Source organism: Terrapene carolina, unplaced genomic scaffold (genome assembly GCF_002925995.2).
Source record: "Terrapene carolina triunguis isolate 2854851 unplaced genomic scaffold, T_m_triunguis-2.0 Scaffold33891, whole genome shotgun sequence".
NCBI classification, from domain to species: Eukaryota; Metazoa; Chordata; order Testudines; family Emydidae; genus Terrapene; species Terrapene triunguis.
Window position 1 is genome coordinate 11385109 of NW_020698242.1, and position 72089 is coordinate 11457197.

Here is a 72089-nt window from a genome sequence, read left to right on the forward strand (position 1 = left end):
TGCTGCAAAAATTGGATTGCAAATACTAGAGAAACATTATTTCTAATAATAATGGAGTGTTCTGAACAATTGAGTGAAGATATTCATACTAATGTTGTTTGTAAAAATATTTGTTTTTAACAAAACCTGAATTGACCTGCACGCCTTTAAATGAAATATAGCTCTGTCTAGTGCAGGGGCAGGCAAACTTTTGGCTCCGAGGGCCACATCTGGGTATAGAAATTGTATGGCGGGCCATGAATGCTCACAAAATTGGGGGTTGGTGTGTGGGAGGGTGGGAGGGCTCTGACTGGGGATGCGGGCTTTGGGGTGGGGGCAGAAATGAGGAGTTCAGAGTGCTGGAGGGGGCTCCGGCCTGGGGCAGGGGTGCGGGTGGGAGGGCTCCGGCGGGGGTGTGGGGTCTGGGGCGCAGGAGGGTGGGACTGAGGGGTTCAGAGGGTGAGAGGGGGATCAGGGCTGGGGCAGGGGTTTGGGGCCCTGGAGGGGGTCAAGGATGCAGGTTCTGGGTGGTGCTTACCTCAAGCAGCTCCCGGAAGCAGCGGCATGTCCCCCCTCCGGTGCCTATGCAGCGACGTGGCCAGGCAGCTCTGCACACTGCCCCGTCCACAGACGCCACCCCTGCAGCTCCCATTGGCTGCAGTTGCCGGCCAATGGGAGCTATGTGGGCGGCACTTGCGGCGGAGGCAGGGTGCGGAGCCCCCTAGCTCCCCCTATGCATAGAAGCCGGAGCGGGGACAGGATGCTGCTTCCGGGAGCCGCACAGAGCCACAGTACACATGGAGCAGGGCAAACTGCAGACCCCACTTCCCAGCAGGAGCTTGAGGGCTGGATTAAAATGTCTGAAGGGCCAGATGCAGCCCCCGGGCCGTAGTTTGCCCACCCCGATCTAGTGCATTTAAAATTAGCCAGCTTGTGTAGGCATTGGGAAAAATAGAGCAGTTTCTTTACTGAACACTAGGTTTTGAATGCAAAGTATTTCTTGTGTAAGTTTAGACAGGCTGTGTGACCCTGGGACCCGCCAACTGGCACCACCCTGTGGATAGAGTTGTACAGAGATCGTGTGGGCCAGATACATGCATAATAGTTCACCAGTGGGTGGCATGTGAGGTCTCTAGCAAGAGACAGTGGCTAGCCCACTCGTCGTCATAATTATTGTGAAATGTATGTACGGATGAGATTTAAGAATTATGTAGCAATGCTGAAGAGGTTCCTTTTGGGCAAGTGAAACAGACGTTTATCTTCCTTTTTGATCATACCTGTATTGTCCACCTCACAACGCTTGTCTATTTGCATACTGAGCCTGATGCTCATCAAATGATTAGGAATCAACAAGATAAAAGCCACAATAAGAAACAATCAGCAGGGCAGTGTCCTGTTTATGAATTAGGACTATGGGTTGTTAAATCATATCTAGGGGTATCGAGAGATACCGTGGATCCTTCACTGAGGAGACAAGCTAATAGTGTGGTTGTCTTATGAAAAGAGCATCACACCCAGCATGGCACTAACATGGTGAAAGGACTTTGGGTGAGCAAGTTAGGAGAGTATCTTGTTAATTAAGACTAAGCTTTATAATGTTATTTTATATGTAACCATTTGTTTCCAACACTTCCACTGGCTATTGCTTTGAACCTCTGTTTTGTTAAATAAACCAGTTCTTGATTTCACTGTAAACATATCTAAGTGCTGTGTATTAAGCAGAGCGGTGAGCTGAGGTGGAACCGGTAAGCTGGGGGGTACCGTTTCTTTGGAAGCAACAGATCCTGAGAGTGGCCAGTGGAATGGGGGCTGGAACACTCCAGGCAGATGCTTGCAGGGCTCAAGGGTGGGGGTGTGCCAATCGCTAACCTGCAGAGTGACAGAGAGGCCTGCGAGGCCTAGAGGAGATTGCTTGTGTTGTCCGTGGCCAGTGGATTTGGGGAGGTGACCCCCGGAACGCACAGCTGGGACTTCTTCATGCTAAGGGTGGGTGGTAGCAAGGTGCCTCCCAACCCTGGGTATCCCCAGGAAGCATCAGAGATGGAATGGGTTTATTTTGAACACCCACCATTAGCTGGATGTGGCATTTTCTATTAACCCCATCATCAGTGTAAGTGGTGGTTTGCAAATCCAAGTTTAAAATTAAAACACGAAACACTTTCACATCAAGATCTTGTGTGCCAGTGTAGCAGGGTGGACACCTGCTCTGGCCTGGAAGGGCCTGAGATAGCCCAGGGAGTAGGCAGTGTGAAGGCTGAGCTGATTGGGGGAAGTGGCTGCAGCTGGGGCCACGCCCCAAACAGCCTCAGCAGGCCTATATAAGAGGCTAGGAGCCAGAAGCCGCTCTCTGCCTTCAGAGAGAGAAGGGCCTGGCTACAGGGAGCTAGACAGGGTACCTGTAGTGGAGCAGGGCTGGGGAAAGGCTGAGGAGCTGGGGAGCTCCAGCCTGGATAGCCCCAGGCTGCAGCCTGGTAATAGGCCAAGGGGTACTGGGGGTTGCAGAGGGCAGCCCAGGGCTAGGCGGAGGCAGCCGGTCCAAACCCAACCTTGCCAGTGATGAGTGGCCTATACTGCAGTCTGCCCCAGAGAGTGGAGGCTAGTTGGTGACTGGCAGTGGCCTTATCCTGAGGCGAGGTGGGTTTAGTGGGTGGGGGTTCCCCTGGGAGGGGAGACCTAGTGTGCAGGTATTGCCAGGGGGCAGCACCCAGAGCAAGGGGCACCAGGGTCCTAGGAGGGACATGGGGGCCAGTGCAGAGGACAAGGCGGATCACTGGTGTGCAGAGGGTGCTCCAGAGGCTGGTGAGCTAATTCCCTGGACCACCAGCAGGAGGCGCTGCAGGGGTGAGTCCGCTCCTCTTACAGCCAGCTTCTTGCTCCGAGCACAATATTTACAGAACTGCAAATGTAGGAGTTTGTGTATGAACTGAACTGCTGTAATAGATACAGCTAGACATAACACACTTCACCAGAAACTAGCTGAGAGGATCCAGAATAACTGTTTAAATAGGTCAGATGGCACATCATGTTTTGTAGGGATGTACACATTTAGTTACACAGCTACATAAACAGGACCACTTGTCATTGGATTTATATTACCATTGGTTTAGACTGTAAATTCTTACCTTGTGGAGTTAATCCACTTACATTAAGGAGTGGAACTTTTCCCAAAATTTCATGTCCAGTTCACTTGCATCAGTAACAATATTTGTCCTTTACCTCATTGCCCAAAGTTTTCTTGTGCTTTCAGAGTGTGTCCCGAGAGCTCCTCCTTCATCCAAAATTTGCTCTATTTATTCCGTTTCTATACAATCCTGGTCCTCTTTGGTGCACAGGGGACCTTGTTAACAGCAGTATAAGTACCACAGCATTTCTCCACCCTGTCAGCTAGGCATACTTATCTCTTCATCAGACCCCGGTGGAATGCTGTAGAGTGACGCTAAAGACCAGTTTAAAGAGCTTAAAAATTTTATTAAAGTTAATGTTTAAAATTAAATATACACAAGTTAAGAGGGAAGGTACTGTACATCTGGGGTCAGGCTTGAGTTATGAGGGATTACAGGTATCGGTTACAAGGATCACGAGATACATACGTATCACATAACCAGCATAGACCCAGATTGGGGTGCAGGAGTTTTTAAAGCATCAGTGGATGAGTGGGCTTGGGTATGCCACCCATGGAATGTATTAGAGTCCAAGTCAGTATTGGTGTAGAGAATAAATACATAGGTGGGGTGCGTCCCTCGGTTCGTCAGGGGAGGAACTACATTACACAAAGAATTTAATCTAATTACAAAAACTGAACTTTGATTGATACTTAATTGGGACACTTAAATTAAGTTTGCTACAGGTAAAGTAGAAAAAACATTTGCTTAATTAAAACGCATTGGCAAACTTATGCTTCATCATCGTGTCCTACATTGATACTTGCCTGTTGTGTAATCAGACTGCTTTAAAAACACTGCAAAACTGGAAATATAAAAGTATATACTCTGTTCTTCCTCTTGAAATAAATAGGGGGGGGGTCTGCCCTCATACCAGTATTTAAGTATCCCTTGTTTGGATTTTAGGGTTAATTTTGCCACTGCAAGTGCAGGTTGCCAGCTCCCCTCTCTTTAGATTAGGGGTCACATGAGACAAACTAGACTTGTTCAACTATCACTGTGGCTCACTTTAAGATAGTACCTTTTGCCTCATGGATTCAGAATGACCATCAGCGTCTCTCCAGGGAAAGGTCTAGTGGGAGAACCAGGATCTCCCAAATCTGACATCAATTCCTTCTACAAGGCCCCAGTTCAGCAGGCACGTCAAACTTTAAGCATACAAGTAATTTCACTGATTGCAATGCTTGAATACCTTGCTGGATTACAGCCTTAATTCTCCATAGCTCAGTTTCTTCTCCTTTATAATGGAGAGAATACCTACTGCACAGGCGTGGTGTTGGAATTAGTTCATACAATGCTTTGAAGATATAAACCAATATGTAAGGGCTAAGTATTTGTATTACTTCTGACAGCTTATTAGCTCTATTCAGGTCTCCAAGTTATTTTGCAGAATCTTTGATGATGATTTGATTATCCAATCAATCCTCCATATGCTAATACTCAGACAGGGTGAGTTTGTCACATCAAAAAGGACCTCCATAAGAAAGGCAAATAATGACCTGTATCACAGGTAAATTGGCCTTTTGGTTATGAACACACAGGTTACTTCTATCAGGAAAAGTGCCTTGATCATAATCTGCCTGTAATCAAATAAGCAGATTCTCCAGAAAACATCTTGGATATACAAGTCTATTGTGTCTAATCAATTTCAGGTGGGAACATTTAACCAGTATCTTAAATTTCCTGCTTTCACATCAACAGATGTATGTTTAATAAAATTAATTAAAATGGGAATCCACAATATCCATATGACATCTGAATCTTAAAGGTGCTATGGTATGGCAGGGTAGGACTGAAATTTGTTACATTTATCCTATTGATAAAATTGGCTATTCAAATTAAACAATCAGTTCTTCAGTCCAACTAATAGGTTAAAGTTTAATTTGATATCATCTTTATACCTACCTTATGAAAGTGATGTAAGAACTGCATCTGGACAAACGCACCACAAAATCAATGATATACCGGAGATGTATCGATGATATTGTCATCCTCTGGACAGACGACCGAAACTTCCTCCTAGATTTCCTTCACAACTTCAACTACCAGCACCCATCTACTAAACTCTCTCTAGAACACTCCCACACCAGCATCTGTGTCCCATACCATGATCAGCTTCAACAATGGAACCCTACAGATAATGATATATAAGAAACCGCATATCACCACACCTACCTTCACCGATCCAGTAACCACCACAAACACACTAAGAAATCAGTTATCTACAGTCAGGCACTCAGATACCACAGAATATGCTCCGAGGAGGAAGTCCAGGATATACACCTTAACACAGTTAAAACCACCTTCACCAAACAAGGACACTCCACCAGAGAAGTAGATCCCATCATGGAACGGGACACCCAAATATCCTGAGAGAACTTGCTTCAGTACAGAAATAAAATCCCCTCTGATTGCACAGCCCTAGTTGTCACCTACCACCCCACACTGGAGCTCATACAGGCTGTGTCAAACAATTACAACCCATACTTGATGGGGATCCCAACCAGAAAAATCTTCCTGAACCGCCTCTTCTGGACTTTACACAATCCCCCAACCTCGCCACGCTCATCATCAAAAGCAAGCTCCCCCACCACCTCAAAGCACCACCAGACCCTGCCAGAACAACAGATGCGAAACCTTAGAACGTATCTCCGCTGCTACAGTGATCAACACTCCATAGTACACACTTTTCAAGATCCATGGTTCCTACACATGCCAATCACAATATGTGGGGAATCTCATCCAATAGCCTCTATGTGGGTGAAACCAGACAAGCACTATGCTCTCGAATGAACTCACACAGGAAAGTGATCAAAGACAAGAATATTGTCACCTGTGGGTGAACACTTTTCCTAAAGCAAACACTCTATACCTGACCTCTCCATCCTCATCATCAAAGGAAACCTGCACAACACCTTCAAAAGGATGAGCCTGGGGGTTTAAATTCATAACTCTACTAAACACTAAAAATCATGGACTGAAGAGAGACATTGGATTTATGGTGTATAACAAACTACCCTCCCTCACCCCCCGCGCGATTTTTTTCTCTTTTCTGGCTGGAGAGGTGTTAATAGGGCACTTCACCTTCAATGGTCCTTTGAAATATGAAATACTAAACAACCTGTTCCACCTTGTATTTAGCTGTAATACTGTGAGTACATTTGTCAGACCTGAAGAAGAGCTCTGTGTCAGCTCGAAAGCTTGGGTCTCTCACCAACAGAAGTTGTTCCAATAAAAAGATATCACCTCACCCTCACCTCTCTAATATCTTGGGACTGACATGTCTACAACACCGCTGCATATAAAGAACTGCAAAACACAAAATGTGAAGGTCAGGAAATTATGAGCTATAGCAATAATACTTAAGTATGTTCAGTGTTAAATATGCAATATTAAAAAGGGAACTTAGCTGACAGTTTCTTTAGGTCATGTCTAATGCTAAGTGTTGAATGAAATAGTAGAGTAAATGGATATTCAAAATGTACAGTCCTAGTTTCACACAGCTCAAGAGGACAATGAACCATTAGATATTCTTCCGTCAGTACTGCTTCTACACAGCCGGGTTCATTGTTTCATAATTCCAATTATAATACAGTTCAGTAGAGTCTTTCACAGCTTCACAGATCACAAAATGTTTGACATCTGCTTACGCTCTACACTTGATGAACCAGTTCACTGTTAGGGAGCAATTACATTATTTTCTTGAAAGAAGTTTTGCAGAACTGAAAAAAAACCTTAGTTACACAAATACACATGCAGATTCTCTTGTATTATTTTATTGTGTATATATGTACTAGCTGAATATTTTCTAAAAATACAGCAGCTAAGAACTTCTTTATATCAGGTAACTAAGAATAAATGCATTTATCCCAGGAGAATAAAACAAACAAAATATTCCATGTTACCAGATGATTCTATAAGTAAATAATAATTATGAGCATAGGATATATTCATACATATGTTAAAAATACACAGTGCAATAACTGCCAAGGAAATAAGTACAGATAATGAGGAACATAAGGTTAAAAATGGAGGCTTTCAAGCTTGACAGCAAATAAGATTAAATAAGGAAAACCACTACAATGTTAGGTACATTATCAACACCTAAGATTACCAGGAACAAAAGGTCCCTTAACATGAATAATTAACTCCCAGTACTCTGGTAGCAAGCAGACTTTTGAGAGATCAAGATAATCTCCCATATAGTTATGCATTTCAAGGCAAGAAGGATTCTCTTTGCTTGAGGTAAAAAAACAATGCAGCTCAAGTATAATATAAGTCAATCACACGTTGAATAGTGGCCTGAGAATTCTGGAATGTAGTCAATATTTTGTTGCAAATACATTCTAACATTATGAAGCCACCAGACAGCTAGGTTTTTATCAGAGTGATACTTAACTCACAATAGGAATCCCTGTGCTGAGTTTGCCCTCTTACTGCGCAAAAGTGTGACAGTAAGACTGGACAGGTACTGCCCTGCAGTTATGATCTTCATTTCAACCTTCCCTATCTCAGTACCACCAATTCCAAGGTCATCTTTACCCTGCGGTAAATTAGTGCCGTAGAAGTCCCCTCGTCCACCAGTTCCTAGGAGTATAAGCTGCACATTTCCCAAAAATGTGGAAACTTTTAATTACAGCCGTATTAAATAATTAAAACGGTCATCATACAAGTCAGAACAGAATTATATATTCACACCTCTTTATACTGTGCCACCTAAAGTAAGTTAAGCCTTAAGATAACTATGTGGACATCTGTCAGACTTAACGCAAGCTTGCAAAGTCATCGTGAAATGTAATTACTCACTATTAGCTAACACATCAAATCATTTGCTTTTTACCATGATGATGGAGAAATGAGGGGAAAGGCTGATGTCCCACTTGCTACTCCTAAAAGAACAACTCTTCCTGGGTGAATACAATTTTGCAAGGCTGATATGATCACCATATATGTACAAAATAAAAGTCAAGCTTCTGCTAATTGCATGAACAGGTGACAATTTACCCTGTAATTTAAATAATATTCTTTCCTTGCCACAGACACACAAAACCATATGAACATGTAAACACAGATGCAGACACAAGTTGTAGTGAAACTAACAGAAAAATCCCTGTAAAAAAAACTTGTTTATTGAGCTAAGAAAATGTAACAAGAGTCTTTAATACTGAAATCTGTTTCCAGATATTTTACCCTCATCAGAGCATAGAATATCTAACTGAAATGTACCTCCTGACTGCAGCTTATTATCTGTATAACTGGTATGTGTGCACATGTTTACGATAGCCCCCAAAGAACAAAACGTATTTTGCATCTATGTGTATCATGAAAGCTGTATGAACTAGTGAAATAATCTTTGCAAATCAAAAGAGAACAAGAACTTGCTGATAACTCATCAAGGAAACTAAAATGCTTAAGTCCTGGGTATGAAATTATCTAAAACCTGCAAAATCCATTCTACTGTCAGTGACTTAAAAAAAAAAAGAATTTAAATCAGTAACTAGTCAGAAAAGTAACTTACAGAGGTGATTGTGGGGTTCCTACTTATTTCAAAGTAACACTCACTCCATTTTTCTACCAGAAAGAACCATTTTACAATCACTTCTCCCCACTATACCCATATGAATATTTCAGATACATTTAAGATACATTCAAAAAAGAACTAGATAAATTCATGGAGGATAGGTTCATCAATGGCTATTAGCCAGGATGGGCAGGGATGGCGTCCCTAGCCTCTGTTTGCCAGAAGCTGGGAATGGGCGACAGGGAATGGATCACCTGATTATTACCTGTTCTGTTCATTCCCTCTGGGGCACCTGGCATTGGCCACTGTCAGAAGACAGGATACTGGGCTAGATGGACCTTTGGTCTGACCCAGTATGGCTGGTCTTATGTTCTTAATATTTATTTACTTATAGAATCCTAGTCATCGCTAGCCTTTAAATGTAAAAGCAGCATTATTAAGATTACAGAATACCATAGTTAGCAATTTTTAACAGTTTAAATATCACTCCCTTACTGGGAGAGTGGCCGTGGTCTGGGAAGGTATAAAAGATACCTTTCAATGACTGATTCAAAGTTACTGCCATCTTCAAGTGTGGTTCCACTCTGAAAAGTAGTTGTAGGAATGGCATTGCTGAGCTTCATGTTCACTTTCAATGAATCCAGGTCAAGTATGCTCAGTTTAAAGAGCAAAATGATGCTTTTCCTAGCTTGTTTGCACTGTTGTTGTAGCAGTGTTGGTCCTAGGACACGAGAGAGACAAGGTGGGTGAGGGAATATCTTTTATTGGACCAACGTCTGTTAGAGAAAGAGACAAGCTTTCAAGCTACACTCTGAGTACCTTTCCCAGACCTGACGAGCAGTTCTTGTAGCTTGAAAGCGTGTTTCTCTCACCAACAGAAGTTGGTCCAATAAAAGATATTACCTCATCCACCTTGTCTCACTTTTCCTAGCTTTGAGTCCAGCAACTTCACCTTATCTCCAAGAGTCACACTGGGATCTTTCATTCTCATGCATAATCATGCATATAAGTGGTTCTACAGACCAAATTATGGCATCAGTTACTCCTTTCAGCCCCATGGTATTTAGATGATGCCCTCAGTGACATCTGTGCCAGCCACTGTTTTCAGTTACAAGTGACTGAAAGTTAATAAAGCGTTCTGTTGATGATGCAAAAGAAGGAATGGAATCCAGTTCAATCCCACCTAGCTGTGGGGGCTTTGAAGGGCTAACAGATGTGAAAACCTATCTGTAGCGCTTCAGTGCGCAGATCTGATCTGACTACACACAGGAGAGCAGATCTAGGGAACGAGAAGAGCCATTTACACACAGTTGCATTTTAGAATAGAACCACACTTTCAGGCAGATGGGGGAAATTTCATTCTCAAGGCAAAAAGGCAATCAGCTAGAGGCAGGGTTAATGAAGGAAGCATGGACAACAATAAGGCACTCAAATGAGCTAGGCAAAAGCCCACACTCGAAATAAACAGAGCCTCCCACCCCTCCCCCCCAAAGTGTTTTCCAACCAAATGTGCAAACTTGTCATAAGGCTCAAAATCTAGCATTGAAGGGCTAATGTACTGATCTCACTCACACTTGAGTGACCTCAGTTATTGGAGTCTTTCCCATTTACTAGCTAAGGTCAAGATTTCTCATTTGTTCTCCAAAATGACTTAAACAAATCTACTCCATATCACTTCTATGGTCTAAAGACAGACTTCGTTTCCATCAGAAAAGAAGAGTTACTTAGCCATTTGTACACAAATTTCACCCACATGATGGACATTAAACAAAGTAAAACATACAAAGTAAGTGAAACATGATGAATATAGAGAAAACTATGGCTAGCAGAGGTAGATAAAAAAAGGCCATCTGGACCATTTTTTAGGATAAGTGTCACATTCCTCAAGAAACTGTTTTCAATCTTTACAAAGCATATCCATTTTCTTTTTGCCTATAGAAAGCTGTTTTCCCCTCCTCCCCCAAAGTAATCCTACAGTGGACATGATCTGTTATCTATGAGAGACTTCTTTTTGTGCCCCCAATCTGCTACTGTTGTTCTGTTGGGGTTATTAGTTTGAAAAGAAGTTTTTAAGCAAAAGCGTTTCATGAGATACAAACTATGACATGGGATAGGGCGGTGAAACCTCACTCCCTTATTTTGCTTTAAATTCTTAAAATAACCCCTGATACATGTTATGAGTTATTGCTACTTGCTTTAAAAGTTTGGTAAAAAATAAGTATGTACTTCTACAGAAAAGCTGACCCACTGAAGGTAAAATGCCAAGCAGTAAACCCCAAATCCCTTTAAACGACTGACCATGAAATTCTATAGTGTACACACACACTACATACAGAATTTTAAAAAATAAAGTGTCTGTTAGTAACTTTTAGATATTGTAACATGTACGGTCTCTTTTTAGGCTATCCTATGGGCTATGTTGGTGGGCAAGTTCGCTGGGTCTTGTTTCAATGTTCAGTAGGTGGTGGTTTCGGAAGGATGAACGGACGGTCCGATTCATTAGTGGCTGAAGCGGGCGAAAGTTGTCTACCATCCTCTTTTCTTCCTCCCCAGCTGAGGTAAAGAGCAGCATCCGAAACTCCTCAAGCTGGGAATGGCAAATGGTGAATATGAGTGACTTAGCAGTCAGAAGAACAACCGGAGTAAAAGGAATACAGTTTCCAAACCTGAGTGATCCTATCAGAGCTCACACTAAACTCAAGTACTGAGAGGTTTTGGCATTAACTTGCAGCATCTCTTTACCAACTGCTGGTAAAGATCATGTTCTCAACTATATCAATACAAGATATGAACTGCCAATCATCTGTCATCTTCAGGTGAACTACGTCTTTATTCACTTTTAACTTCTTGCCAATCCCGAGACAGTGAGGAGTCCTGAGTATTCATGGGTTGCATATGCACCACCTTTATATAAATCTTTCTGTACTTCAGCCTTCTTAGATTACATCCTGCCTGCAAGGTCTGTTCTCCTAATTCAGACAAACACATGTTGATGCATGGGAAACAGTAAGTTTCAGCAACAGTCACATGTGTTGCTGCTAGCTCTCAAAACCCAGGCATCCAGCAGATGAGGTTTTTAGCATAGTTTCTTTAAAGCCCACAAGGGAACTGCAGTGACCTATTCTCTATCAGAAGGGAGGGGATTTTTAGGGAGAGAAAGGGAAGAGACCATACAGAAGAGTCTGAATTGAAAAAGAGAACACACTATACCTCAAATTAAAGTTTTCTTCTTTGCTCTGTTAAACCTTTCTCTTCCTTTCAAGCCACTCTAACTCTTGCATTCCCCCTGGTGTAAAATAAAGCCATATGCCCATCTATACCCCTATTCTTGACAATTTGGAATTTCTGAATGTATTGTTGGACATTAATGTTCCACGGAGTTTTTACTGGGAATTGACAATCTTGCCATGTGTCATTGTAAAACCCTCAATAACTTGGTGAAAATGAATGAATTTGCCTTCGGTGCCTCCTAAACTAGGAGGAATTGTCAGATCAGATCATGTGTCATTCAAATGGCACATTTTCCCTAGATCTGAAACAATCACTTTAATGTCACAATAATTTGGCCATTCTTGATGCGTTTCCTTGGATGGCTGGAGAATACTGAAGAGTGCCAGCGAAAACTGTAATTTTAGCCTCTTGCTGCTCCTAATCTCTGTGCCTCTTCTGTCAGTTTGGAACTTCTCCAACCTCTATTTCATGCCAAAGAGCAGTATTAAACTGGCAACACGGGGCACCAGAATTAAGAGCAGCGGGGAATACACAGTGACAAGAACTGGATGAATGTTAGAGCACGAAGTATAAATAACAACCTAAAACTGCTAAGTTCCTATTTGAGGTGGCCTCTAAATAGTCCACTTGTGGGAACCCTTCCTTCCCTTTTTTTTAAAGAAAAGCTGACTGCCACTCTCACCAACTATAAACAAATCTGTCCCCCAAAAGGGCATTAAAAAAAGCTGATCAGCTTTGAGCTCGCTGCACCTTCAGCAGTCAGAACGAACCAAAAAGCATTAGGGACTCTCCCCTTTTTTTTTAATATATCCTTGGAACCTTGCACAAGGGGAAGGGAAATGAGGGGATGTGTCCCCAGCGCTCTGTAGAAGATTCTGGAAGTTTATAATACAAGTGCCTGGATTCCACAAGCATGAACATGTATAGACAACACTCACTGCCACAGGAAGACACTGAGGCCAAGAATTTAGCAAGACTCCAAAAAGGATTAGACATTTATCTGGATAGCTAATGCTATCAAAATATTTTTGAAGAGCTATTAAACGTCATGCTTAAGCCAATCTCTTAGATCAGGATGAAACCTATTTGGGGGGCAGATTATCCCACATCTGCTACTGTGAGGTTCTTACACCTTACTCTGAAGCATCTGATGCTGGTTCTGTCAGACACAGGTTACTAGACTAGACAGACCTTGGGCCAGGTGGCAATCTCTATGTCCTCCGCCTTACTGGTAAGTAACTTCTCCTTCTGTGGAGCGTTTATTTCCTCCTCTATCCCAGAAGGAATAAACCATCTTTATTAAAAAGCAAACTATTAGCATGATAAATACCTGATTTTGATCAACTTCTATTGGTGTCTTCTTAATAATCCAGGTGACAGATTCAGTAAGTGGTGGAGTGGTCAAAGATCCGTCATAGGTCCAATAATCCGGGCATGATGGCATCAAACAGGAGGGGTCAAAGACATCAAACTCAACAATTGCGTCCTAGAATCCAAGAAAATTAATGTATTAAATATTTTAACCTCTAAAAGAAAACCTAGAGGATATATTTGAAAAATCTAAACAGTGATAAGATTAGGAACAATACAATTGTTATTATCGATTAAATACTGTCAATATTATTATTGAGCAACCATAAAAAAAAGCACTTAAGTCCACTTTCAGAAGTCCTGAGTGTGCTTTGATTTCAATCAAAGGTGCAGAATGCTCAGCCTTTTGGAAATCAGGCCTCTTACTTGGGTACCTAAAAATAAATGCCTATTTTTTTAAAATGTTGGCCCAAGATTATTTCAGTTTTATATGCTGAATGTGTTTACACTCAGAGTTGAGTATTCTGTAGAACAGGGATTGGCAACCTTTGGCATGCGGCTCGCCAGGGTAAGCACCCTGGCAGGCCAGGCTGGTTTGTTTACCTGCCGCGTACGCAGGTTCGGCCTATTGCGGTTCCCACTGGTCGCGGTTCGCCGCTCCAGGCCAATGGGGGTTGCGGGAAGCAGTGCGGGCCGAGGAATGTGCTGGCCGCTGCTGTAGAATGTTCTTTTCGATGCACTGGAAGTTCTCTCTGAGCAGGCTTGGTCAACATTTATTTAGAGGGGCTTTCATGGCATATATATAAAAATTAGAGGGTCTATTACAGGAAGAGATGAGGAGAGATTAATAAGACTGACTTTTCATCTTGGAAAAGAGATGCCTCAGTGGGGATATGATGGAGGTCCATAAAATCAAGACTGGTGTGGAGAAAGTAAATAAGGAAAGGTTATTTACTCCTTCTCATAACACAAGAACTGGGGGTCACCAAATGAAATTAATAGGCCGTAGGTTTAAAACAAACAAAAGGAAGTATTTCTTCCCACAACGCACAGTCAACCTGTGGAACTCCTTGCCAGAGGATGTTGTGAAAGCCAAGACTATAAGAGGGTTAAAAAAAGAACTAGATAAGTTCATGGAGGATAGGTCCATCAATGGCTATTGGCCCGGACGGGCAGGGATGGTGTTCCTAGCCTCTGTTTGCCAGAAGATGGGAGTGGGCAACAGGGGGTGGATCACTTGATGACTACTTGTTCTGTTCATTCCCTCTGGGGCACCTGGCATTGGCCACTGTCAGAAGACAGGATACTGGGCTAGATGACCTTTGGTCTGACCCAGTATAGACGTTCTTATGTTCTAAGAGTGACCAAGTCACTAGGTTGATAGCTTTTCAGTACTCTCAGAGGCAGGTCAGGCATGGGTCAATGTAGGCTCAGGTTCAAGGACATTTGCAAGAGGGACTGGAAAACTTTCAATGCTGACACTGCGAGCTGGAAAGGCACAGCTAGCAACATGCTACACTGGATCACGGCACTCTATCAGGGAATCAAAGAGGTCACTGATAAAAGGCGTAAACAGCAAAGAGCCAAGAACCAATCCCTGCAGGACCCCACTGGAAACACACCTGCTTAATAAAATCACCCTTACTATCAGCTTGCTGACTGTGCAAGTAGGAGCTGCAGAGACTTCAAAGTTATGCTCATATAAGAAATCCTGACTGTAGGCTTTGATTAACAAATGTACACAGTAGAAAAATAACGGATACCAGAAAATCTAATATCACAGACAGTAACCACTGACTGTCTCTCTTTACAGCACTGAGTGATTCTCTGAAAAAATTGGCTTTTAGTTACTATGTGAAAATTTTTTAGTAGTTTGGCTTTGTATAAGAGGTCCTCAGCCTGCAGGTAAGGAAAATACTAAGCATGTGTCATGCCCCTCTGGAGTGATACAGTCTACATGCTTTTCTTGACTCAAGCAGATTGGAAAGTGATCACATGAAGTACATCTGAAAGATTAGTGATTTTCTCTACTTGAATCCAACAACTTTCCCTATCGTTTCAAAATGCCCTAACCTCAGTCCAGTTCCCAACCCACACACATCAATGACAGTAATAAAGAGTTTATTAGTGCCTTGATACTATCAAAATATTCTGTATGTTGATAAACTCACTAACAATAAGGATAGAGACATGCATTGGAATATTTAAACATTCCATTTAAAAATATGTATTACCTTGTGTCTAACTGCTGGTAACGCATCTACTAACTTCTGTAGTCCTGCGTGATGAGCTCCCAGCTGCATTACACAGATATAAATGTGTAAGTCATCAAGGACACATTACAGAAATACCCACCACAAGAAGTTTAATAAAAAAGTCTATATATTTTATCTGTTTTAATTTTAAAAATTTATATATAAAATGCATCACTACAGATGCAGTAACCATTTACCTTCAAAAATACTCCTATGACAACCAAACCATTATTCTCCATGACAGCGTCTTCAAAGCTAGTGGACGTGACAGGATTCCAGTGTACTAAATGCAGCTGAAATACAAGTGAATGACAATTTCACACACATACACAAGACAGACAAATAGAATCAAAACAAATGCAGTTCCTCCTGGTCTTTGTCCTACATTTGGCCTTTGACAATTTGAGATGTACAGCAGCTACCTTAAAAATCAAAAGCCACAAAATGGGAAACAAAAAAAAAATATACTTGAAACTAGTATTTGTTTCTTTAGTTGCTTTTTTTTAAACAAAAGAACGTCAGCCCCATACTTTGCATTTCACAGAAGACTGATTTTGTTTGTGGGTGACAGATTACAAGAGTGTTATTCAAAGGTGCAGAAGGAAGTTAGCTGCATTAGGCACCCAGCTCCCCTTTGTGCCTTTAAAAATCAAATGGAAGATTTCCCTCATTATAAGAAAGAGATGAGAGATATAGAACAGACAGCTCTCCTAGGATTAAATCCACCCCAACCGAAGAGCCAGCCCAGCACAAGACCTATCTGCACAACTGTAAAGTGCCACGTAAGCCTTCTCAATAAGGAACGTAAGTAGTGATATCCCTTGTGCTAGCTCTCTACATGGAGGTTAATTTGACATCTTATTCATAGACTGGTTTTTAATAAATCTCACATTACCAAACAAATAAGCAAACGCCACTATGGCATCATCAACGGGGGGGGGGGGGCGAAGAAAGGGAGGACAGAACCATTTTCAAGTCCCTCTCCATTTTCGTTGAATAAAAATAAAATTCTTTTCACATCTGTCACACTTTCCTCTCTGAGCTTAATGGGTATTTTCTCCCCTAGTCCCACCTCCTTTATTCACTGTTCTCTTATCTTAAGACTTGTCTACACTAGAAAGTAGTACTGCTTGAACTATGCTGGTATAGTTAAAGCAGCCAAACCCTGCCTCGCCCCGCCGTGGTGGATCCAGTTATACTAGTATAAAAGTATTTACACCAGTTTGTCGGCTGCTGGCCTGTCCACTCAGCACAGGAATGACTGACACCATGCCCAGAGTCTGGTTCAGGCCCTTCCGAATAAGAACATTCAATACAATTATCCCTTCTCCACTAACCCATGATCTCCTGAAAGATCCTTACTACTCCCTCCTGTCCTATACACCAACTGAGCCACTTGCTGCCTTTTATTGATCTCTACCTGATCAGTCTCAGGTGGCAGGTAGCTGATCCATCACAGGTGAGGCTGGTTCAGGGTTGATAAAAATTGATGACAAAAATCTGATTTTTTTTTATTTAAATAAAACATTTTTATTTAAATTAAACTCAGGTTTATGTTTTCAAATTAAAATTAAATTTCAAATTAAATTTGAAAATGACAACCAATATTAAGGCCTAAATGTACAAGTTTCAAATAATCTAAATTAAATAAAAATAATAATATTAAGCAGTACATGTCTGCTGCCAACTTTTAAAGAAAGTCAAACCACTGAACTGGAGGAAGTCACTGGCTACCCACCTGTAATCAGAGTTTGCTGAAGTGCTAAACCAGCTTTTGACAGCAGTAGCCTCTTCTGCAGGTGCAGAGAGGATGTTTTTAGATTTTTACATTTCAGTTTGTTCATCTAGTTCAGTTCAATGACTATCTCATACAAAGTTAAGAAGCCAATTGGGAGTTGTAAAAGCAGAAAAGCTTGTTTTCCTCTTCCAATCTATAAACAAAAACTAGGTGAGAGAGGATGAGGTCTAGCAGTTCTAAAATCTTGAAGGACATGCCGACCAAAAACAATCAGTTTAATTCATTAAGTATAGATAATACAGCCTTTTTAAATGCAAAGCATGTTTTGATAAACTTTTTTCTTATGTATCCAGCACTTTTATTTAATAAAAGATTAAAATGCTCTTTTTGTGCATTTTTAATTGAATTTCCATCCAAATGGAGTTTGACACAAATCACAAGTAAAAAATTGATCATTTAGTAAATAAAAAATGCACCCCATACATTTTCTAACATAACAAAACATAAAAATTAAGAGTCTGAATAAATGTAAGTTAAGCTATATAACTACTCAAATAAATGGGTATAGGTACACTGTATCCTCCTGGTTAGCAAAAAACAGCACCAAATTCAGTGTAAAGGTTGTATTTAATTGCAAACAACATATTAATGTTCACTAACTAATGAGACTCAACCTTTATTTATTTCTAGCGTAGACCAGGTCTTAGTCTCATCCCCTCTGTTTTCTCTTCTACTCTTTTCCCTAAAAGAGAGTAACACGATTTGGGCAGAGACCCAGTCCTGCCATCCCAAGCAGCATGGACAGTAACAGCAGTGACATTTTGCTGCATGCCAAGGACTCATTCTGTGGATTTCATTGTCTGCGTTCGAAGAGTGCCATATACCAGAAAAAAAGTGTTACTGGAATTTTCATTCAAGCAGCCAACAACCAATTTTAGGACCATGTGCTTTTCTGGAATGTATGGCAGGTCTTGGCTTATTAACAGGACAATGGCTGAACTTTGCTGTTAACTAGGACTGACCATTACTGGTAAGCAGCAGTTCTGTACATCAACCACAGCTCCGTATTAGTTTTCTAGCCAGGATTAGGGCTGGAATCACTGAGTTCTAGCCTCCTGTTTGTGCAAATATCAGCTAGGAGTACTGTTCAGCATTCCTCCCCATACCTCTGCTGGGTAGACTTTGCTGTCAACCATGTGCTCTGAACCCCATTCATTTATGGCTCCCCAGTGGAAGTGGAACTGCTTTAGCCTGTAATGGTTTTCCAAGGGACCTCCCATAATTACTGGAAAAAAAAGAGAAAAAAGAAAAACAGTTACATATAGCTGATAACTGATTTAGAATTGCCTCAGTGATGTGAAAATAATACAGCTTTCTTCTCTCCTCGCATTGTATTTACCCAGGAAAGCTCAGATGCAGTAACTGCTTTACAGTAATGTTTTCCCCTTAGCTAATTTTACAGCTCAATTTACTAAAGCATCTAAACAAAACTGCTTGGGGCAAGTGTGTGACTTTAATTAGCCTACAGATGAACTCAAGCGAAAGTTAATGTATGACCTCCCATTTTATACAGTAAACAAAGCTTCCTCACCCAACTCCCTGCAAGGGAAAGAATCTTTACAAGTTCAACCAGGATTTGTCTGGCAGAGTCATGGCTATACGTAACACCTTCTCTGAGCAGGTGCCTCAGAAGCGGTTCAGTGGGTTGTCATTGAATATTTACATCATCCGGATTCAAAGACAAAAATAGTCTCTCCATCTATGACATGATCAATGAAACCTGGAATTGTAGGAGATACTGGACTTTCTCAGGTGACAATACAAACCATCAATATCCTCCAAATTCTTATTCTAATTGTACGAATACAATTAGTACATTTTGGCAAACATACAATTTTAAATCTTTTTTAAATGTTACAGAAGTTTAGAAAATGTGACTCTGGAAGAACTGTGACTGACACACAAGTTTTAGAGCATCAGTCCAATATTAAACTATTTCCAAAATGCCTATAAATATGCTGATATTTTGTATGTTGAAAACTATTTGGATGCTAATCAGGAAGTGTCTAAACACTGTCTGCATATGTGCAAAAATCCAAAGCTTGTAGAAGTTAAACTGTATTATTTACAAGTGATATTTTGAATTGGCCTAGGTCACAACAGAATGTAATTCTTCCTAGCCGCATATTTATTAAATTATTAAAATAGCAACTCATAATTTAGTTTAAGTAGGCGTTAGACTTTTTGTAATTGGTCTACTCACCAAAACTCAAATTATGTATCTGGTTTTGAATGAACTCCTGATGTTTACCCTTTTTCCTCGTGGGAATGATCCACTGGGTCACTCCAGATTAAAACACAGGATCCTCCTGGTTCTAAATCCCTTTTCGCTAGTCACTAGATCATAGCACCTTCTAAACTACTGGTACCAATTACATCTAAAGGACTATTAACTAACATTATTATGTGCTTTACAAACTGATTTACTGATGTTAAATATATAGTACATAATTACTATTTTATATCAAACCATTGTATAGAGTAATTAATTCTAACCTCACTCTTGGAAAGAGGGGAATTAATTCTTTCCAGAGGAGGAGAAAACTAAGGTAGAGGGATTAAGGCCCAAATTTTCAGAAGTGACCAATGATTTTGGCTGCCCAATTTGTAACACCTTGGGCCTGCTTTTCGCGAGCACCACAACCCCACATCATCCACTGACCTCAGTTGGAGTCATGAAAGTTCATCATTTTTGAGAACTTTAGGCAAGTCGCTAAAGACAGAGCAGCTGAGAGTCAGAGCTTGGATTAGAACTCAGCTATTCTTGGCTTTTAGTTCCATGTTCAGTCCACTAGACAATGTTGCTTTTCCCGCCGTAGTTAAACCAGCCTAACATCTTGGCCTTGGCCTTCCAAAGTAGGTGTACTCACTTATCAGAGTAAAATCTTTCCTATGCAAGACTCCCCCAGGAATTTTTCTATGTGCAGGGGGAAGCAACTCTAGAGATCAGAGTACAGAGCAGGAGTCACATGGCTCATTTGTGCCAAAGACTGGCTATATGACCACTGGCAAGTCACTTGTCCTCCCTGCTCCTCAGTTTCTTCATGTGCATAATAGGGATGCTCACGCTTGCTCACCTCTGTACACTACTGGGATCGGGGTAAAGGGGGAGGGGGGATAAAAGGACTATGGTCTTGATCCTCCAGCATGGAAGTCAATGGGAATTTTGTCACTGACTTCAATGGTAGCAGGATCAGACCCTATATAATACAAGGGTGTTATTACTAACAGAGATAGTGATTTGTTCACCTCCTGGCTAAAGGAAAGATACTTGAAAACAGCTGATGGAGCCATGTCTATTTTAGAAAAATTTCATGCATTTGCCTCAAACTTCCACTCACACTGTAAAATTCCAATTATTTGTTAAAGGAGCAGTATACCACCAAGATGTACAACTTGACATCTAACACCCCATGGCCAGGGCCGGCTCTGGCTTTTTTGCCCCAAGCAAAACAAAAAACAAAAAAAAACCTGCGGCGCGGCCGGAGCGCAGGTGCAGGGGGACCGGCTAGCAGGGGGGGAGGGGTAGGGAGGGGGCCGGAGAGAGAGAGAAAGGGGGCGGCCAGGGCTACAGCGGGGCGCTGCCACGCGGCCCCTCCCGCCGCACCGCGCCGCCTGCCGGGAGGTCTCCGCTCCAGTCGGCGGGGACGGAAGGACGCGGGCTGCCCTGCCGGGCTTGCTGCAGGGTGCTCCCGTCCTCCGCGCCGTCGCCCCCTACAGGGTGGCCGGAGCGGAACAAACAAACAAAAAAAAAGCGTCCGTGCCATCCTAGGATTGGGCGGAATGCCGCCTCGTTCAATCTGCCGCCCCAAGCACCAGCTTGATCGGCTGGTGCTTGGAGCCGGCCCTGCCCATGGCTAGTTATCTCAGCTATTTCGTTGCATCAGTGAAAAACTGAACATTAGTTTTAAAATACATTAAAGCTTTGTTTCTTCCTTCATTTTTTTAAAGAGGTTCAAAGGAGACAGTAAAGCAAAGTAAGTATAATGAGAGAGCACTGAGGGAGGAGGGAATTAAGACCCCACTCCTATAATGACCTCCACACCTGATCCTATTTGTACATATGCATTCATGAGTATTCAGACTCATGTGAACAGCCCCACTCACCTACACAGGTTTACTCACATAAATAAAGTTACTCACAAGCATGTCTATTTGCAAAATCAGACCCTTATGATACATGATAGACAAAGACAATAAACAGGGTTTACAATCCCTTTCCAGTCACTGACACTTTTTGGTTTTTCATGGCCTAGAGCAGGGGTCGGTAACGTTCGGCACGCGGCTCGCCAGGGTAAGCACCCTAGCGGGCCGGGCCAGTTTATTTACCTGCTGACGCGGCAGGTTCGGCCGATCGCGGCCCCCACTCGCCGCGGTTCGCCATCCCGGGCCAATGGGGGCGGCGGGAAGCTGCGGCCAGCACATCCCTCGGCCCACGCCGCTTCCCGCCGCCGCCATTGGCCTGGGACAGCGAACCGCGGCGAGTGGGGGCCGCGATCGGCCGAACCTGCCGCGTCAGCAGGTAAATAAACTGGCCCGGCCCGCTAGGGTGCTTACCCTGGCGAGCCACGTGCCAAACATTGCCGACCCCTGGCCTAGAGCAATGCTGATTGGTTTCACAACACCACACTTTAAAGGGACTCCCTTTTTTTTTTTTTTTTTTAAAAGCAGCAGCAGCTTGTCTGAAACTTTTTTTTAAAACCTAAAAAGACAAGGTGGATGAGATAATCTTCTACTAGATCAACTTCTGTTGGTGAGAGAGACAAGCTTTCAAACTTACACAGAGCTGTTCTTTAAACCTAGTAATGTTACAAGTCCATTTCCATCCAATAGATGGCAGTGGTGCATATAAATAACCAGTACATTACATACCTTTCTTTCCCACACCCTTTTTTCCCTTGTTCTCTTCATTCTCTTGTTCTGCTTGTCTATAGCACCCAATGGCAGGGCTAGTCTCCTCTTTTGCAAGAGTCATGTTTTTGTCTCAGTTCAGGAGTTCAGCATTTCTGTTTACCTTGAATATTCCCTTCTCTTTTCATCATTTTGTACTTTTCTTCAACATTTTTAATTTTATTTTTCAACTCCATTGCATTTTTATCCATGTTGCTTTCACCTCTCTCTCTCTATTGCAGTTGAATGATAGAAGCTGGGAGGAAGACAAAGCAGAAAGAGAAACCAAAGATAGAGGAGGAATAAGAGAGTGAAAAGCAGACTGTGGGGGGAGAGGGGGAGAAGTTTAGAAAGTTGAAAGGTATATAAAAGAAAATCTCTGTCAAAGTAAAAGCAGAACAGGCTTAAAGTTTTCATGCACTAAGTATAGTACAATAGGATAGCTAATGAACTTGTGCTGCTTCTAAATAGTGCAATTATCCTAGACTGCTCCACTGTAACTAGCACACTAATACAATTACACCACACTGTAAAAACATGAACGTGCTACTGTGTGATTTCCTTGTTCTATATAGACCTGGATGATGGATTAATATACAACAATATTAAATTAGTGAAATAGTCAGTGACATGGGTTGTTATAACTTCAAAGAGGAACCTGGAAAGACACAGGGGTTTCAGAAATGGTGTACAGAAGCTGTAGCAAATGAGGTCTACACACAAAGTAGTTACATAACAGGCATAGCAATTTGGCTAGTAGATGTTTTAGTACGCACAACCAGTTTGGGAGTGACTTTAGGATCTTCTGTTCCCAAAGACAGAAAAAAGGGAGCGATTATCATCAAATGACATGAGGTGTTAACACTTGCAAATCTCTACTAATAGCAACAGAAGTGCAATGCACAAATGTTTATGACAATAAGGAGGGGCAGACAGGTCCTTGACGCTAAATTTCCAGGGGAAATGATGGCTCAGAATGACTGGATAAATAGAATTCCCACACTTCCCTCCATCAGGAGATCTGTTTCTGTGCTTGTAATAAGTGAGAACAGGGACAGTCTCCACTCCAACATCTGAATCCCAACACCGCAAAAAAGTTTTCCATAATGCTATTATTTGCGCAAATGTTACTTGCTTATGAGCAACTCCAGGACTTGTTAATCTTCCTTTTCTTGTTAACCTGGGGAACCCAGCGTTCTATGAAGAAGCCACAATAATGGATCTCTTTTGTAAGATTGTTTTCTCAATCCCGCTCCAAACATCAGCCAAAAAAAGTGTTGGTATCATAGAAATAAGATGTTTACGAATATAGCACTGGGACACCTTCCCCAGAGTTTTTCTGATAGAAGTATTAAAACTGTGAACCTCCTAAGCTAGAGATGTTCACAAGCATTTTCCTCCTGCCCCACAATAGAGTCAAGCCTTTCCTGCACTGGATAAATACTCATCCCAGACCACCTGTGATTCTAATTGGTAAGGTCTGAACTCATCCAACTCTAAATATTATCTTTCCACACTGACAGTTTGGATAACTAGAGTGAATCAAATGCTATCCAATATCTGTGACCAACTGCTACTACTTAATAGATGTTATTAAATATTCTATTCATACCTAATCGTAATAGAAAACTGCACCAATATGCTTTTGTCAAATAGATTTTAAGAGGATCAAGGATGAAAAACCTTGAGTTTAGCAGGAATATCTTGAATTTAAACTCACTTGAATTTGCAGTCCAAATTTAAAAATGTATCTGGCAGAGATAAAGCAGTTAGCTGCTATCTATTGGTAGAGCTTGGAGATTTTTTTAAAGCAACCTGATCACATGTATTTGCTTACCACATTATCAAATCAGCATTATTTATTTTCCTCAAGAGTTTACTCAGATTAAATAGTTCTAACAGAACAATGTACTCTTCAAAAAGGAACTGCACCTTGCTGGTTGATTATTTCAAATGCATTACTTTTATGTTAACACAAACAGATAAACAGCCGATTATTTCATTAATGTTTAATTCCAGAATTACAATTTTAAATCAAGTACATGCATGCAAGCACTACCTAAAAAAGACAATGAGGTAAAATCAAAAGGAAGGACGTAAAGGCTTGTGCAACAAGCGTAGAAGGTTTGCACAATACATAACTTAAACCCTTAATACAGGGCTTTAGTGGAGTTTGTGTAGAACCAATGCACTGCGATACTGATTACAGTGAATCCTTGCTTAGAGAGAAGCTATTCTGAAAAAGGGGGAGAAAAGGCACCTTCTTTAGAAGAGGATTATACTCTAAGTTGGTTTTCAGCCTTTGTTTTCTGATTCTTACTGAGAGAGAGAGACATCTTACAGTATAGCATGGACAGGATTTTTCAGCTGCAGACAAATAACACATCAACCTGATCTTGTTGCACTCCTTACCTGATTTGTCTGCAGAATCGTCAAATTCAACCTGGAACGAGTACCCATTGTTCCAGATATAGAGACATGTGGTTGGGTCATAGTGGATTTTCAGGGGCTTCAGGTGAGGGTCGTAAACACTGTCTCTCCATTGGATGTTGATTGGAGACTGCCGAGTGCCCCCAGAAACGGAAAGCTCGCTCTGCCAAAGCGGATGCACTAGAAGCAGAACCCAGAATCAGTCTCTAATGTGTTGTAAAGAATTTATGACAGAATACGTTAGATCTTTTTGGCGACAGAAAGTGCCTCAGAATATGACTTTCAAAGGCTAGATTCACATCAGCTGGTCTACAAGAAAATAAAAGAAACAGTACATTCCACTTGTATGACTCAGATTTACCCAGGGAAGTGTAGTAACTTGCTTTATAGCTGTGTCTGTCACAATAATAAACCTATTCAAAGCAATTTTGTTTTCTCTCATTTGTCAGGGATAGATTTTTCCTCAATTGTCAATAGATGTACATAGGTCTTCTGTTTCGCTACTTAACTTATATAGAGCTGTGTCATGCCACTTAATTTTTGCTTATGTATAGGCATGGCAGGATTCAATTTTAATTTATAACTATCAATAAAATGTGGATTTCAGCTGACACACTGAAATCGACAAAAAAAAAAAAAAAAAAATGTCAGTCAGTAACAATCAGCATATCTGCAGGGATCAGGTATCATCGTGTGCAGGGAGCCCTCTGTAGCCCTGCTGTTACGGGAGTGAGTGAGCAGGTCCATGAAAGCAGAACTACAGAGCTATGCTTCCTCAGGGCTGGTAACACTCGTTCCTTGCAGGATCAAGGTGTGGGGGGAGGCTGTGTTTGGCCTGGCCCAGTGGAGCAGAGACCCCTGGTGAGGACTGCACGGAGGATGAGCCCCCAGCTGAGGGAGAGGCCATCCTGCTGCTGAACAGTTCCTGCCAGAGGCTGGCTCCCACACTCCCGGCTGGTGGTTGAGCGAGTGAGTGGGGCCGGTGACACCCTATCCCTGCAGGCACAAGGTGAGGGGAAGGCTGTGGTCCTGGCCTGGTGGAGCATTGATTCCCCCAAGCCAGAACTGCACGGAGCCATCGTCGTCGTCATTGTCCCCAGGAGTGGGGAAGGCCACCCTGCTGCTGAATGCCTCAGTCCCCAGGCAGGAACCATTGAACAAAGGGGTGGCCCCATGGCCAGCAAATCATCCTCCTCCTTGCGGTCCTGGCCAGAGGTCTCTGCTATGCCCCACACCATGTGCCTGTATGGATCTTGTGCCACCAGGCCCGTGGCCATGCAGGGAGCCCTCAGCAGGTCTGCAATCACCATCCACGAGTGTGGAGCCAATTCTGGGCAGGAACTCTTCAGCAGCAGGTTGACCTCCCTCGCAGTCATGGATTGTCATCTTCCTTACCGTCCAGGGTCTCTGCTCTGCCAAGCCAGGACTCCTGCAGCCTCCCCCACACCTTGTGCCTCAGTGTTTTGGGCCCCCCGCTGCACAGGGAGCCCCCTGCAGCCCCACGGTCAGCAGTGCCCTACCCCCATCTCCCACAACTGTCAAAATAAAGTTAAAAATTGAAAAAAATAATTAAAAATTGAAAAAAATCCTCACAATTAGAAAAAAAATTCAATTCTGCCAAGCGTACTTACGTACCAGTATGACCAACTGACATCAGCGCAGCTCCAGAGGCAGCAGGTTAACTGCCAATTCAGAATAAGAATATTTTTTGGAAGGCTCCGTAAAAATTGAGTCTTTTCCCATCACCCTTCTCTGTTTATGTGGCACATGGCTGGTAATGGATCCCTATTAAGCACTTCTAAAGCACTTATTACAGTATCATCATTGATCTCGCAAGGTGGAATAAAAAGGCAGATCTTTGTGCCTGCAAGGAGCCCCACTAACTGCCTAGGCAGATCAACTTGCAGGATGGGGACCTATGCACGTACCCAATTTCCAGATAATCATATTCAACTCCCGTAAGGAAATGAGAATTAGCAGGCTGACAAAACCTGCCTGGATCTGGGAAGTGGGGGGGGGTGCTAACTGACTAATGGGCAGTGGTTTTCATAGTCGATGGACTATTGAAGGTCCACTGACAAATTTCTGGTAATCTACCAATTGGTCTGAAAATTAACCATAAAAATGTTGGAAGTGAGATGGGCTCAGCTACGTTATTAAAAGAATTTGTACAAATTTACCAGCCTCATTTTCTTTTATGTGAAAGGAAAGGTTAAATATTGTAACAGACCATTCACGTGACAGGTGACTAAACCATTTTCCCTCCAGCCCCTCAACAAGAACCTGGGCTTGCTGAAGGTCACTGCTTCTTGCTTGCAGCACTGCAGCTCACTTATATGTCAACCGGTGCCCAATCAGGACCTCACCTCTAGAGGAAATGCACACATTTGTCTCCTATTACTGTTAACACTGTTTCTGGACACTGTAATCAGGAAAGTGTAATTAACAAGCTGCTCTAAATCTCAGCCACTTTTCTGTAACTTTGGAAGAACAGGCCGTCTATCCAAAAAAGTGGAACTGCAAACGTAAATTTAAAATTAAACAGAGACAGAAAAAGTGGTGATGTTAAAGAAGATCTTTTGCATTGGTTTGGGATAGCAAGAAAGGATGTGACAGTCAGTACTCACCAGCTGGAAGGACTCAAACTATGACAGATTATGACTTCTGCTATCAATTACCTCTTGTGCCAAACTGATCACAATGCATCTAGATTAACACTTAAGATGCAACTGTTCATAGAATTGTGATGAACTGGTGGCACACGCATTAAAACTGCATATTAATACATGGTTGATGGTCTGGCAATTTTTCCCCCTCAAAAATGGCCTCTTGCAATAAGTTGGAGAACCAATCTTGGGGAAAGAGAGGAAGCCAAAATAATTAAAAGTTGGAGGATTTCTTTTTTTAAAACGACTCGCCTGATAGAGGAATGGACAATAGCACGTATGCAGAAAACCAGGTGCTTTTAGGAATGAAACCAGACCAGTTGTGAACTAGGAGAAGAAGGTTGTTTACAAGGGACTGAGCCTGCCGCTGCATCAGCCCAGGATCTGAGGGGGGGAGTGAGAGACAGGGCCGGCTTTAGGAAGTGCGGGGCCCGATTCAAACAGTTTCGACGGGGCCCCGGCAGGGATGACTAAAAAAAAAAAACCACATAAAAAAACACGTGGGGCTTGTACTCACCGGGCCGCACTCCTAGTCTTTGGCGGTGGGTCCTTCACTCGCTCCGGGTCTTCGGCGGCACTGAAGGACCCGCCGCCAAAGTGCCGCCAAAGACCCGGAGCGAGTGAAGGACCCGCCGCCAAAGACCTGGAGCGCCGCCGGGTGAGTAAAAATTAAAAAGGTGCCTCTAGCCAGGGAAGGGATTCTCTGGCATTTGCCCCCCACTCTGGGCGTCCCTGCCACTGGGCGCGGGGCCCTCTTAGGCGCGGGGCCCGATTCGGGGGAATTGGTGGAATTGGCCTAAAGCCGGCCCTGGTGAGAGACCTCCAGGAGGGAGGCTGAATGCATCCCCCCTGGGTGTAGGGCAGTGCCTAGTGGGCAGGGTGCCCGGGAGGCCCCAAAGGAGGGGACGGGGTGCAGGGGCTGCCCTGGGGCAGAGCGGTTCAGGGGGGCTGGAGGTTTCCGGGGGATAAGAAGAGCTGGGTGCCCAAGTAAGGAGAGGCTGCCGGGGGTTACCGGGGAGCGGGTGTAGGGTTCCGGGGGGACTATCCCGAGGAGGGACTATCCCGGGCCGAGAGGGGGCATGAGGGCTCTGGGGCGGATGGCCCGGGGGAGCCGCCGCCGGGACCGGGGGTCGGACTCACGGGCGTCGCGGAGGCGGTAGGAGGAGCAGGCGGCCAGGCTGCAGGGTCTCGCCCCCCGCGGCTCGGTGCAGGGGGCGGCGGGCGGGCGGAGGCGCTGGGCCGAGGCCGCCAGGGCCCTTCGCAGCAGCTGCAGCGGCATCTCCGCGGGGCCCACAGCGCCGCGTCCGCCCTGCGCCAATCCCGGACCAGCCACCCGCTCCTCGGGGCCTGGCCCTGCCTTCGCCTCAGCCGGCCCCGCCCTCCCCGGGCCCGCCCGCCCGCCCGCCCGGCTGCCAGAGCCGAGGGCGCGGAGAGGAGCTGGCAGCCTCGGGGCCCTGGGTGGGAGCTCGCGCCCGGCTGCCCCTCCGAGTCTGACTGTCTGGGCCTAGCCTTAGGCTGCCCGTAGCCCTCTCTGCCTCCCCGCCTTGTCTGGGCCTGCCGGTAGAGTGTCCATCTCCATCTGTCTGTCCTGCTCCGGCCTGGCCCTGGCCCTTACACTCTCATTGTCTGTGCCCAGTCTACATGGCCCCTCCGTCTGTCTGTCCCCCATCTGTCTGTCTCTGTCCCCCAGCCTTGTCTGGGCCTGCCGGTAGAGTGTCCATCTCCATCTGTCTGTCCTGCCCTGGCCTTTACATCTCATTGTCTGTGCCCAGTGTATCTGGCCCTGCCCTTAGATCCTCTGTCAGTATGTCTTCTGGTCTGTCTGTCTCTGTCCCCCGTCTGTCTGGCCCTACCAGTAGACAACCAATAGGGCCAGTCCTGGGCACCCTTGTCTGTCTGTCTCTGGCCTCCTCGGTCTGTCTGTCTGTCACTGACCCTTAGACTCTCATTGCATGTACCCCCATCTGTATTTGCCTTTGATTCTCGCCTTACCTACACCTGTCCTGTTGTCCCTTTGACTTTCCCTCTGGCTGTCATACAGTCTGACTCTGAAATATAAGTTTTGCACATTGCTGCCTCGTCCCCCAGAATGATAGTGTTGTGGCAGGTCGCATCCCACCGCAGCGCAGTCATTTTTCAACAGTTGAGATGCTGCCGTGCATGTTGCAAGATGAGAAAGTCTGGACAGTCCTAGGTAGTTCTTCCATCAACCTAGCTACTACCTTTCGGGGAGGTGGATTACCTAGGCCGATGGAGAACCCCTCCCCTCAGCATAAGTAGTGTCTGCACTGAAGCAGTGTAGCTGTACCGCAATAGTGTTTTAAGTGTAGACAAGACCTCAGAGAGGCCACAAAGGGGACAGAGGAGCAGCCAGACCTGTAACGATGATAGTGTCATTTAGCGCTGCTTAGAGCAGATCTACATGAAATGGTTTAAAATGTCGGCAGTTGCTGCTGCCTGATCTATACTTGAGCAACCTCCCGTGGAAAGCACCAGGGCAGGAGCAAAAGTGGGAGGTTTTAAGAAAAATATGAAGTGTAGCTGAAGCCAGATTTTCCTAAATTCGTACAGTGAGTCAAACTGAATTAGAACCCACGTCTCCTGACTGCCAGTCCTCTACTCTTACATCTTGTGTTTAAATCATGTTTTCTGAAAACTTTGCTTCAAAATCCTTCTTTTGGAAATCTTTGTTTATCTCCATGAGATCATCAGTAAAGTTATTGTTAAATCGCTGCTTTTTAATTTCCATGAAAAAATCTGGCAATGCCCTGAAAACATACTGCTGAAATGTAGAATTGTTAAATTACCCTGTGTAAATTAACAAACTGGACACCCAGCTCCAGTCAACCAAAAAGTTATTTTTAAATTGTTTATTCTAGCTGAAAGGGATTTGGTTAAAAAGGCTCCAATTTATTCACAGTAGAATATTTATAAAGTCAGTCGAATTGGGTAACAGGAGGAATCTGGCTAATGATTTGCCTTGAGTGGCTACATTATGGGAAAACAGATGATGGGGAAATAGGCAAAAATAAAGAGGTAGCCCAGCTCTTGATCCTATGCCAGTAATAGGATTTATTAAACATGCCTTAAGCCTAGTTTACTTTGTTCTTAAAGATATGGCTTCTTACTTGTTAAATTTAGTTTATTTTTTTAAATAAAAACGTTGATCATTAAAATATTGAGTTCTGGTTATGAATATGATAAGTATATTTTTGGTGTAGAGGAAACTTTACCTCTCGTGTGACTGCCACCTTTGTAATGCATTCTGTCTCCTAAAATATAAAGCTTCCTTACCCTCTGCTTTAGAGACTGACAACCAATCGCCTCCCACATTAGTACTGTAACATATCTATTCATATTGTGGAATACAATACTTGCTGCTGTAGAACATAAAATATCTTTATATATGGCATCGTTTGCTATGTATTTCAGCCATCTAAAAATACACCTTAAAGCGTGGCTAAACAGACATGCCTTTCACTGTGTCCTGAAAACTACCAAACCCTGGGAAACTGTCAGAAGAAGCAAGTGTGATCCTGTAAGGGGCTTGATCCTGCAAAGTGCGGAGGACTCTGGTCCTGATGCAGCAACGCACATGGTTAACTTTAAATACATGAATAATCCCTATTGAAGTCATTAATATGTGTGTCACATTGCTGGGACTGCATGTACTTGAAGTTAAGGGCCTTGGGCTGCAGGGCAAAAAATTGCTGTGTAGACATTTGAGCGTGGGCTGGAGCCCGAGCCTGAACATCTACAGGGCAGTTTTTCAGCCCCGGAGCCCAAGGCAAATGTGCCGGAGTCAGCTGACCTGGGCCAGCTATGGATTTTTTATCCCCATGTAAACGTACCCCATATTGTTAAACACTTTGCTCAATCACAGTGCTCGGCTTTTTGCAGGGATGAGCCTTGAGTCCATCTGATGAGATTGCCTTGTTGCCAGACCTAGAGAGTTCTATCCCAAGAACCAACTCGAAAAATGCTCCAGCAGATAGTCACAAAAATTAAGAAACATAAAAGGCAGAGGTAGTTTCTCAAGTAACCAGGTCCCAGGCTATTGCTAGTATCACTGATTGTGACTAGCACCTAGAATTGCACCCAGAAGCAGAGAGAGCCCATGAACAGGATAGAACTCAGATGTGATATGCTCACAGTGCCCCAGCTCCCTCCACTCAGAAGGCAGGGAGCAACACTCTGCACCAGATTTAGCTTCAGGGTTCAGCAAAAACAGCAACTTAATCTCTTTCTGGAAAGGTATTTGAAATACTGTACCAAACTTGCCAAACTGGTACCTGTTGTACTGCATTTTTAAAAACTCCTCCAGGGCGTGACTGAATCTTAGTGTGTGTGTGTACATACCTAACACAGTGGGCCCGAATAGATCCTTTTTGGGGACTATGGGCACTAATATACTGCAAACAGTACAGATAAGTTCATGGAAGATAGGTCCATTGATGGCTATTAGCCAAGCTGGTCAGGGATGCAATGCCATGCTTTGGGTGTCCCTAAACCTCTGACTGCCAGAAGCTGGGACAGGACAACAGGATGGATCACTCCATAATTGCCCGGTTCTGTTTATTCCCTCTGAAGTATCTGGCACCAACGACTGTTGGAAGACCGGATATTGGCTAGATGGACCATTGGTCTGACCCAGTGTCGCCATTTTTAACTTCTTATCCTTTTGTGAGTAGAATAATAATTCTCTGCAATAATATTGCCACAGGGCACGTCTTGGTACATATATGCCTGCAAAAACGATGGGGTGTTTAGCTGCATAGCAAACAACAGCAATAATTTTATCTGCAACACGCTGAGTTTTCCAGCGGGCTAAATAACATACTGGATCTGGATGCAGTATTCCTGGGGGCTTTTCCATCAATTTCTGCAGAATTTAGGTTTTGAATTTAAAAAATATTTCCATTCCTATGATTATGAAGAAAACCTTCAGCATGTGAAAAGGCAGCAATGTCTTTTTGAATCTGCAGACAAATCTGAAGGCCCAAAGCCTGGCTCCAGGATACACCCAAAGTCCTCCTCTGCATGCCACTGTAGAAGTAGTGTTGCTACCCATCCAGTTTTCATCCAGACAGTCCAGGTTTTGGCTTGTGTGTCTGAGTGCCATTTGATAAGCCCTGATGTCCATTTTTTTTTATCTGTGGAAAGATGGCAACCCTAAGCAGAACGCTGACATTGCCTTTGGGGCTAGGCTGCTTGTGCGTCTTGTGGCGGCGCGTAACCCTGTGCAGCCCACACGTGGCGGGCAAGGTGGCTTTGGTCGTGCTGGTGAAGTAGCTGTGAGCGATGGGGGCGGGGTCTTGTGGGGGAAGAGGTGGATAAGGGGGCAGGGCGTTGAGGGAAGAGGTGGAGCAGAGGCAGGGCCTTGTGGAAAGAGGCGGGGCAGGGGGCGGGGCCTTGAGGTTCCAGTTACCAGATATTAGAAAGGTGGCAACCCTATGTAGAAAAGGAGTTTCTCCTTGACCACTCCTATATGGACCATTCCCTTCAAGAGATGCTTCAGCTCCTTCTCTTCATGCAATGAGGAAAAGGGGGTGACTACAGCCCCACCGAACCTTTGTTTAGTCTAACTCCTTAAAACTGTTAAGTGACTGGAAGTTTTCATTCATCCCCCCCTCCTTCGTCCCAAGCCCTTTGAGCACTAACTAATATATATAAGCATCTTTACTCTCTGGCATCATCATGTCCTAGATTTTTTTCACTTTTGCTGTTTGAAATTGATAGATTAGGACTACCTGAATGTCTTCATATGTCTTTGAATTGTAATTAGTTGTAGTTGCAGGGATTTTACAGGAGCTCTTTGAAATCACTCTTGAAAAATACATTTGGTGTTGATGTCAGAATCAAAAGCCTTAGGGAAAGTTTCTCACAGACCTTTAGTGTCTTTAGAATTTACTAAAGAGGTGGGCTGCAATCTATAGGGTAGATCTTACCAATGATTGATTCTCGATCCTGAAGTCTGAATAGTAGATAATGTTTTCACCCCCCCATCGCTTCTCGGCTCTCTATGAGCTGAGGGGTGAAAACATTATCTACTATTCAGACTTCAGGATTGAGAATCAATCATTGGTAAGATCTAATGGGTTCTAGTTTGACATATTGAAAGCAGAAAAGTTGAGACACTCTTGTTATTTATGTTGAAGTCTGAACTGTCCAGAGCCATGTGTGCTGCCTGACAGTTATTATAACTTATATAAACTTCACAGAAAAGAATTTGAAAGCCCGATTCTAATCATAAAGTAGAGCACTGTAAATCCTTGAATAACTGAATTTACTCCAGATTTATATTGCTGTAACTGTGATTAGAATTGGGCTCTACATCTTTTCAATGATATATCAGAATCTGCTTTTGGCAGAGACAAAAGAGCTTGCACTTGTCTACAATTTCCTTAGATACTCCTGTGAAAAAGAAAATCAATAAGAATTTGGGTATGAAATTAGAAGAAAGAACATTAAAATTAATCCCCCTATATTTCAGAGGAGTGGGAGGGGTAAAAAGACAATTCCAATTGGTTCTCAGGTTTATGGATGGTCAACTTTCTTTATTCAACAGATCTTTTAAAATTGCTTTTTAGTGGAGACTCTTGGTTTGTTTCCATGGGGAATCCCTAGAACACACTGTACGCAACTCTGAAGCAAAACAGTGAGAACAGGAAACCAAACATTTGGCAAGCTAAACATTTTGAGAACCACACCCAGCTAGAAGAATTTTTTTTTCTGATGTTGAGCTGATGTAATTTCCATGGCAACATCTTCCAAATGGGGAAATACACAAATAAACATATAACCAAAACAAAATAAAGAAACATATAAACCTTAAGAAATTGTGGCTCTGCTTCAACCACTTGGATTGAATGTTAACAGAGAAGTCCAGAATGGGTTGATTTCTTTTTATGACTCACACAATACATGTCTAGATTTGCTGGGTTATCGCATTGATGACTTGGCTATGTTCCATCATGACAAGGTGTTGAAAGTTCAGTTGAGTTTATGTCAGTTTTGAATTATGTTGCACTCCAGTTTATTGATGTAAATGTAAGCAGAGTCAGGATGAGCTCTACCCTAACATTTGGTGGTGAATTATGGCGAGTGTGGAAAAGAACTTCAGGGGTTGATTTTGTTTACATAGGCACACCCACCCGCCTAGCATGAGCCCACAGCAACTGAAAGTGGTTACTTTGGCTGGTGTGGGATCCCCAGTTTCTCTGTTATTGGGGCAGAAAGAATAAAGTGTTGTTACCCTGATTCTGTGAATCAAGGCCAGTGGAACTGTTGTATGACAGAGGGACTCACCATTAACTAAGTAGCACTCGCTAGACAAGGGGCATGGGTTACAAAACCCAGTAAATTGAGGGAGGCTGGGGACAAGTATTTATATCTGGTGGTATGGGCCCCTTTTGAGGGCCTGAAACACCAATTGCACCACCTCCTCTCTCTGCTGTTGAATAGCAGAGCTAATTTTGATTCCATTAAGAGTCTAATTACAGGCTGCTATGCTAAATTCACTTTGGGCCAATAGTGCACCAGCACTGGGGCTCCCCTACTACAAGCTGAAATCACTAAGAGCTGAGATCACTGAGTGGTGTCTTAACTAGTGGGGGAGCCTGAAGATTTATTGCTAAGCGGCTAGCTGAGCAGTTTGTGGGACGGTTAGCATGGCCCACAGAACGGCGAGTGGAGCAGAGCTGTTTGTGGGACAGTTGGTGCAGCCCACGGGACGGCAAGTAAAGTGAACTGAAGTAAAGTGAAGTGAAGCAAAGCTGAGCTAAGCAGTTTGTGGGACGGTTGGCGTGGCCCACGGGACAGCAAGCAAAGCAAAGCGGAGCAGTTTGCGGGACGGCTGGAGCGGCTCGCGAAGTGGCTGATGAAGTAAAGCGGCTCGTGGTAAAGGCTGCAGCAGAACCCCATGGAGAGGCAGGGCAGTCAGCCTCAAACGTAAGGTGCCCCTTAATACCCCGCGTGCCCCTTTCTCCCCCCCCCATTTCCACCCAGGTGGGGGGTCGGGGGTGGTAAGACTCTGCAGATAAACTTTTGAACTCTGGGGCTGCACTAACCAGGAACAGAGACTTTTAGGTTGTTGGACTTTGGGGTAATTTTGGGGTTGCTGGACTCAAGAGACTTTTGGGGTGTTGGACTTTTGGGACTTTGGGGGTGGGTCTTTTGCTCATGGTTTGTGCTATGAATCCTGTTTGTGGTGTTTCCCCAATTTAATGCTGATGTCGTTTACCTCATGTTATTAAACATTTTCTGCTACACTCAGGCTCCGTGCTTGCGAAAGGGAAATTATTGCCTCTTAGAGGAGTCCAGGGGGGTGGTATGTAATTGTCCCAGATCACTGGGTGGGGGCTCGAGCCGGTTTTGCATTGCGTTATTAAAACGGAACCCCTAGATACTGAACCCGGCTCTTGTTGCTGCCAACTCAGATGGGCAGAAGGGTTACATAAACAGTCTAATGCCTTTACTTTTATCAAATGGTATGTAGTGGACAGAGTTCTGTAAGCTTGTTAGGAAAGCAGCAGCAGATTGTTAAAGGTTGAGCTTCTCTTTGCTTCCAAAGTGTGTGGTTAAGATAGGAACCTGATAAAAAACAGGTAATTCCAACTGGCAGGGTAAAGCTAATATGGATTTAATCTTCACTACAGATATACTGTTACTGAAATTGTCCACTCTTTACCAAGCAGGCTCAAAATCTTGGAGAAGTTTTGGATCTTGGACTAACTAGCATGGATCATTCAACATGTTTTCATAGGTGACTGGTAAAGAATTTTATTTGTTAATTTATTGTGACTGAGATGAAATAAAAAGTACCTATTCACAAGCTCTGGGTGCCCTGCCAATTACAAAAACAAAATACAGTGCAATCAGCTGAGCTTTCTCCTCCAGCCGCAGCACCTACTCAAACACTGCCCTCCACCCCATACAGTGGCCAATACCTGAATTCACCTACACCTCTTTAAAGGCCAGATGAAGTTCATGGGTTCTACAGAGTGCCCGGAAAGTGATTACCTTTGGGCTATTTTGGACCAGGGCAAGAAGGCATTTACGGAGAACACACTATCAGCCACTCCCTCTCTGTTAGGGATCTAACTTCAACACCTCCACTTAGACCCCTGCACGGATACAAAAAGGTGTGCATCTGATCCGCGATCCACAAAAATTGTCTGCGGATATCCACGTCTGAGCTGCAGACATCCACGTATTTGCCAGGTTCTAAACAGCTCCACAGGTCACCGTGCAGCAGTGAGGAAGGGCTGTGTCAAGCCCCACTTCTCCCTAGAGACCTCCTGCCCTGCCGCCTGCTCTACCCCTACCGTACCTCCTTCCCCGCTCCGGGCAGGGAGGCTACAATTTGGCCCGTGGGGGGGGGGCTCAGACACCCCTACGCAGTTACAGTGGCTCTAATGCACGCAGCCATTGCCACCTGCTCCTTTAAAGAACCACCCCAACTTCAAAATAGCAGTTGGCTCACTCCCTTCTGGGAGTTGTAGTTTACCTCCTCCCTCCAAGCAAGCTGGGGACTACAACTCCCAGAACTGACTACAACTGCCCTGCACACTGATGTGTGTTTCTGAGAGCCGAGCTGGAGCCTGCAGGCTGGGTGACAGCCTCTCCCTTCGGGTGAGTGTGTGCTGCAGAGCCCTGTTTGCCGGATACAAAATTTGTATCCGCATCCATGCTGCGATCCGCAAAAATGGTCTGTGAATATCCGTGGATACAAAGCGGATACCCACAGATTTGCAGGGCTCTACCGCCACTGACTGCAATGATGACGGCATCACAAGGAGAGCTGAGGCCTTTATTTGCTGATCTGATCCTTGACATAGTCAGCCACACCTTTGTCGGATCTAGGGTGAGCTACAGCAAGGCATCCCCTTTGGAGTTACTCTTGAGGCCCACTAGTGGCAGAATGCAGTCGCTCACTCATTTAGCTGAGTGGGTGGATGTGAGCACACATTGCATCTTTGATCCATGAAAGGCAGTGGCAGACCTCAGCGATCACTTCTCTGCCTCAGCACTGTTGTGACAGCTGAGATCAGCTCAGACACTTTTACTTTATAGGCCATGATGTGCACTCTTCGTCTTCTGATGCAGTGACTTGTGTGTACATCTCGTGTCCTTTTTCTTACCCAGCTGAAACCAAAAGCCTGGTACTTGCTTTGTCTGTAGTCAAGCATCAAGCACATTAACAGAACTGATTTTTTTTTTAAAAGGTAACTTGCACATACCTCAGAAACTGAATCACCTATTATCTTAAAAGACAGATGTGAGTCTATAATCCAATCTGATGTTTCAGAGTATCAGGATGTCACCTGATCGCCTGCCATGGGGGAGGGAGAACTTGCCCCACCTCCATACAATGCATCACATAGCTAGTTGGATTGAGAAGTGGGGTATGGGGAAATTCACCATTCTCTGCAGCTTCAGGAATTGACCACTGTCAGAAGTAGGATGCTGAACTAGATGGACCAGTGGCCTCAACCATTTTGGTGGTTCCAGCCTTTAGTCTTGAAAGAATCAGGCATCACTCCTGAGATTTGATTCTCTCCCTGCACTGCCTGCAGGCTATGAGCAAAGTCAATGGAAGTTCATTGTATCTTTGGGTATGTCTACACAGCAAAAGCTGTGCACGGGGTAGCATACCTGAATCCAGCTAGCTCGGAAAACAATATGAGGGGAAGACAGCGTAGCACGGGCTACAGGGCAGGCTAGCAAGCAGAGTACGTACACAGGGTCTGTGCCAGGCTTGTACTACCCCTGCTAAAGTCTGCTGTGCACTGTCTTCCCTGCTATGTTACTTGTGCTAACTGAATTCAAAATAGCTCAGATAGGCTGTGCAGACTCCTCTGTGAGGAGGAAGGGGTCACTGGGCTTCTGGGACCCGGGTGGTCTCTTTTCTTTAAGTGTAATGCTCTCTTACTCTAAATTAGGAACCAAATCTACCCAGGGTTACATCTGTGAAACTCCAGGGTTTACCATAAATGAAGATAGATTCTGGCCTCTGTTTTTAGATCAGTTTAGAGAAACTACGGCCTCGTCTACACTATGGGGAAAGATCAATCTAAGTTACGCAACTTCAGCTACGTGAATAACGTAGCTGAAGTTGATGTACTTAGATCTACTTACCGCGGGGTCCACACTACGCTATGTCGACGGGAGACGCTCTCCCGTCGACTCCCCTTGCGCTTCTCATTCAGGTGGAGTACAGGAGTATGGATGAGAGAAGGATCTGCGGTTGATTTAGCAGGCGGGTAGACCCGCTAAATCGACCACTGATGCATGGATTGCCACAAGCTGATCCCGGTAAGTGTAGACAAGTCCAATTCTCAATACTCTCTCTCTCTCACACACACTCTAACACACACTTCGGAACATGCTAAATACAGTAAATGAATTCACTTAAACTATTTGAAGAGCTAATAGTTGATAAGGTCTGATCTTTCTGATTTTAAAACTAATACAGTGTCACTCTTCTTCAAACAAATGAACAATGCCTTGATCTTTTTATTTAAATGTTTTCAAATTGAATAAGTCAAGTTTCCTGAACAGGCCTGCAATAGAAATAAAACTGGTAGAGTAGCAAGTACAAAATTTTTAAACAGACTGTCATCTTGTGCTAAGAAAACATCTAAAAAGGTCAGAAAAGGGAAGAATACTGTCATCTGACTAATTCAAACTGTACGCTAGAAATAAATTACTAGATGTTTTTTGTGGATCTGTTTCTACATTAACAAGGTCTGGTGCTAAGCTAGGTTCTGGAGGGAGAAAGTATGCATTTTTTCCAGATTAAAAAGTAAACAACATTTTTCAATGATGGTGAAAGACCTATAGTTACAAGTTGTGCCACTTGTTGAACGACTTATTCTGTCTGTTCTAAGAGGATTTAGTGCAGCTTTATTCACTGAAATTTTCAGAACACAATAAACCAACTTTACACTTTCTGTTCTGTGGAGGACAAAACAAGGAATTGGCTGAAATTAATTCAAATTCATTAGGATAACATTGCAAATGCAATTTACATCCTTGTAAAATTGTGTTATGAATTAATATGGAATTGCTGAGTGACAAAGAATCTTGCATGTTGTATGTTACATAAGGCTTTCATGCTCTGGAAGTTTTATACAATGCAATAATGCATCACTGCATTTGGAGACTAATCTCACAATAACTGGCTTATTGAAATGCCAAGCAATCAATGGCAGAATATTTATTTTGTGGTGTCACCTGCCAAAATGCATTTATGAATGAGGAACTATTAAACATCTGCATTCTGCTTTGTTTTCTGCCAACCAGGTAAAATAAAGCTGTTTGGTCATCACATAGGTGGATATAAAGAGTACTGTTTGATTATTCAGTTGAAGAAAGTATCACCTTCCTCTGTATTCAAACAGGGCCAAAACCGTGTTTTTGAAAAAAATCAACAAAACTAATACAGTTACAGAAATGAACAAAGTATTCTGGATGAAATGCACTTTCTATATGTAGGATTTTATTATTTGTTATTACCTTGTGACATGATCTCCATACAAGTGATTAGACATGCCTGCCTCATGAGTAGCCCAACCACAAGTCATTTGTAGATATGTTAATAGTAATGTATACCACTAAACCCCTTGTATCACCCAATATTATTTTGCATTTTAGTAAGGAATTTAATGTGGATCTTCTATTCAGCCTATTTGGGGGCTTTATGTATTTCTATCAAACCCTGTTTTCTTAAATTAATCATTTCAGTGTTTAATCTGTATGAGCTTGATCCAGAGCTCTTTGAAGTCAATGGGAATCTTTCCGTTGACTTTGATGGGCTTTGGATCAGACCCTAAATGTGGTTTCAGTTACATTTACAAATACGGCTTTCATAGAAATCAGTCAGACCATCAGGTAGAAAAAATGCTTCTTTTGCACCCAGTGCATGGTTACAATTTAGAATCATAACCAGCCCAGTGACACCCATTGGCTCTCATTGCACAAATACTGAAGAATGATGTTTTAATCTCACACAACCAGGAGTGAAGGAAATAGTCTAGATAACATGAGGCTTTTCCATCTCCAGTTTCTCTCATTCTATTATCTTTTGAAATTCTACTTTTGTTTTTTGCAATCTCTTTTCAAGGTCTCAAGTTCCCTTTGTTGGTCTCTACTGCTATATTAGAAAGACAGTGAGAGCAAAACTTATTATTCTTATTGTCTGTGCCCGGCCCCTCTTTGATAGCCCTCACTGTTGCTAACTCATACAGGTGTTCAGGGCGCTATTTTAATGAAAATGAAATATACTCACATGCTGCATTCTTGTTTATTTGAGTGCAGGTGACCATGCTGCAGGGTCTTGCTGGCACCAATCGCTGCCCCCAGATAGTTTTCAGCTGCTTGCATAAATGTGCCAGACTAATTACCTTTATGCTATTCATTAGTACAATCCTGGCCCTTTGTCAGACTTACAGCCAAAATGGCTTTCAAGAGCCTGGCAACCTATCAACACAAAGCAGAGATAAAAAGCTATGCAAGTACAGCTTTAAGATAACCAAATGATCTCCGATCCTTTTTATAAGCCATTTTGAGTGCATGGTACACACCTTTCTTTAGGGGGAAAAGAAACAACCACCCCGAACAAACAGTTAAATTTCAACAGCTCCCTGGTCTGGCTTCCTCATTGGTTGTAAAAAAATTTGGGGGGGCAGGGCTAGTTGATGATTATTCTGTATGTGCTTTTCATGCCTCTTTTTTTGTCTGGCTCTGCAAACACTGCAAATTCGGAGAAATCATTCTTGTCATATGGAAGGGAAGGTTTCTTATTCATAAATTGCTTCAAAAATCTTCATGTTCTGTTACTTTTGTGATGTTAAATTGATCTTAATTTTGTTTTTATAACAATCACAAACAGAAGGATTGCTTGTTACTCAAGTAATTTACAGAAGGCAACTGGGGCAGGGGAGATATAAAGCCCTTGCAGGAGAACAGATGGAGAAAATATTTTAATACAACATGCCATGCAGTGCAATCGGATGCATTTCAAAGGCTATGAATTTGTTCTTTAGAATTATGTCGATAAGACATCCCAGGAGAGGAGTCGTTTTGTAGTATCTAGAGAGAAGGATGAACTTCCCCAGAATCAAGGAAATCTCCCTCACTGTCCCTTTCATAACAGTTCAACCACTATATTAGCCAGGCGGTAGTGTTTCCATTTGGGGACAGATTTAGGATTTTTCCAGTCCTGTATTTTTAGGAATAAAAGCACAAAAATTCTATTCTCTATTTGTCATTCTTTCACATAGTTTTCCAAGAACTCTATTGCTTTATATGATATGACTGTATATAAATCCCTTCCTTTCATTTCTTCATTTTCCCCTCGCAGTGCTCAATATTGTGACATGGCACTTGGCTTCTGAATCTCTGTGGTGGTACTGATACAACAAGTAGCTTCTGGAGCAGGGTTTCATTCAGGCCAGGTATGCAATCTTGGGAAAGCGTTTCACTCGGTAACGGCTATTCATAATGTTATAAAGTAGCAACCAGGCCTGGACGAAGTGAAGTTATTAGAAACTGAACCCCCTAAAGGCCTGATCGTATCTTTCAAGGTTCTCAAACAAATGCTTACAGAAGTTACATGATTATGTGCGCATTGTAAGGAGAGTTTCAGGAAGAATGTATTTGTAACTGTGTTTAAGGAAGAGGCAAGTTATTTTCTGAGGAAAGTTCCTCGGGGTAAAATAGTCATTTATGAATTGGTAGCAACTGTAAGATGTTGATTAAATTGTGAGGTTAAATGTGTGTTGCTTTATTTTGATCTTAGCCCTCAATCCTCCCTATGTTGCTATATATTAGAGTCTAATTAGAAGGATGAAGAGGACCTATGTGGGAGACAATAGTCCCTGAGTTCTACCACGCTGTGCTGCGCCCTAGGTTTGTCGATGTGTGAAAATAAAATACCAAATAAATTCAAGTGTCAGTCTTTATCTAATAATGTAATTTTCCCCCCACAATAGTACCTAACCAATAAGTCAGAGAACCAATGACTGGGATGGTTCAGGCCAGATCCTCAGCTACTGAAAAATCAACATAATTCCACTGAAGTCCATTGAACATAGCTCCATTGAGGTAGATCTGGCATTTTGCATTGCTGTACAACAAAAATGGCCGTACAATTTGTATGTTTTGCAAAATCCTATATGTTGGTATCTACTTCTAAGCTTAGAGCTGCTCCCCAAAATGTCCTTGGCTCCAAGACCTGGTCAACAAAGTTTTGAAGCCAAAGCAAGTTTATTTTTGGCTTCAGGCAAATATGGCTTTGGTTAAGTGCCCCAGAGTTTCCAATTTATGCTTCCTGCAATGAGTCTACTTTAGCAAGTGGGTTTAAAAAATATTTGCTGATCTGTCTTTTCAGAGGCTTCTCATTCCAATACCATATTTTAATCTCTTTCCCAATTAACGAGTTAGATTAATTAATATCTTGAGAGCACTTTGAAGATGGAAAATGCTACATAAGGACTATTACTATTAATAATTTAATCAAACTTTCTCTACAAAAGGGAATATTAGCAAAAGTAATAAACACACATCTGACCTACTTTTTCTTATGTTTGTTTGCAAACTCCATGCAGTTTTAACCCCACAAAACAAATGCTTCAATCAGTACTGTCCACTCATTAGTTTATGATTAGTCTCACAAGATTTGGGGTTCTCTTTAAAGCTCCTTCTCCTCCCGGAGCCAGGGGACTACATGAAAATCTTAGCATTAATTGAAATAGAAGGAAAGTTTCTAGCCTTCACGGTTGTAAAATAAAGTTTGGAAAATCTGACGCCCACCCGCGACTCAAAAACAGAAGGCAAATGAAAAGTACTCCAAATGTACTGGTACCAGATCTTGATTTGTAGGGGCTGACTCACAATTTTTGAGTGCTTGGGCTCAGTAATATTTGTTCAATGCCCATTTTCCCCCTAAACACTGAGGAACTGTATGCTAGGCCAGGCCAATAGCTTACCTATGACAATGCAGATATAATAGGCACGGCTAAAATCTGCTCTTATTTACTCTAGTGTAAATCTGTAGTATCTTTACTGAAATCCACTGAGTGCAAGTGAGAGCAAAATTTGGTTTATATATTTTGAAGCGTCGAGATTCATCACAGGAAAATGGAAGTAAAGAATTATGAACTTTCAGACCTAAAAAAAATTATTTTTTAAGTTCACTCAAAGTAAACGGGAAGCATTTTTTACAAGTTTTAATGTTGTTTTTAAAATCTGTTGAAGCACCTCCTTCTCACTCTGGCTTTAGGCTAACTGATGCTTCAGTTTTCCCCACTCAGGTCGGATCCCTTGACCTTCCCAGGAAGGACACACTCCCATGCTCAAATTTCCTTCCAGGCACAATTTTATTCTTCAAACATAAAACTATGGCAAAACATCAAAACCGAAATTGTTCTTCTGCCCACCACAGGCTACAGATCCCAGGACTTTTCCCTTTGCCTCTCTCAATGCTGAAAGAACACACCCTTTCAGTCCCTCTGCATCAGGGCCTAGTATCCCCTCCCCAACTCCTCTCAGCTGATAGCCCTCTATCCTTTACAGGGATCACCTGACACATGACCTCCCCCTTCCCAGCTGGGTCTGATAACTGATCAGGACTGAATTGACCCAGGCTCTTAAAGGCGCAGATCACCTTGTTACAAACTCACTTATAACAAATGGGGTTTTGAATAGGAAATGTCTTTCCTTGCTGAAACTGGTTTTTGTTCATCATACACGTGTACTTCAATTTGTTATTGTGGGGTTGCTCCTCATGAATGCAAAGCTGAAGGTGTTAGTTTTGCACCCTTTAATCTCTTTTGCTTTAGTGTTCTACCGAGGTTGATTTATCTGTGGTATTTTCCTTTCTAAAACCTACTGCTTAGGGTGAGTTGTCTGTTAATACATTGATTCACTACCTTAGCTGCCAGCCTGGAATCAAGGTGCCTACAGACCACATGAAGTCAATGAGAGTTCTGCCTCCAAAAGGACTGCAAGATCAGGCCTTTAAGTATGCTCACAGATGTGAGTGGTTGAATGCCTGCTGTATCCCTGACTTGTGCATAAGAGAGACACACTCTTTCTCTTCATGGAAACTGAAAATCTGTTGTCGTCACTGTCAATTTCACTTTTGCTGGGTGTACTTTTCAGATTGCACGGGGCAAAGCTGATGCAATTAATTAAATATTTGCTTTCTTTCAACATACACCAGGGTACTGCCATTATGTAAGCCCCAGCCAGCTCCAAACCCATGATTTTAGTCAGAGGAAAATATTGCCCCAATTAGGATTCTGATTCATGTCACTGGTTTGGAATTGTCCCACTTGGTTTTGGACGGAGAGAGGAAGAAATGTTATGAATATTCTTCTTCATGTACCAGGACGTGGAAACAACAGGTGCCCACCCACAGACCATACCAGCACTTCTCTGACGCTATCTTTTTCTCACAAGCTCAGCTTTCATTCAGAAAAGAAGATTCAAGCTGTTATGGTTGCAAAGAAAACCTCAAAAAAAAAAAAATGAACTGAGGGCTTGTCTACACTTGAAACGCAACAGCAGCTTAGCTGCAGAGTTACAGCTGAACTGCTGTGCCGCTTCAATGTAGATGCTTACTACAGTGATGGACAGATTCTCCCATCGGTGTAGTTAATCCACCTCCCTGAGTGGTTGTCTTCACTTGCAGCACTACAGCGTCGCAGCTGCATCCCTTTAGTGAAGATGCTACTATGCGTCGGCGTAGTTAATCCACCTCCCTGAGAGGTGGTAGCTATATTGATGGCAGAAGGTCTCCCATCAACATAGCACGGTCTATAGAGGGTTTAGGTTGGTATAACTATGTCACAGGGCTGTGGATTATGCCTGAGCAATGTAGTTATACCGATATAGGTCTGTACTGTAAACCTGAGAGGCTGTAGCTAGGTGGACAGCAGAATTCTTCTGGCAACCTAGTGCTCTCTACCCCAGGGATTGGGTTGGTTTAACCCTGTCGCTCAGAGTGTGGATTTTTCACATCCCTGAGAGATGTAGCTGAGTCATCTTAACTTTTGAGTATAGACCTGGCCTGAGTATAACAGATACAGAGATGAGTCTGGAACAATAGCTCTGCAAGGGCTGAACTGCTCCATTGATATCAATGAGGTGTTAACTCAAATGCTCAGTGATTATAATTTGAAAGTCAACATCATTGGCTATTTCATTATGCATGAAAGAGAAGAGCGGGCGTGTCACAGATGTGCACAGTTTACTCTGAGTAATGTCTCATTTCCATGCCATAAGTGGGTGATGTTGGGGAGGTGCCACCACTTTTTGTTCCCCAGTCAAGAAGGAGCCAAACCCATGAACCCAGGAGAAGCCCAGTGAAACCAAGCAGCACCGACAATTACAGAATATTTGCACAACCTACTGTGAGCCATGTCTCATTAAGGTGATTCTCATGAGTGGAGCGTTCTTGTCCAGTGTGATCCCTGCAATGCAGAGAGGACCTGTACCTGCCAATAATGTGGGGACGGAGTGAGGGCAATGGCTTCAGTAGATGTTACTGAGCATGCTCAGTCCTTGTGAACATGCTCAGTATAAGCCAAGCTGCAACTCTGGGGGAGCACATGATCTGCCATCATTTTTATAGACTGAATTAGTTCTATTAAAGTCATCCTACTCAATTAGTCCTATTAAAGTAATCCTGAGTCTTCAACTTTCCTACAGAAAGCTGGCAAAGTATTATATAAATTTCATCGTTCACAGCTGTTTCTCTCAGGCCTTGATCCGGCTTGGTATGCAGTTGTGAGCACAAAGATGTTGCACTCCAAAACAAGCAGGAATGGAAGCTAGATGCTGGCACAAGAAAGGGTAACTATGATGCTTAGGTTATGTCTACACTGCCCCACAGTTCAGACTCCGGGGGTGTGAATAGAAGTGTGCCCCAAAGTGCTGCATTGTAACTCGCCCATGTGGACGCTGCTTCTAGATCGGATTGATGTAGTCCTATTTGAAGAGAACTACGTTAACGTGAACTAACAACCTTTTAGTTCCGGCTGCAGCTTCCTCGCGGGGGAATTACAGGCAGCACTTTGGAGCGCATTGCTGTTCACAACTCTGCAGTCCAAACTGTGGGGCAGCATAGACAAGCCCTTAGTCTTCTGCATTGAAGTCTCAAGCCTTCAGCATACCAGTTTCTTTGTAAGTAAGCAGGGTAAAAAGCTGGTGGAGACCAGGTGCATCCGAAGAGCTTAGTATTTCCTTCTTTGGCCTCACCACTATTGTCAGGTAAAAGTAACCTCATGACTCATGTCCTCCCTATACTAACTTCCCATAGAATTCTGAATCAAGCTCAGGGTCTCAATTCTTATCTTCAAGGTACTCCATGGCCTGGACCCAGGACACCTAAAAGACCATCTAAAACTCTGGGATTAAGATCACTGCTCTATCACAGTGAAACTTTCCTTAATAACAGTACAACTGGTCTGTGCAAGAGACAGAACTTTCTCCAGGGCCCATGGGCCATCCCAGACTGGAACGAACCCTCTCAGGAACTGATCACCACAATCCTCGCCATCTTCTGCTCCAAATGCCTTTTCTTTAACATTGCCTTCTCTAACATGTATCTCTAAAAGCAAATAAATCCATACCTAAACTCCACTGCACGTGATTCTTCCCCACTGGCAAGAGGATGGAAGAACAAACAACACATGACAGATGTTGTTCACATTGCTTAATGCATGACTGGCAGTCCCTCAGACCCCATGGTAATGTACGATATATATGTAGAATAGAACAGCTGCATATGTTAGCAGTGTCCTCATTAACATGGGATCTGATTCCCCTGTGTTCCCTTCATGCTCAAGACATTGTTGAGTCAAACTCAGCATTTTAGGGAATAGCTACTTGTGAGCAGTTATTTTAAGGGCACAGTATTTTACTGTTAGAAAGACAGTTTAAGTGAATGAAATAGACACTTAAAACAATTCTCAGAAGAAAAGAAGCAATGGCTGCTCAAACTTGCTGGGTAAATTTTAGATCTTAGGATCATAGAAATGTCGGGCTGGTAGGTGACCTTGAGCAGTCATTAAGTCCAGTCCCTTGCGCTGAGGCAGGACCAAGTAAACCTAGATCACCTCTGGCAGGGATTTGTCCCACTTGTTCTTAAAATCTCCAACGATGGAGATTTCACAACCTCCGTTGGAAGCCTATTCCAGAATTAAACTACTCTTACAGTTAAAATGTTTTTCCTAATATCTAACCTACATCTCCCTTGTTGCTGATTAAGCCCATTACTTCTTGTCCTGTCTTCAGTGGACATGAAAACAATTGATTCCTGGCCTTTGCATAACAGCCCTTAACGTATTTGGAGACTATCAGGTCCCCCCGCAGTCTTCTTTTCTCAAGGCTAAACATGCCCAGTTTTGTTAAGCTTTGCTCATAGGCATAGACGCTGACCTAGTGTGCTGGGGGGTGCTCTTCCAGGCCCCGCACACACGCCACCCCTTCTCCAAACCCCACCCCTATCCTGCCTCTTCCTGTCCCCACTCCACCTCTTCCCACCCCGCCCCTGCCCTGCCTCTTCCTGCCCCCTCTCCCTGAGCGCACCCCACCTTGCTCCTCCCCCTTCCCCACTGCATACTCAGTGCTTCCTGCACACCGTGGAACAGCTCATCCATGGCGGGTGGGAAGCGCTGTGGGGAGGAGGAGGCACTGATGGGTGGCTGCCGGTGGGTGCTAAGCACCCACCATTTTTTTTACATTTCTCTGGTACCTGAAATCAAGGGGGCTACTCATGGGAAAACAGTTATGCATGTGCATGTTTGCAGGATTGAGGCCTATGAGACTCAATTGCTGCTTAGGGTAAGGCCATGTTTACACTCCAAACTTTGGTCAATACAAGTTATGGTAGCGTACAGCTACCAAAGCTTGTACATCGCTCATGCGCATGGATATTTGGCTGCTTGCATTAGTGCTGCTCATACTCACCAGGAGTGCTTGTGCTGTTGCAAAGTGAGATGCACCACGGGCAGATATTCCAGTGTGACACAAGCCGCCATCTGGTGCAATGCTCTTTGGGAACTTTTCATAATGTGTTGTGGAATAGAAATGACTTGCCAGGCACCTCTGAGAGCCAGCGATCAAGTTCCCAGCATGCAACTTTCTCCATCCCATAATACCACCCAAATCCCATAATTTTCATGCCCTTTTTTTTTTAAATTCCACAAACCCTTGCAGCATTTTTCGGTGTCCCATAGCTTGCACAGCCCCTTCTGCCCACAGGCCCAGGAGATCCAATATCTCTTGTCTACTCCAGGCAGGAGCGTGTCTAGTGCAAGGAGCCAGCATGTCAGTTGGGCAGTTGCACACTACAAAGGAGAGCTGCTAAGTGTGCTCACCAAGGTGGGCAATCAGGAAAAGGCATTTCAAAAACATGTGAGGTGTCTTAAAGGGGGAGAGGGATGGCCTCCATTCTCTGTGATCCCTGGGCAGTGGAGTTTAAAATAATGACCAGTGTTACAGGGAATGGGGCATTGTGGGACAGCTGCTGAAGGACTGACAGGGTCCACGTAGGTCGTGCAGTATCTACACTCGCATTGCATTGACCTCAGTTGGTCAACCGTGGCTCCATGCGATTGGAGAGGCAGTTCTATTGCGTCACTGAGACATATTTGAGCTTAGACACATGAGCAAATAGGTCAACGCAAGGCGATTTACATCAGCTTAACTTTATAGTGTAGTCTGAGAGTGAAATACATTTAGCAGAGCTGTGGAAGCAGTATTGAAATTGCAGGAGACGCTGCAGGTTGGGATTGAGGTGCACTGACAGATATGACTATGGGAATCCAGGATTTCAATAGCATGGATGTTTCAGATCAAACAGATGTGAATTAATAGACGAGGCTTACAAATCTCATTAGCAGTCATAAGATTATATCATTACAGTGCTCTATTTCAAAAAGGCATATTATGTATTTTGTGACATTTTGATTGAACAGCTTTTCTTTTAACATGCATCGTATGTCAGTTCAATGTATTGCTACAGCACAATATGCATAGGGCCATGTGTGTGCTTCTTCCTGGGTGTAAGGTTTATTATCCAGAAACTTAATAAAGTAAACTCAAACAAAAGTCTCCAAATATAGGTCATATTCAGAAGCCATCGGTGATCTTAACTGCAAGTTCCTGACCACAGATTTTATGCATGGTTCAAGAAAACATCCCTAAAGAGATACTGTAGCTAATGTTCTGCAGCTGCTCATATTCTCTGATCACCTCTTCTCTTTTCCTCCTATGTTTGGTTTTCATCTGCCCACAAATACCAATGAGTTCAGATTGTGAATGCCTGTCACTTGTTTAAACAAATGCCCTGGAAGAATACATCTGTCTCTTTGGCAACCTTTGTTCTTCTGGTGCTGTTACAGTTGCAAAACTGTGTGCACAGAGAGTTAATTTTTTACCTCTGATGGTATGCTAGGCCTTGTGATTTTTCTAAGAGCAAGAAAGGGAAAATGATGAATGAGATACCAACTGGTGCCAAACATGGTGATCCATACTGGAGATGTGAGAATAGCAATTTCCCCAGGAAATTCTTCTCAAATGAAAGCTAAAACAAGGGGGAAATAAAACAGATGTCATCTGTGAGCAAATGATTTTTAATAGCACTGTAGATAAAAGTTAGAGTATATATATATATATATATGTTAAAAAAAAAAAAAAGTGGGCCAAAATTTGGCCTTTTGAGTTCAAATAACAAATCAGGTATTGTTATCTGAGTGGGAAAAACAAAGCACCTTCTAGTAAGACACATTTGGAACTATATAAATAAAGAATACAATTAATATCCTGAAATTCTCACTCATTTTTCACTCCTGTTGAAGTCTATGGGAATTTGACCCAAGTTAAAAACTGAGCTCCAGATCAGGCCCTGTTGATCTGAGCGCAGAGGAGGTCTCCAAGGTGGATTCCCTCCCCCCACCCATTGCATGGAGGAAGTGGGAGGATCAGTTACCTCTTCCACGTGTCACCATCTATCAACAGGGAGGGATGTGCGGGCTGAGATGGCAAGAGTGAGATGGAGATTACTGTATGACTGTCTTAACAAAAGCTTTCATAAGAAAAAGCAAATTGGCACTGATGATTATAAAAATCTAAAATAACGCTTCCCAATAAACTGAGCGAAAAACCCTTAATGGAGTTAATATACTTTTATACTACCACCTAGTGGCCACATTTTGTTTTCAATAATAAGAGGTCCTAGATATTTCTTACAAACCCAATGCATGGGACAACAGAGCCACATTCAGCCAAATGTAGCAAGCTATTGTAACTCATTTGGTAGCTTTGGAGCCAAATTCAACGATGACATAAATGGTGGTATAAATAGGTAGTAAGATGGGTGTCGGGGTAAAGTACTGTAACTTGTACGGATTTGGGATTCAGCGGCTGTGCAAAACGTGTGGAACTAATATGCCAAGGGAGGAGAAAACTAACAGGAAGGTGCATGAGGGTGCTGCACAAATACACCTAATTCAGAGTCTGGCTGTTAGCTTCAAAGCTCTTCTCATGCACAACTATTTTATATTAGACATGCTTATGTGCTATACGGTTACTTTAGAAGAAGATGTTAAATAAATGCAGAACATAATCTCAGCCCTACACCCTGGTACCAGACACTTCTCTTCAAGGCAGTGATCTTATCAATTCTTTACCTTTACCCACCACTACGCCTGTCACATGAGCATCAGCTCCAATCACACCTTGGTACTCGTGGTGCACTGGTGCTACTTTTGGGGCAGCAAATGTTGCGCCTGGGCTCTGCATGATGCCAGCTGCTGTCATCTCTGCTCTTTGGAGCAACTCTTCTAGGATCCCCCAGCTTGCTTGCTTCCTTCTTTCTCCCCATGACTATCCCCAATGATGCCTCACAGTTTTTCTTGCCTGTTGCTGTCTCTAAGGTGCAGAATGCACAATTATGCATGGGAGCAGGTCTGCTGAAGTGCTGCACCTTTCTACCAGGCTATTTCTGCTCAGTTCCTCCAGGATCCCCGTGCTGAAGCAGCACATTGTCCCAGGTCTCTCTGCCACAGTAGCATACAGAGTGCTGCTAACCCCAGATCTCTTATTATCACTCTATTTACTATTGTTGCAAAGAGGCAGTGTACTGCTGAACCACAGAGCTGAGGATGGAGTGCACTCCCTGGAGCCAGTTCTTTGCTGCACCCTGGTACTTTGGGGGAGCAGGTGAAAACATCCCCTGGGTAACACTCCCCATGTGGGTGTTCCCCAGCCAGCAGTGAGCTGCTGCAATGGTCATATACTTTCCTCTGCATCCCCAGTCCCTGGGTGCAGGGAGATACCAGATGCAGCAAATGGAGGAAATACTGGTGACTGGAGCACATTGCATTCTTACTCTCCAGGGCTGATGGATAACTCCTAAAGGGACTTTTTTTTTTTTTTTTTTTTAAACCAGAGCTTAAATGAGAACAGTCCTGCTGCTTCTCTGGCTTACGCCAGAGCCCACCAGGGCCCTCAACAGTTTGAGAATATGAGAAACACAAAGGTAGTTTAAAGCCACCTTTGCCTGATCCCCAGTTCATGCTCCAAACACAGGAATGGAGCAACGGAAACCCAAGCCCAGTGTGTAATTTTTGCCAATTCCAACTGGCAGCCTGTCTTTCAGCAATATGCTGAACCTTGCTAAATGCTGCCATTTGTTTTTTTGAAGCATCACAAGTGCTGCAAGATCCATTAGCCTGCCCACAGGGATGAAAATGTTGGAGTTTCCTTTGAACACACATTAGGATCTGCAGTTGACTCACAATCCACCATTTGGGCATGGGTAGACTTCTTAGGGAGACTTGGAAAGGGAGTGGTAGAAGGCAATGTGTCAATATGTGACAGGCTTGATGGTGGAGGACCTGTAGTTCTCATGCAGTTAGCCAGCCTGCTGCCAATTTTACAAGCTCAGTCAAGTGGCTCCTTGAACTGACAAATCTGGAGGGGTTTAAAAACACAAGACACAACACTGGGTTTTGCAAAACCCCAGCGATACCAGACCAGGAACAGAAAAATGGGTACAGTCCCGGTTTTCAGCAATAACCAGACACCAGGGTGACCAGACAGCAAATGTGAAAAATCGGGACAGGGGATGGGAGATAATAGGAGCCTATATAAGAAAAAGACCCAAAAATCGGGACTGCCCCTATAAAATCGGGACAGCGGGTGACCTTACCAGATACAGAAGCCCCACTGTACTCAACATTGGTGGTTATGCATTAAACTTCACCAAGCCCTGTGATGAAGTCATGGGAAAATCTCCTTACTCCACAACTCAGTGCGAGAGCGCTGCATGTGGTGCCAGTGTGTGAAAACATCATAATGTTGCACGATGATGTCATGTCATGTCATGATATCATGATGCCCCAGCTCAAGGTGATGAGATTTCATGGACTCCCAAAATTCATCCCTCTGGGGGACATGGGGATGTAATCACCCAAGGGTGGCATCTAACTGGCATGAAATGGGGCTAACTACGCGCCCCAGCGTTCACAGAAGATCCAGGTCTCCTTTGGACTACAACTCCCAGCAGGTACGGCTGCACGCTATGGTACTACACATCCCAGCCTGCCCCACGGGAGCGCCGGCCACCAGGCTGCGCGCGTTGGCTTCTGGGAGTTGTAGTCGACATTGGCCGTGCGGCGGTTAAGGGCGGTTGCAAGGAGGCTTCTCTGGGCGGCTGCGCAGCCTCTCGGGGAGGGCGGGTGCGGCAGCGGCGCGGCGGCGCCTGCGCAGTGAGGACGCGGAGATCTCTCGCGAGGAAGGACGCCATTATCGCAGCCGCTCGACAAACACCACGAGAATTCGCCACCACACACGGTAACCGCGGCTTCCCGCGGCCGGATGGCTCGGGCCAGCCTCTCTGGGGCCCGAGGGCCGGGGCCCAGCACGGCTTCCCCGCTCCTCACAGCGTCGGCCAGGCAACCGGGCCGCGAGCGAGAGGCTCAGGGAGGGGCCGAGCCGGGGGGGGGGGGCTCTGCCCCCGCCCCCACGGTCTGCTGGCGCTGGCGAGTCTCCGCCCCTCCCCCATGGGGCTGCTGACCCCGGCACTGTGGTGGGGTCTCCCCGGGGGGCTGCTCCCCCCACGACCGGGGCTCTGGCAGGGGGGGTGTCTCCGCTTTGACTCCCCCTCCCCCGGCACTAGGCCCCTCTCCGTACTGTGGGGGAGGGGCAGTTCTCAGCCTACCCCAGTGCTGTCCCCCCGTAGTCCTACTGGGAGGGGGGGGGCTCAGCCCCCCCCCCCGTGCCCATTGGAGTGCAAGGCTAGCATTGAGTAGCGGGGAGTACCCTACATTTCTCCTTCCCCCATGAGTAGCACTATAATGGGGGAGCTATTCCCACCCCCGGTTTTGTGATGCTCTTCCTGAGAGGGCTGGTGTGAGGCAGATGTAATTCCACCCCCACCCTCCCAGTGTAGCACATACACTGCATTGCGAGGGCGTTTTTAGAAGGGAAGCCTGTTTCTCCAGGTGCACATTCTACCCCCATAATGGATTGTGAATAAAACTAGAGGGGGTGTTTACTCCCTTTTCCCACCCCATGTGTCACTTGTGGAATTCTGTAATGGAAAGGGGCTGGGGCTTGCACATACAAACACTCGATTGCAAAAATTATGTAGCTGGGCATGTTCTTCATGCAGTTGGAAGTGGTGGATGACCTTCCCCTTCCCTTTCTCTCCCTCTCCCATGTGAGTTGATATTTTCTGAATCAGTCTGCACTTAGCCATCAGACATTTTCTTCCTCTTGTCTTTGGAATATTAAGATGTTTTTAAAGTTTTTTTTTCTCCTTATATGGTGAAAAGTACTAAACTTACAACCAAATATAGTCAATTCTGCTAGGGGGCTATATAGTTTGTATACCCGTTTATTTTTAGTATTCCCAAGATAAGAGTTTTGTTTTATTTTTTAACAGAAGCACAAATTTAAAGGGGCATTATGAACTTAAAAAAAAATCTCATTTTCTGAAAATTGTTTGCCTACTGTTTTCACTGATAACACTTCATATTAATGTAAGGGAAAGTTTAGAGCATTTTTTTTGTTTTTGCTACTTCTCCAGTTAGTTTACTTTATGTCTAACCTTCCTTTCTGTATAGTTAGTTTCAGTTTAATTATAGTTTCTCCTCTTTTGTAGGTCTTTCACACAACATACACAGAGAGAAAAACACTTAAAATGTGACTGTAAAACCATCAAAATATGCAGGGACAGGAGTGGTACTTGAAACTTTATCTTTTGAACACTAGAACTTAAGTTGAGTGTCCCTTTAATATTTTCTCTGAATAAAACAACCAATAAATTAACTTATTTAAATACATGTTAAATGAATGTTGTGTAAAATCTAACAACTAAAAATTCTAATTGATTCTGAAACACTGTAATAAACTTCAGTAAGTACAGTAAACTGTATTTTAGCCTAATAACTCAGTTTGCAATAAGACATTGGAAGATGACAGGTAGCAGAACTTGATAAATTGTTAGGGCAGTTAAAGATTGAATCCAGTTTTCATAGATGTGAACATCCTGCCTGTTTCAGAAAGTGTTGAGCACATTTTTTGGATGTGGCTTGGTCCCAAAATCTAATTTATGGTAACGTACAAGTTTTAAAATCTTTATGATCCTGTCAAGTTTAATTCATCAGGTGGCTGCAGTACAGGCCTAAAATTGTAAGGCTCTTTAAAATACTATTAATGTTTAATGCCTAATAGTATCGCACTGATCCAATGGACATTAATTCTGGTGTCTGATGTTATGTTTGATGTTAAGGATTCAGCCGGTGCATGTTCTGCTAAATAATTTTTTTGAAATAGTCCAGTGCTTATGTTTAAGGCCATGTTTATGTCAGGGAAGTCACGAATCGGAATCCGAGACCTCGGTGACATTCTCTGCTTCAGGCCCAGGGGCTGTGGGACTCGAGCTGGTAGCCAGTGGGGCCCTGACAGGGTTCCAGCGACAGGTGATAGGGGGCCCCCTGCAAGGTTCCAGCGACAGGTGACAGACTCCTAAGGGGGCCCTCCTCAGGGCTCCAGGGATGGGCGATAGCCTTGTGCGAGGCGAAGGGCTGTGCATTGGGCGAGTGGCTGGGCATGTCCCGTTTTCTCTTTGGGAAATATGGTCACCCTGCAGATCCCAGGCACCATGGGTGGAGGGGTGTGTCCCCTCTTCCCAGCTTCCAGCTGCTCTGGGCAGAAGGGGAACCCCATAGCTCCCAGCCACCACGGTGGCAGGGGAAATCATGGAGCCACAGTAGCAAAAGTCACAGACAGGTCACAGCTTCCGTGGATTTTTGGTTATTGCCCATGACTTTTACTAAAATTAACCATGACAAAATCTGAGCCTTACTTATGTTCCCTGGACAAAAATCAGACTTTTCTGTGGTGCACAAGATATGTTTTATACTGTTTTCCATTGATTAGCTAAGGAAAGGTTAAATATATGATATATCTTCATACCATAAAAGAGTATTCAAGGTTGTCCTGATTAAGATCCTGATTCTACAATGAGGGCAGTGCAGGTTCAACCCACATTAACCAAATTTGCAATGACTTACATAGGCATATTGTAGGTTCTCTTTACCCCTTATTTTCATAGGAAAAAAATGAGATGAATTCACAGAACATGTACATTCTCATCTTTTTATCAGAACTTCCATGCTCTTAATATTTTTTCATGAGGCATTGCTTGAGTTGGAATTTCTGACGTTCTTGTAAGAAATGTATACATAAGGATACTTCTCACAATAAAGTCAACCATTTGTTTTTAATGAGAAGAGATGGGAACTTGTCTGCATACATAGAAGCACATACAAAAATAACACTATTCTAAAAGTCTGCAGAATATTTTTTGTGCAATGAATCTAACAGGCCAACCAATGCAGTAATTGAAGCAGGAATATATGCAAACCTACCAGCCACACATTTTTGTTGTCGAATGCAGTTATGCTATGCATACTAAACTCATTTCCAATAAAATCTTTTCTTCATGGGTGTAATTTTTCTTGGCCTGGGATTTGGTACTTAGTTCGGTTTTTAATTATTGAAATTACTTATTTTTTATTTATATTTTAGTTTTAAAAAAATTCCATATTTTCATATTCTTAATTTGTGTGAAAAAGGAAATAAACAATGTATTTGAAATCAAGTGCAGGGCCTGTCTCATCATAGTTTAAGATTTTGTTAAGCTACGTCTAAATCCTTAATTTGCTCTGTTGTTGTGTTGCAGAACATATATTAAGGCGCTAGTCAGAATGCGCAATAATTTAAAATTTCCTTATTTTAAGTACACTTGTATTCTGACCTATAAATGAGACTGTTTCGACAAATAAAATAATCCACTGGACAGAGCCCTCTAATACCTTTCTGCAAAACAGTCATTTAAGGATCTGTTGGAATTTTGAACTTAATTTACTTTTGTTCTCTTACTGTAAATTAGAGCTTAATTATTTTACAATTAAAAATCAAATACTTTATGTTCCGGGTGTGGATTTGTAGAAATAATAAAAATTAGGACTGGATCTATTGCATAAACTCACTCATTGCATTTGTCTTCTAAAGATCAGTGAGTAACTTTTGAAAGTACATAAACTTTCATAGGTTTAAAGGCTGTAGCTATCATGTTTTCTGGGAAGACTTACAAAGTGGTATAAGCAAACCAGGATTGTGCTAGGAACATGAAGTAAAATTCAGAAGGTGAGGAAGAACTTTGAGAGTCAGTCTTCTCCTTATGATTATAGATTGTTCTTCAATTTAATTATTTTGAATTATGTATACTCAGCAAGAATTTGAACAATATTAGTATTCTCCCTGTATCTAAAAGCTCAGTGTGATAGTTACATCAGTTTCCTAAAACTTGATGCCCTGAATAAACAATTAAACTACTTCCTTTTTGTAGAAATCTAGTGTGGGAAGTAAACATCTTAAAACAGTTCTTTTTGGGAATAAGGAAGGGCCTCAATAAATGGAATTAACCAACTGACTTGTTTTACAGTACATTATACAGGTTCACTACCATACTTTTTCTAAATTAGCTTGATTGGAAGCTTGTATTAGAATGTTTACTTTTTCTAAAATGCTAGGTCAGAAGACTGTTTTAATATAGAAATTTAATAATACGTGCTAGAAAGAGAACATAAAGTAACATTGCTCTTTCTCGTTGTGAAGCATTCTGATTGAGACGAATTGCATAAGAATAAAACGTATTACACACATATTTCCCTCACCTCTCAGCTAGATGCAAGTGTATCCAAATCTGAAGTCTCTACAGATTTGTAAAAAAATAAATAAAAAAAAGTCATTTTTATTAAAGGCTAATTTCCTGAGTCAAATAAGGCAACTTGAGTCAGTATTTATTACTAATTGCATGCTTTTTGCCTCATCTGAACAACATTTCTCCAGGCAGAAACCTCCATGACACCATAACAAAGCAGCTTTGCTAGACAGAGAAAGGAAAACTTAGCATGCAAGCTGAAACTTTGCAGTACTGTGTCTGGCAGTGAAAAGCCTGAATTAAGTGTTGCATCTTACAAAGCTTCCTGAATTAAGCCAGATCCATGTATACGTCTTATTCCTTGATGGTGGCTAAGGTCTTTCACTGAAAACACTGCCTGCTGCTCCCTTCAGCCTTACCCTTATAAAACAGCTGGACAAATATAGTTGGTCTAGTGGGTCGGAGGGATGCTGACCGTTGAAGCAGCTGTGCCGTAGGCTCTATACATAGGACTTTGTGAGTTATCACTTCTAATTTTACCAGGAAGGTAACTGAAACTTACTGCAGCATTCATCTTGCTGCAGCTGTTTTCTTCGCTAACTAAAGTCTCCCAATGGTCTTCATAGTTAGCTCAGGAAGGTATTGTTATAGTTCTCCATCCTAGAATAAACACAGGCATGTATATAACCTTGGTGATGCAGGAAAAGGCTTAAGCTTTTGATCAGCCAAAGATTAACAAAGGCGTTTCTGGCCACTGTTGTAAGCTGGCAGTGGAAGAAGAGCTGAATTTAGTAGACCTAAACAGAGATGGAAAGGTAGAGAATAGAACTTTCTTTGAATGGTTTTCCTTACCCGCTTTAAAGTTTTCACAAGTGATCTTGAGTAGAACTGATCATTTTGTCAAAAATATTTTTGCAGAATAATTCATTTTTTGATATTTTTTGTTTGATGAAAAACTGAAATTTTTTTTTTGAGGGGAGTTCTTTTGTTGGGGGACCCCCCCAAAAATGTCATGGGCAATTTTGATAAACCTTTTCCCCACTAAACTTCCTATAAAACATTAGAAGTAGCTTTTTTTAACCAGAACTTAAAACTACTGAACTATTGAAACAACAGATTCTAATAACATTTTCCAGGTACTAATAAGCAATATTTATTGATCCGTGAACCAAGGTAGAATTTTCTCCTGCAACATTTTTAACTTATTTGGTGTTAGCTTTAGATTTCTAAGGCAAAGTGGTGAGAGCCTTTATGGAGATATACCTATCTCATAGAGCTGGAAGGGACCCCGAAAGGTCATCGAGTCCAGCCCTCTGCTTTCACTAGCAGGACCAAGTACTGATTTTGCCCCAGATCCCTAAGTGGCCCCCTCAAGGATTGAACTCACAACCCTGGGTTTAGCAGACCAATGCGCAAACCATTGAGCTATCCCTCCCCCCTTTGGTCTAAATCATTCTCTCAGAATCTTATCCATCTACCCCAGTGGTGGGCAACCCGTGTACTGCATGTGGCCTGTCAGAGTAATCCACTGGCAAGCGGTGAAACAATTTGTTTACATTGACTGTCTGCAGACACAGCCGCCCGCAGCTCCCAGTGGCCAAGGTTCACCATTCCCGGCCAATGGGAGCTGCCGGAAGCGGCAGCCAGCATGTCCCTGCGGCCTGCACTGCTTACAGCTGCTCCCACTGGCCAGGAACGGCGAACCGTGGCCACTGGAAGCTGTGGGCGCGGACAGTCAATGTAAACAAACTGTCTCGCGGCCCGCAGGTTGCCCACTACTGATCTACCCCTTTCTCTGTGGAAGTGGTGTTAGCTTGCTGCCATGACTCTATCCTTCCCTTCCCATGAATATCACCCTGTAAGGCTGGGGTTCATGTTATAGAAAGGGGTGAAAGATAAGGGGTGGCTCCTTGTAATGTGGCTGTATTGGAGCAGAGCTGTCCAGGGTAAGATCTGATGAAGAGGTGCATGACCTCCATGTGATTTCCATGTCATCACCCATGTTTGGGGGCAGACTGTGCAGCCTTTTGCACTGAGTCAAACCCTGACCTGAACCCCCTTCCCCCCAGGATAAAGTTGAGGAGCTCTGCAAGGAAGAATCCATCTTTAGAGTCCTTTCTTGTGGGTTTTCCATAAAAGAGGGTGGTTAAACTTTTATAATTAGGTAACTGCATTCATTTGAACCAGACAGAAATACTGTTTGTTTAGTTTTCTATTGGACTCAACTTGTCACTGTGTTTATTAAGCTGTATATTGTAAATGCTAAAATATAGAGATTTCGTGTCAAAATCCTTACTTTGTTGTACTGAAACGTATGTAGTGGAAATCTGAAATTACATCTGAAGATAACGAAGAATGTGGCAGTTTCTCTAAAACCTCTTCATAGACACTAGTACAAATGCATTCCAATCTAGTACAAAATAAAATATTAAATAGGGATGTTTTGTTCAAAATATCAAAAACAAGGAAAGGCAACAAACAGATGTCACACAACCTATACACCACCTTAGGTATTTTATATTATTTGTTTAGCAATAGGAACAAAGCATACAGGTACAGGAACAATGAGATTGTGAGAAACCTAGTTGCAACTAACCTACCTCTGCTGAGAAGGGTGCTGTCCCTAGATCCTGCTTGCAATCACCTATCTTTCATATACAGAAAACACACTCTCTCTCTCTCTCTCTCTCTCTCTCCCCTGCTGGAAGCAAGATTGAACTTTCTCTTTTCCCACACCATTTTGACAGTTGTGGGTTCATGCTGTCTTGGCTATACTGTGGGAGAGGTCTTTACTACTTTTCTTTCTTCCTAGCTATCTTTAGCGGTAGTGAAACTCATCGGCTTTGTTAATTTCACTCTGCTATCACAGTACTTAGGAAAGCTGTGAGGTGCTGCAAGAAATGGTATTGGTTATTCAGTAGGGGGCAGTCTTCATTCTGAATTTATACCAAGCCCATGGCCCAGCAAGATGTTATGAACAAAAAGGTTTTTTTTGTTATTGGCTTTGCAGTGAGATACGAAATAAAGTTTGTAATCAAAGGAGTAAGAGAGTTAGCCTGGGTGTTCTGGCCAAGTTACCTCTGAGAACTGTTTCCCCACCTAATTCATTCTGCAAGTTTAATAATCTTGCCAGAGCTCTTACAATACTTTTCATCCATAGTGCTCAAAGTATCATCCCCATTTTACAGATGGGGAAACTGAGGCACATATAGGGGAAGTGACTTGTGTAATGCCACTTAGCAGTCCAGTGGCAGAGCCAGGACTAGAACCCAGATCTGGACTTGGACTCAGGCATTCTCCTGAGAACCCAGGTCTCCTCTACCTGCTAGGCAACTCTGCTTCCCGCTTTTCTATTAGTTACATCTGATACCCTTCCTGTGTAGAATTGCTGAACAGCTGTTACATTCCACTCTGCTTATGGCTGGCTTTCATTGGTGGGTAAATGATCCCTTAGCATTCCTTAACTATCTTAGATAGCCGTTGTGTTTTGAAGCTTAGTATTTGTAAAGTGCTTTGAGATCCACTGAGGGTCACCAGAAGTACAAAATATTTTAAAAATAATTTAAATATTTAAACTCACCACTGCCTTTGTTGTATATTTTTTTTACACACATTGTGTCAATTAAACTAGTTTAAACAAAGTTTCACTAGGTATATCTTCTCATTCACCTAAAATGGTATTGTGGACAGTCAAGTCCTCTGTGCCATATGTTCTGGTTTACAACAATAAGGCATAATAACAATGCAGAATTTGGGCTTTACTATATTAATGTTCTATCATTTTCTGTCTTGTTCCCGCTTATTACCTCAGTAAAAAAAAAAGTTTTTATTTTTTTTTTAAAAATTGTACAATTGAATCATCATTTTGTTGGGAATGTATGAGACCAGACCTTTCATGAAAGCAGTCCAAAATAGTATTTGAATTTATATCATGTATTCATAGTAAGAAGTGAGACAATATCTCTTTTGATTCCCTTCTGCCCTGAGACATCTTATGACACTGAGTTTCAACTGTGTTGTATGTGTTATACTGAGGATATTCCTTCCCTGAACACAAACCTCAATGATTTTCATTGAGTTGAATGAAAACATGTTACTAAGTGGAACTTTTTACCTCCCATGCAATCTGCACTTCTCTGCATTCATCAAAAATGGGTTTAAAAATATCCATGAACATAAACTTCAAAGCATATGCTTCAGATTGGTATAGATACATATGCTCATGAGCTAGTCTAGACAGCTTGACATGAGTGCCAACCTCAGGGCAGACTGTCAGGGGACAGGGCACAAATCCCCAACTGGTTGTAAGTTTCTATAATTAGATTTCACCAACCAAGTAATAAGTGTGAACTCCTAACGCACTGTAACGGCCTTAATGTGGAGTCACAGTCTCCTTGGGCTCTCTGGTTTATCTTGCCACCCTTGTGTGCCTGTTTTTGTGATAGATGGTCCCTTACACCAAAAATCACAACAGTTACTTCCAGTCCCAAAGGACCAATCACTTACCCAGGTCAGTTGTTTTTAGTTTGAGATCTGAGGTACAATATTTGTAGCCAATCCTATAATACTAACTAAAGATTTATTAACTATGGCCTTGTCTACACTGGCAAGTTTCTGGAAAGCAGCTTTCTGAGGTGTAACTCCCGAGGTGTACACACTGCCAAGCCACTTAGTGCGCAGAAATTGTGCAGTTGCAGCACTGTAAAAAAACCACCCTGACAAGAGGCGTACAGCGCCACGGTGCCAGTGTAGACACCCTGGTCAATTACAGCGCTGCGACTGGCCTCTGGGTGGTGTCCCACAATGCCTGTTCTTGCCTCTCTGGTCATCGGTTTGAGTTCTACTGCCCTGCCCTCAGGTTGACCAACGGTGAGCCCCCCCCCTTAAATTCCTTGGAAATTTTGAAAGTCCCCTTCCTGTTTGCTTGGTGACACGTGCAGTGGTCTCAGCGCATCTTTCCAGGTGATCATGCCTGCTCCACGGACCAGGCGATCCCCCTCTTGGAGCAATGCCGAGCTGCTGGACCTCATCAGCATTTGGGGAGAGGAGGCTGTCCAGTCCCAGCTGTGCTCCAGCCATAGGAATTATGATACCTACGGACAGATTTTATGATGCATGACAGAAAGGGGCCATGACTGGGACATGCTGGAGTGCAGGGTCTAAGTGAAGGAGCTGCGGAATGCCTGCCACAAGGCGCGGAAGGCAAACCGCTGCTCTGGTGTTGCGCCCATGAGCTGCCGATTCTACAAAGAGCTGGACGCAATACTCAGTGGCGACCCCACCTTCATTGCAAAGGCCACTGTGGATACTTCGGTAGCTTGCGTGCCAGTCGAGAGTGGACCAAGCCAGGAGGAGGAAATCTTGGACCAAGAGTGGGAGGGGGACCCAGAGGCAGAGGACAACTCGGAGGTCAGGGATGCATGCAGCCAGGAGCTCTTATCTACCCCGGAGGAGGCTAGCCAGTCACAGCTGTCGGAGTTTGGCGAAGTGCAAACAGGAGAGGAGGCCCCTGGTAAGAGGCTTTGATTTTGGGAATCGCTGAAGCGAGTTGTTGGGGGCAGGAGGGTTGCAGAAAGCAGGCTTGTGTCTGTATGATGCGTGTACCACCACATGCCTAGTCTGAGCGGCGGAACAGGGTGTTGATTGACTCCCTCACTTCATGGGAATCTGCCTCAGAGATCTCCATAAAACTCTCATGGAGATACTGGGCAATCTGCTGCCGCAAGTTCTTTGGCAGAGCTGCTTTGTTTCTTACCCCCATTAAGGGTAACTTTCCCGTGCCACTCTGCCATTACAGGTTGGCATTACAGCACACAGGCGAGCTGCATAAGGGCCAGGGTGGAAGCCACAGTCTTGGAGAAGACTCTCCCTTGATTCCCTGCTCACCCTCAGCAGCGAGATATCTTCCATAATGAACACAGCCTGTGGAAAATGTGGGGACGGTAATGATTATAAGCCCCCCCCCCCCCACAGTGCTGGTTCCCCCAAGAGCCATGTGTCCAGTGTACAGTACGGTCCAGGGACCCTGATTTCCCTTGCCCCTGTGGTTACTCACCATTTTGGGGGTCTTGTGGCTCATGTGTGCTTGCCTGGGGTCAGCCAGTTAGTGACAGGTATGTGAATAGTGGCTGTTTTTTAACTCACTGAATGAGTGTTCTGTGTGTTGCAAACAATACTGCTTCTGTAAAATGTTGCATTTTGGCTTCACAGATATGATCTTGGGAACCCAGTCTCCCTACTTGGTATCGCCGGCTGAACGGCTGCGTAGAATTAGAAAGCGGCCACAAAGAACTAAAGAGGACTTTCTGCATGGTGTCATGATGCACTCCATGGCCGAAAAACAAGAATTGAAAGAGTGGCGGGACAGCGAGAAGGGGGACCGAAAGGAGAACGCGGCATGCCAGAACGAAGCCAGGGAGCATCTCATAAACGTTATGGAGCGCCAAGGAGACACGCTCCAGGTGCTACTAGCACTGTAAACTGAACAGCTCCGATCCCACCCTCCCCTGCAGCCGCTGTTGCAAAACTCTTTCCCATGCGCCACGCAGACGCCCCCAACTCACTCCTATCAACCTCCTGGCTCCAGTCTGTACCCGCTGCATTCCACTCCTGCCCCATCACAATCCAGCCCTGCAGACTCCCAGTACCCACTGAACTCAATGCCCATCCCTCTGCAGTTTAGCCCTGCTGAAGTACAGTACCCGCTGCACTGTTTATCTTTCTCCTCTGGTTGTTGTTGTTTTTTTTTTTAAATAAAAGAATTTTTTTGGTTTGAAAGCAATGTGTATTCCATTAGTTGAAAGAAAAAAGCTCTGCAAAGTAACAGGCAATTTTCTTAAACCTTCATAGTGCATCGTCTGCACTGATCACAATCGACGCCTAGCATTACAAGCACTGCACTCCCAAGCATAGGAACAGATATTAGTGGCTTTCAGCTTCAAATTGCTGCTTCAAGGCATCCCTGATCCTTATGGCCCCGCGCTGTGCCCCTCTAATAGCCCTGGTCTCTGGCTGTTCAAATTCAGCCTCCAGGCGCTGAGCCTCAGTGGTCCAGCCCTGAGTGAAGCTTTCACCCTTCCCTTCACAAATATTATGGAGCATATAGCATGCAGCTATAAGCATAGGAATATTGTCATCGGCCAGGTCCAGCCTCCCAGATAGGCAATGCCAGCGGGCCTTCAGTACTTGCTCAACCTGTTGTTCAACCGCTCCTTGCTGCTGTCAAGGTTCCCCATGTATGGCTTCATAAGCCACGGCATTAAGGGGTAGGCAGGGTCTCCCAGGATCACAATGGCCATTTCGACTTCCCCTATGGTGATCTAGTCCGGGAAGAAAGTCCCTGCTTGCAGCTTCCTGAACAGGCCAGTGTTCCAAAAGATGCGTGCGTCATGCACCTTTCCGGACCAACCTGCGTTAATGTCCGTGAAACGCCCACAGTGATCCACAAACGCCTGGAGAACCATTAAGAAATACCCCTTCAGATTAATGTGCTAGGTGGTCTGGTGCCAGAATTGGAATATGCGTGCCATCTATTGCCCCTCCGCAGTTAGGGAAGCCCATTTGTGCAAAGCCAACCATAATGTCACACACATTGCCAAGAGTCACAGTCTTTCAGCGCAGGATGTGATTAATGGCCCTGCACACTTCCGTCAACCTGTGTCCAATGGTCGATTTTCCCACTCCGAACTGGTTAGCGACCAATCGGTAGCAGTCTGGAGTAGCCAGTTTCCACAGTGCAATCACCACATGCTTCTCCAATGACAGGGCAGCTCTCATTCTCGTGTCCTTGCTCCACAAGGCTGGGGCGAGCTCACCACACAGTCCCATGAATGTGACTTTCCTCCTCCGAAAGTTCTGCAGCCCCTGCTCATCATCACAGATATGCATGACGATGTGATCTCACCACTCAGTGTTTGTTTCCCGAGCCCAAAAGCGGCATTCCACTGTGGTCAGCACCTCCGTGAATGTCACAAGCAGTCTTGTGTCGTGGCTAGTACGCGTGGCGAGATCAATATCAAACTCCTCTTGCCTTTGTAGTTTAAGGAATAACTCCACTGCTACTCGTGACGTGTTAGTGAGAGTGAGCAGCATACTGGTCAACAGTGCGGGATCCATTCCTGCAGACCGAAAAGGCAGAGTGTGCAGTACACAAACCGTTGAAAGATGGCGCCAAATGCAGACAGAAGCACAGGGATTGCTGGGATGCGAAGCAATTCATCATGGGGCATTGGGACAGGACCCAGCATGCCCTGCGGCGCCCTCTGCCTTCCCACAACTCTTAGCGGCAGAACGGAGATGCTCTATGGGATAGCTGCCCAGAGTGCACCGCTCCAAATACCTCTGCAAGTGCCGCAAGTATGAACACGCTATTGCACAGGCAGCTGATAGTGTGAACACACAACAGCAGTTTCCCTTCAGTGCTCTCTGAGTGGTGCTGTAACTGCCAGTGCTGTAACTCTGCCAGTGTAGACATACCCTAAGAAAAAGAAGTGAGTTATTTACAAGGTTAAAGCAGGTAAACATACATGCACAAATGAGAGACAGTTTTAGGCTCCAAAATGTAATAGTTGCTGATGTAATACGCAAGCTCCGTATGTCCTTTAGAACTAAGCCAAGCCAAGCAGCTTGGGGGTCCTTTTATGCTTAGAAATTTTGCCCTCTCTGAATTCCAAGCAGCATAGTGATAACAATTCCTCTTTGACAAGGATTTTTATACCCTTCCCTCAGAATTCAGGCTACGATGGGACTAAGGCTTGAGGGGAAGCAATCAACAAAGTCTTTTGTCTACTAATGTCCCGCAGTGGCTTGTCTGATATCTATAGGCCTTCTATTGTTGGGGAAAAGATGACACCTCTTGTGGTTAGTTAGCATTTCATGCTTGGTAATGCTTCTCCAGTGGCTGTGGGGATTTTCAGTCTTAGGGCATGGCTACACTCGAAACTCCAAAGCGCTGCCGTGGGAGCGCTCCCGGGGCAGCACTTTGAAGCGCGAGTGTGGTCGCAGCGCCAGCGCTGGACTCCCAGCGCTGCAGGTACTCCACTTCCCACAAGAGTTTCTGCAGATTGTGGAGCTTTTATGGGTTTAAAACTGAATCCATTTTTTTTAAGTTCTGACTTCTTACCAGAGGAGGACCAAATTTCCAAGATCCTTTGCTGTTAAGACATCTATTTCATTTTTCCAGCTGTCATCCTCAATTTGTGGGATTTGCACTGTAGCCCATCAGCACAGTGTCTGAGCACCACATTATCAAAGTGATATTTTTAGGTTACCTACTTGTCTTACCTTCACTTTCATGCCAATCGACACGTACTTTCGGAGACCAGATTTCTGTGCTTTGGCTGCAGTAATATGTTTCTGTAACCTGCATTCCTGTCTTTTTTGATTCTTTTCAACACAGAGGTTGAAAGAATTCTCAATGTCAGCGTACAATAGTAGCTCATTCTTAAAGGATAAACAGACCAACACCTGTGCATGAAGCTGTAATGACTCCAAGTTTATCCTCCTGCCCCACTCACAGTTGCCAGAAAGACAATAGTGAAGCATTAAATATAGTGATTTTTTTAGTGAACAAAGTCCAGTATTGTGATGATGCCTGGCTTTTTGCCTATAGGATCTTTCAGGGGCATCTCATTACAAACATACATTTTGTTTTCTTCTGTATAGGGAAACTGAAAAGTATCATCTTTGAAATTCCTTAGCACTTTATAAACTTTCATATGTAAGCCCCCTATTCCTCAGTCAGTTGTGCAATATCCGTTAGGTATGGCCTAACAGGGCCAAAAGCATTTACTGTACATTACAGTTTGGAAACTAAGAACTTCCTAATATCACATGCAGTAGAGCTTGTTATAATTCTTCTTATACATTGTAATATCCTAGTATTTTTATAATTAAACAGTAACAGTTGTGATCCAGTTTAGTTACAGAATATAGGGTTTAAACAATTACTGTTTTTACTTACCATTTTTGAATAATGTGGAGTGGGAAGAAGAAAGGTAAAAGTGCTAATAGCAGTTCAGAAATTTTAAGATGCCGTCTTTTCTCTTCATAGTTTACAGTGCAAGTCAATGCAGTATAAAATTGGACTTTCTATTTAAAATACTTTTGAGGTTTCATATTTCTATTCCCAATATGTTGGTGCATGAAGTCCATAGGAGGCTTGGCAGTTCTTGTATTTACAATGCATTTGACCTTATACACTATTAAAAAGGCTGCTTTTTATTATGTTTTACTTATTAATATGTTATATTATGTTGATATATAATGTGTTTTGTTAGGGAATTATTCACTAGTGCAGGAAGACTCAGTTCTGGCTGTCTAATGGAGTGACTCTGGTCTAGACACAGAGCCAGACTTTGGATTTATAAAGGTTTTGAAAGTCACAGAGGTGAAAGCCTGCGAAGAGCACTGTTGGGCTCTGATCCAGCAAATATTTATGCACCTGCTTAACTTAACATATGCTGAGTAGTTCCATTGACTTCAACGGGACTGCTCACAGTGCGTAAGGCTAAGCACGTGTTTAAGTCTGTAGGACTGAGGCCTAAATCAGTAGTACTCACACTGGATGCAGGACAAATAAAGAAGGGGTTGACTGGTGGCCAGTAGGTGCATGGAGAAGAAAATACATATTTGCAACAAAAAATAACTATTTGAAAATGTGTGTTTGTGTTGATCATTTTTTCCTCTTCATTGGATTTATTCTTGTTTAACACAAAACAAATGTAATTTAAAGGTTTGGAGCAGGCAGAGGGGAAGGAAAATGTCACATTTTGGATTATGTGGTAAATTGGAACAAATGTCCTCCTGTTACATACAATTAAAGTATTGTAGCAATCTTGCAACAGTAAAGTAGCACTCAGGAACATCAGCCAATATTTGCCATCACTGAAACATGATCAGCTGATGTATACATTTCATGTATTGAAACTCTACGTTTCTAAATCACCCTATTCACACCCCACCCCCTCAAATTAGTTTAGAAAGTAAAACTATGTTTATTTGATACATGTTTGTATGTTAGTAAGGCTGTTGACCACACACCTGTAAGCTGTTTTCCCACAGATTTTAGTATTTTAAATGAAATTTAGCCAAAAAAGATAATGCAGTCATATACATTTACCTATAAATATTTGTGTTATTAAAGAAACATGGAATGTAAACAAAAATAGTTCTACCCTTGTCAGCTGTACCTGTTATACACTGGTGCTTGTTTACAGTTCAAACATCACAAATAGGGATTCTAGTTTTACGTTTAACTCCATGTATTTGTGAATAAATGCTTTCAGGTAAAAACAAGTTACCTCTCTGTGGGGTTTCAGGCAGCTCTCTGTCTTTGTCCCCTTTCCCATTCATCAGTTTGCACTCTTCCTAGTCAATTTCACAGATGGAGTATCAGCAGTGATAGTAATAATGTTAAAAAAGCCCAAAAAATGTTCTCAGCTCTGTACATTTGCCATCAACAGGCCTCTCTTTCCTCCTCCTCCTTCCTTAAACATAAATATTCTATTAAATTGAAAAAGAAACAAAGCATGGGAGTCTGGAAGGTAAAAAACTTCAAATACTGGCTTCATTAATATTTACTGTTAACCATACTTGGCTCTGTACAGAACATAGATTAGGTAAGGGTCCTCAAGGAGCCTACAGTCTAGGTATTGTATTTATTTGAATTGATAAAAATTGTCTATTCAAGACTCAAGTTATTTTACAGTCAGTCATTCTACATTGATCCAAACCCATTAGATGGAAAAACATCTCTACGCTATGATTGACATCTCCTTTTTCACCCACTTCAAATCCTATTCAAAAGCCCCACCTCCCAGAAAAATAGGCTAATTTTGCAGTGTGACATCAAGGTCACAATATACAGAATATATTAGGCCACGCCCAGAGGGATTAGGGTTGGGGTGGGAGGCTGAGGAGAGAGTGAGTCTTTAGAACTGAGGAACTGCCACAGAGAACATCCTGCCACTACCTCCTCCTTGTTTAAACAAGGGGGCTGTAATCTTGAGCAGCTCAGTTAATCACAGCTTCCAGAGTTTTACATGAAGAAAGAGATGGACGAAAGATTCAAACCCTTTAGGGACTGCATAGGCCAATACTATCACCATCTTAAAGTTCACCTAAAATGCAATGGTGATCCACGTAAAACATCATTAGTGAATGGGCAGCCCCATTCTACACTAACTGTGATTTCCAAATGATCTTAAAATTTAGACCTAGGTGGAATACATCAAAGTAATCCTACCACAAGGTGAGAAACTGAGGCCTGGTCTACACTAACCCCCCAAGTCGAAGTAAGGTACGCAACTTCAGCTACGTGAATAAAGTAGCTGAAGTCGACATACCTTACTTCGAACTTACCGCGGTTCAGACGCGGTCCACACGCGGCAGGCAGGCTCCCCCGTCGACTCCGCGGTACTCCTCTCGTTGAGCTGGAGTACCGCAGTCGACGGCGAGCACTTCCTGGTTCGATTTATCGCGTCCAGACCAGACGCGATAAATCGAACCCGGAAGTTCGATTTCCAGCCGCCGAACTAGCGGCTAAGTATAGACCAGCCCTGAGACAAAATCTGAACCAAAAGAAATGTTGCAATTTTTTTTCGCTTGGTTCAGTGAAGCATTACTTTAATCTTATTTGGAGTGATTTTTTGTTGTTCGAGAATTAACTAAACAAAATGTACAATTATGAGCAGAGGGATAGCTCAGTGGTTTGAGCATTGGCCTGCTAAACCCAGGGTTGTGAGTTCAATCTTTGAGGGGACCACGTAGGGATCTGGGGCAAAAATCAGTACTTGGTCCTGCTAGTGAAGGCAGGGGGCTGGACTCGATGACCTTTCAGGGTCCCTTCCAGTTCTAGGAGATAGGTATATCTCCATATATGATCAAGCAAGTAGCATTCTGGGTCCATTATCTCTCAGCCTGTTTTAATATAAATTCATATATAGCTTTAAATCATTGACACCCATCCCACCAATCACAGCTCACAGAACACTATAAAACAGAGGTCATCATACATTGATTTGTAGGACCATCATATGATGATTAGAAAAACAACAGCAGGAAGACTGAATGGAAGCACACAGAGAAATGGACCTGCATTTGGGACTTTGCACCACAGCACTCCCTGTGCTTGGGGGAGTGGGAACTAAAGTCACTCTTTAATTCTGTCTGTTCACAAATTACCATGTTTCAATCCTTAATAAAAAGTTTCCAGGTGCTCCTCTGCTAGCCTTTTTCTGGAATGAGAAACTGTTGCTGCAAGCCATTTGACAGGGTAGATTGATTTAAATCAAAGCGATTTAAATACTGATTTTAATGATCCTAAAATAAGATTGATTTTCATTGGTCAGTAACCATTAAAATGTTGATTTGCAATCAAAAATAGACTTCACGCTAAATTTGGTGCTTCCTTTTGCTAACCAAGAGGATACACCATATCTACATACATTTATTTAAGCAATTATTTAATTTTTTTTTTATTTGTGTCTTGTGTCAAGCTGGATTTGGATGGAAATTCAAATTCTATTAAAATGCACAAAAAGCATTTTAATTTTTAAGAAAAAATTTAGCAAAATATGTTTTGCATTTAAAACTAACCGATTAAGACTATGTCTACACTACAAAGAGAAGTCGACCTATGTTAGGTTGACTTACAGCCATTGCATTAATTGCTGCGGTGGCTGATGTCCACACTACCCTTCTTCTGTTGGTGGTGTGCATCCTCACCAGGAGCGCTTCCACCGACTGAAGAGGGGCAGTGTGGGGGACTGAGAGCCAGGACTCAGCCCCACCAGGAGCCCAGCTGCCGCCCAGGGCTTCTCGCCTCCAGTGTGGAGATCCGCATTCCGAGTCCTGTTGACTGCCGTGCTTCCGGCGGGGAGTGGGGAGCCTTGGTGGGAGCCCAAGTCAGGAGCCTGGGTGACAGCCTGGCTTGGAGTGGAGACTGGGCAGGAGCCTTTCTCGGAAGCCAGGAGCTGGAGCCATGAAATTGACATGAATGACAGCCAACAGCAGATGTAAGAAACATAGTGTCTACACAGACATGCATTGCCCTAACTACACCGACATAAGCCCTCCGCCTCTCCTTGAGGTAGTTTTATTATGTCGGCATATCAGGGGAGTTACATTGGTGGGAGGAACATTAAATTTAGTGTGTATACCTCCTCTTTTTGTCAACAAAAGCTGGCTTTTGTTGAAGAAACTGTGTAGTGTGGACAAGGCCTTATTAAACAAAAGAAGTAATTGTTTTTGGTCACCTTGTCCTTCAAGATTTTATAACTAGAAGATTTTATCCTTTTACACCTAGTTTTTATGTACAGATTGGAAGTGGAAAACAAGCTTTCCTGCTTTTACAACTCCAAATTGGCTTCTTAACTTTGAATGCAATAGTCATTGAACTGAACTAGTTGAATAAACTGAAATGAAGAAGCTATTCTCTCTGTACCTGCAGAAGAGGCTACTGCTTTCAAAAGCTGGTTTAGCACTTCTGGAACCATAGTTTGTTGGTGCTCAGCCAGTGACTTCCACCAGTTCAATGGTTTGACTTTCTTTAAAACTTGGCAGCAGACATATACTGATTAATATTATTTTTTGCATTT

The 72089-nt window shown here is 43.3% G+C and overlaps 2 protein-coding genes across 4 annotated transcripts in view; one reads left to right on the plus strand and one right to left on the minus strand.

The window, feature by feature from the left end:
* Positions 1–9425: 9425 nt before the first annotated feature.
* On the minus strand, positions 9426–40782 carry LOC112105765 (carbonic anhydrase 5B, mitochondrial). 2 transcript variants are annotated; one of them, XM_024198683.3, is made up of 7 exons: positions 40534–40782; positions 24559–24756; positions 18363–18481; positions 15656–15751; positions 15438–15500; positions 13223–13378; positions 9426–11248 (listed from the first exon to the last, which is right to left on the minus strand). In XM_024198683.3, the coding sequence occupies exons 1-7, from the start codon at positions 40661–40663 to the stop codon at positions 11069–11071; spliced, it is 942 nt and encodes a 313-aa protein (XP_024054451.1). In that variant the 5' UTR covers positions 40664–40782; the 3' UTR covers positions 9426–11068. The 2 variants fall into 2 exon arrangements, with proteins under 2 accessions (XP_024054451.1, XP_024054450.1); XM_024198682.3 differs by lacking the exon at positions 40534–40782 and adding an exon at positions 28383–28593.
* A 12253-nt stretch (positions 40783–53035) lies between these two features.
* The window catches only part of LOC112105766 (protein BANP), a 251621-nt gene continuing 232567 nt past the window's right edge, over positions 53036–72089 (plus strand). For both annotated transcript variants that reach the window (XM_024198684.1, XM_024198686.1), the window contains exon 1: positions 53036–53111. The gene's annotated coding sequence lies outside the window, so the exon portion shown is untranslated. The remainder of the gene's footprint in view (positions 53112–72089) is intronic.

What these genes read in the sequence shown, in the direction of transcription:
- LOC112105765 (XM_024198682.3), bottom strand. Translation starts at nt 28,521, where the DNA reads ATGCCGCTGCAGCTGCTGCGAAGGGCCCTGGCGGCCTCGGCCCAGCGC. An exon ending in TCATAGGAGTATTTTTGAAG is followed by an intron (nt 15,501 to 15,655) that starts GTAAATGGTTAC and finishes TGTGTAATGCAG; the next exon opens with CTGGGAGCTCATCACGCAGG. An exon ending in TACCAGCAGTTAGACACAAG is followed by an intron (nt 13,379 to 15,437) that starts GTAATACATATT and finishes CTTGGATTCTAG; the next exon opens with GACGCAATTGTTGAGTTTGA.